The sequence below is a fragment of the Takifugu flavidus genome, unplaced genomic scaffold, assembly GCF_003711565.1.
Source record: "Takifugu flavidus isolate HTHZ2018 unplaced genomic scaffold, ASM371156v2 ctg398, whole genome shotgun sequence".
Classification (NCBI taxonomy): domain Eukaryota; kingdom Metazoa; phylum Chordata; class Actinopteri; order Tetraodontiformes; family Tetraodontidae; genus Takifugu; species Takifugu flavidus.
In genome coordinates this window covers 1-59072 of record NW_026622018.1, presented here as the reverse complement: position 1 = coordinate 59072, position 59072 = coordinate 1, and the positions used below count along the sequence as shown (strand labels likewise).

General features: G+C 44.5%; 5 protein-coding genes and 3 long non-coding RNA genes across 10 annotated transcripts; 5 read left to right on the top strand and 3 right to left on the bottom strand.

Annotated features, from left to right (window-relative positions):
* Window positions 1-1525: 1525 nt before the first annotated feature.
* LOC130520483 (ornithine decarboxylase-like) lies at window positions 1526-12587 on the top strand. Its single transcript, XM_057024180.1, has 8 exons — window positions 1526-1648; window positions 1723-1896; window positions 1988-2160; window positions 10049-10265; window positions 10787-10867; window positions 10966-11128; window positions 11710-11825; window positions 12019-12587. Exons 1-8 carry the CDS (start codon window positions 1529-1531, stop codon window positions 12259-12261), a joined length of 1287 nt encoding a protein of 428 aa, XP_056880160.1. The 5' UTR covers window positions 1526-1528; the 3' UTR covers window positions 12262-12587.
* Window positions 7878-9524, top strand: LOC130520484 (uncharacterized). The gene is made up of 2 exons (XR_008948870.1): window positions 7878-8803; window positions 8955-9524. It is a non-coding gene; the product is annotated as an uncharacterized LOC130520484 (long non-coding RNA).
* Window positions 12588-13495: 908 nt separating the features above from the next.
* On the bottom strand, window positions 13496-19971 carry LOC130520486 (ornithine decarboxylase-like). 2 transcript variants are annotated; one of them, XM_057024182.1, is made up of 12 exons: window positions 19444-19971; window positions 18873-19012; window positions 18527-18649; window positions 18082-18121; window positions 17650-17777; window positions 17402-17575; window positions 17138-17310; window positions 16703-16919; window positions 16120-16200; window positions 15859-16021; window positions 14634-14734; window positions 13496-14353 (listed from the first exon to the last, which is right to left on the bottom strand). In XM_057024182.1, the coding sequence occupies exons 2-12, from the start codon at window positions 18957-18959 to the stop codon at window positions 14063-14065; spliced, it is 1578 nt and encodes a 525-aa protein (XP_056880162.1). In that variant the 5' UTR covers window positions 18960-19012; window positions 19444-19971; the 3' UTR covers window positions 13496-14062. The 2 variants fall into 2 exon arrangements, with proteins under 2 accessions (XP_056880162.1, XP_056880163.1); XM_057024183.1 differs by having other exon boundaries at window positions 14205-14353; window positions 14696-14734; window positions 18873-19963.
* Window positions 19972-24736: 4765 nt separating this feature from the next.
* LOC130520485 (ornithine decarboxylase-like) lies at window positions 24737-28088 on the top strand. The gene is made up of 3 exons (XM_057024181.1): window positions 24737-25505; window positions 26622-26722; window positions 27003-28088. Exons 1-3 carry the CDS (start codon window positions 25289-25291, stop codon window positions 27246-27248), a joined length of 564 nt encoding a protein of 187 aa, XP_056880161.1. The 5' UTR covers window positions 24737-25288; the 3' UTR covers window positions 27249-28088.
* A 3086-nt stretch (window positions 28089-31174) lies between these two features.
* Window positions 31175-32902, top strand: LOC130520482 (leucine-rich repeat-containing protein 38-like). Its single transcript, XM_057024179.1, has 3 exons — window positions 31175-31203; window positions 32430-32598; window positions 32681-32902. Exons 1-3 carry the CDS (start codon window positions 31175-31177, stop codon window positions 32900-32902), a joined length of 420 nt encoding a protein of 139 aa, XP_056880159.1.
* Window positions 32903-39866: 6964 nt separating this feature from the next.
* On the top strand, window positions 39867-41916 carry LOC130520488 (cytosolic phospholipase A2 gamma-like). The gene is made up of 4 exons (XM_057024184.1): window positions 39867-40182; window positions 40778-40932; window positions 41159-41330; window positions 41520-41916. The coding sequence occupies exons 2-4, from the start codon at window positions 40843-40845 to the stop codon at window positions 41762-41764; spliced, it is 507 nt and encodes a 168-aa protein (XP_056880164.1). The 5' UTR covers window positions 39867-40182; window positions 40778-40842; the 3' UTR covers window positions 41765-41916.
* Window positions 41917-42346: 430 nt separating this feature from the next.
* LOC130520489 (uncharacterized) lies at window positions 42347-43403 on the bottom strand. Its single transcript, XR_008948871.1, has 3 exons — window positions 43280-43403; window positions 43037-43195; window positions 42347-42775 (listed from the first exon to the last, which is right to left on the bottom strand). It is a non-coding gene; the product is annotated as an uncharacterized LOC130520489 (long non-coding RNA).
* Window positions 43404-53700: 10297 nt separating this feature from the next.
* Window positions 53701-58933, bottom strand: LOC130520490 (uncharacterized). 2 transcript variants are annotated; one of them, XR_008948874.1, is made up of 3 exons: window positions 57904-58933; window positions 55462-57623; window positions 53701-55361 (listed from the first exon to the last, which is right to left on the bottom strand). It is a non-coding gene; the product is annotated as an uncharacterized LOC130520490 (long non-coding RNA). The 2 variants fall into 2 exon arrangements; XR_008948872.1 differs by having other exon boundaries at window positions 55462-58933.
* Between the last annotated feature and the right edge of the window lie 139 nt (window positions 58934-59072).

Sequence of the window (59072 nt, the reverse complement as noted above, 5' to 3'; positions counted from 1 at the left end):
TGGACAAAGAAAAAAATTCTGCACAAGAAAATATGTACACCTTTTCTATATGCACAAAGTGTTCACATATAGGTCTGAATAACACACAGTTCATTCATCCCCATTCATGTAAACACAGACCTAGCTTCATTAAGATCTTTTAGTGTGCCGTGGTTTAACCTATTCATACACATTTTTTGTTGGCCCACCTGTGCTTGTGCGTTCATCCTTTGTCACTTGGTTCTTAGGACACTATGTTGGTAGTTTAGCAACAGCGAAAGAGAGAGCGTGACCTGACTGGTTTATCCCATTTGCTTACTGCCATATCCCATCTTCAACCCAACACACATAATATGCCTCATCAGAGGTATCACATCTTTTTTGCTTTTATTTCTGGCGATTGCATGACAATGAATTTCTTTATGAAATAATATTTCCTTTTTGTATACAAACAGAACGAGACAGCAAAGTCAAAATGGGTAAAACTATAGCATGGTTCTGAAAATTGAGGTTTATGTCCTATCATAGCCCAATATACATAAGGCTAAGAATACAGCCAAGGGCAATCCATTGAGTTAAAGGCTTGCTTTGTTTTTTACAGTCCTGTTAACTCTTGACTCTCTTTTTTATTGAGTCATTAACTTTCTGTGTTGCAGGAGGGAAACTGTCCCACTGCAGACATGCAGCATCATTTGGGTGAGTATGGAACAGAGGCCAGTACCCCTGATGAGTGAATTGCATGACATTGTTGGCTGCATTGCTCCTTTAAATGGTCAACTGGCGAAGGATTATGCCCCAGCTTGTTATAAGTAGATGCATGTTCAATTTTAAGTGGAGCACCACTGGTTCACGTGCACTATGGCAGATGTGCAGAGTGTCAATCTCATTGTCCAACATGGTGTTTTAAAATCAGGCCATCAAATATGATGAGAGGGTTTATAGTTTGGAACTTCTTTCAATCAGACAATAAAAAGGGATAGAGATGAATAAGAGACTCACACCAACAACCCAGTGGTTTGGGGGTATCCAGTGCACAAACACAAATGTGCACTTGCTCAAATTCTGGAATGTCAAAAGGAATACATTAACACAGGATGATTTCTAGCACTACTATATTTATCAGTGTTGTAGCACAGTGGAGCTGAACATGTGTAGAAAAAAACCCAAGAAGAACCTACTGGCACATTTGATGGCTTTGAGTTCAAGAAAAACAAAGAATCAAGAAATAAAAAGTACATAGTGGTACTTAGTCAGAGCATCAACGTCAAGTGCAGTACCTGGATAAATGTTAATCTCTCCCTTTTGTCATTTTCCATTTTCACAACACTGAATAAGGGAAATCTGAATGTACTGGGCACATTTTTGAATTCTGAATTACCAGGTAATCAACAGCTGCCCCTTGATTAATCTTTATCAAGATGTAAAAAGAATGGAATACCTTCCTTTTTCTATTTTAGAGCGCAGCTGTGAACACAGTTTTTTTTCCAATGTAAACTGTGACTTAATCTACTTATTTATGTTTTGTTTTTCTTCTTTTGCAGCACAATTAATGTCAAAGAGACCAACCATGAATGACGTTTGGCCTGATAAGTGTGGTGTTTACATTTTAGACAATGAAAGTACTGCCACACGATTCATAGACAAGAAAATTAAAGAGCTTGACTCAATGGTGAGTGAATCTCTAGATTTAAGTTTAAGATTAAAATGCCATTTTCAAATGTGAGCTTTGCTTTACCAATTTAGGACAGTGAAGAACCTTTCCAGGTGCTGAATTTAGACACTCTGATCCAGATGCACCTGAAGTGGCTCTCCTACTTGCCTCGAGTCAAGCCTTTCTATGCTGTCAAGTGCAACAGCACAGAAACAGTCCTGAGGACGCTGAACGCTCTGGGAACTGGCTTTGACTGTGCAAGCAAGGTTCCCGAAAATATTTTCCACAATTAAATGCTCTCTCCATTTGTCAATGTTTCTTTTCAGTTTGCTGACCTGAAATATGTTTTCTTAACAGGGTGAGATCAGTCAGGTTCTGTCCCTTGGAGTAAAACCTGAAAACATCATCTATGCACATACAACAAAACCGCAGTCACACATTAAATATGCCTGCGCTCAGGGAGTTAATTTAATGACTTTTGACAATGAAGAGGAATTACGAAAAGTTTCCCGTTGTCACCCCAAGGCCAAGTAAGTGAAATAAAGTGTAGTCTATAAACGTTGTATGACAACATACAGGGTGCCATTTGTAAAGTGGCTCATTCAAGAAATAAGAGCAGCATTTTGTCACATTTAGCCTCAAAACAATTTCAAAACAGCAGTGTGAATTTGTTAAGTTACTTTAAGTTACTTATTTGACAATTATAACAATTATAATATAATTTCCCATGTTAAAAATATATTAGTTAATTCTTACATGTAAATATTAAATTTTCCACTTAAATATTAAATCTAAATGCAAATGGTAAATCTAAATCTCCCGGCTTGATCTTTTCATCTACAGAACAAAGTACCAAATTAAGCCCAGTATATCAGGTGATAAGAACATTTTCTATCAGTAAAATAACTAAAATAACAACAATAAATTTTGTTTCAAAAGTTGCATTTGCAAATTTGTCGACACTCAAGGGGTGAGGCCTATGCTGCTGGACGAGGGAAGAGTTTCTATTGTTGGGGCTGACCTGGCTCTAGCATGGGCTACACCTTCTGGGTTACACACACACACAACACACACACACTGTGAGAAGGATTATTGTTATTGTTGTTATTAGTATTATCTTTAAATGCTATTGTATGTAGACTTTGAGTGTTTGAGGAATGTTGATAGGAAAGGAAGAACATGAGAGTGTCGTAAAGTGCTGAAGCTGCTTACTTTTAAGCTCAGCACTCAGACGTATCCTGTTGGTCAGGATTAGAGAAGTTTGTAAAGATGTCAGAAGACAATGAATTATGAGATCCTGTTTAGACACCCATTCTGTTTGCACCAATAAAAGAGGTGAGCGAGCAGCAGACGGACGGAGTTGACAGAGGAAGCTTGAACTGCTGCTCGGCTCCCCCTTTGCAAAGGACTCCAGTTGTTTGCGTGGTTACTCTGAGTCTAGTGAACGAACAGCGCGGGTGATCAAAACTTCATCCTCACAAAATTTGGTCCTTCGAGCCAGATCCCAAGATCTGGAGAGGAGCGCCGTGGGACGACCGAACGCCGAAGTCTGCGCAGCCGGAGTCAAAAAGACGTCCGAATCGAAAGACCTTTCATCACGAGTTGACGGAAGGCCGGTCTTCGTCCCTCCCAGGGCGACCATCTCCAGTGACGGGAAGAAGGCACCAAAACAACTCAGAGAGAAACCATAGAGGCAACGGAGTGAGTATAAGACACGAAAAGCGCTACACGGAATATACCGCGGTATTACCTGCCTGGCCATCAGGAGAGAAGCAGAGGCAAGATACACCCGCCTCCTCGGAGGTAGAAGCTTGGTGTATACTCTCCTGATTAAAAAAGAGGGGTTATAAGGCCATGGCGGAGGGACTGAACTAGATATCCTGTAGGGATTGAGGGTTGTTCAGTCGGGAGATCAGGCGTCTCCATTCAAATACATAAAAACTGATAAATAAAGTGCAAACATGGGCAACCAACATTCCACAAAAGGTGCTGAATTCGAAATCCCAGCATCATGTAAACACATGGAAGACAAATATCCAGGTTCATGCTCATATGTGCAGCTGTGGATGACTAAGTTCGATTGGGATGGTAACTTAGACAGGCCAGGCAATATTATAAAATTAAAAGAAGATTTAATAGAATATGGAAAGAAACATCCAAGAGTAAATGTGGGGTTGACACAATGTCACCTCTGGCTCACTGAATCAAAATAAGAGAGAAAAACAAAATCAAGAAAAAGAGAACCCAGCAAGTCCTCATGTGCGTTAATGGCAAGAAATGGGGCACTGTTAGAGGAGATTGGGTCCCAGTGGATCCAGCCACTCAACAACCATGGCAGCCTGGCAGCCAAGAACTAAATGACAGACTTGACAGACTGTACGAGCGCATGCGAACTACTTTTACCAGACGAGCTGACTACAGCGCCATTACGGCCACAAGACAAAAGACTGACGAAAGTTTTGAAGACTATAGTATCAGAATGAAAGATGTGTTCCGGAAAAATAGTGGAATTCTGTATGCGGAAGATCCAGAAGGTCCCTACCAACAGCAGTTAAAGCAAGCTATACATGGGGGATCAAAATCAGAGATAAAAACCTGGGTAGAGAGACAGTTAGTTGATTTTGGAATTTGTAACCTAGGCCGCTATGAACAACATGCTATGCATGCTGAAAGACAATGCCAAAAAAGTAAGAATCAGTTAACAGGCATGTTTTTCAATGCCAATCCTTTCCCAGGCCGAGGGCGTGGGCGAGGCCGAGGCGGAAGGGGAGGAGGAGGCAATTCCCGTGAAAATGATCAGTGTCATTATTGTAAAAATTTTGGACACTGGGAACGTGATTGCAGAAAGAAACAACGTGACCAGAGATATAATAGGGGACAGCAGCAAGGTTCTAATCCACCTCAGCTATGACTAGAACTGGAAAAAGATGTCACAAAAATTAAAACAAATCAGGCACAAAATTTGACCAATTTGAAAAAGATGACCTAGAAGATGTTTTAGATTTAGAAACCATCTTCCTGTTTGCTGAAGGCAAACCAGAAATACAACTGACCGTGTTAGGCAATTCTTTAACATTTTTAGTAGACACGGGTGCAGGTAAATCAGTAATTAGAGATCCAATAGCTCTAAAGCCAACTTCTACACAGATTTTTGTGAGATCAGCAAATGGTCTCGTAACTAAAGAAAGAATGTCAGTTCCTGTAGATGTTTGTGACCCTGTAAGTGGAATCACACTTAAAGCCCCTTTCGTGATCTCCACCACATGTCCCGTAAATCTATTAGGAAGAGATCTTATCTCTCAGCTTCAGTTGATGATTCGTACCACAGCCGAAGGGATGTGGTCTGTAGATAGAATGGTTGATTTGTGGGTAAGGGAAGGAGGGACGTGCAGTAAATACTGGTCACTCAACATTCCTGAAAAACAGCCCCCTCCATTCTCTGACCCAATCACTATGTTATATGGTAAAGCTCTGTCATACTTACAGCCTGAAGCCCAGCTCCACAATCAAACTGACCTGCATGTAACCATGCACGTGGAGCGCACTGGTGGATTCTGTAAATCAGACTCACACGGCACATCAAGCTATGCAGAGAAGTTTGCTAAACTTAAAGATCCACAAATGATTGTAATTATGCATCTATATGTGTGTGGTCAGACCGCTGTCTGCACGGCAGGAAGCCTTTCCGCCGAAGCAGCAGCGCTATTCAAAGTGTCAGGTTCTGTACCACATGTTTCTATTGCTAAACCGCTTAAGAAAAGATGGCAAGACTTGGGAAGTGACGTAAAACACTGGAGCAGCCTGCCCTATAGGCCTAAGGGTGAGGTTGATTTTAATGATCAGTTCCAGGTGTGGCGTATTCCCCTTAAAGCGTGGTTGCTGACACATCCAGCAACGCACCTCACAGACCAGAGTTCATGAGAAGAAGACATCTTCCTCACGCAGAGGAAGAGGAGAAGCTGAAAGAGCTTCCCCCTGAATTATGGTCGGAAGGACCTGCAGATGTAGGTCTTATAAAAGGATCAGAACCTGTAAAAATAATCCTAAATCAGATTATAGACCATTTCAGAGACAATATCCCCTTAAGACTGATGCACAGGAGGGTATTGTTCCGATATTTAACTCACTGCTTAAAGCAGGAGTCATCAGAGAGTGTCCTGAGTCTCCTGTAAATACACCCCTATTTCCAGTAAGGAAGTCACCACCATCTACCGGCTGGCGGATGGTGCAGGACCTGCAAGCTGTAAACGCTGCAGTGGTCCCTAGGTCTCCCTTAGTCGCAGATCCATACACTCTGCTGAATGACTTAAACCCTGAACATCAGTGGTACACGGTGATCGATGTATCCAATGCATTTTTCTCTGTACCAGTACATCCAGACAGCCAGTTTTGGTTTGCATTTACGTTTCAAGGACGGAGGTATACCTGGACAAGGTTACCTCAGGGCTACTGTGAGAGTCCCACAATCTTTTCTCAGTAATGATGTCATCATTAGCTAAGTTTAAACCTCCGTGTGGAAGTCAAATCCTCGTCTACGTGGATGACATCCTCATGGCGTCAAAAACAGAGGCAGATTGTTGGTCAGACACGCTAGCATTGCTACACTGGCTAGCCTCTCAAGGCCATAAATTAAGCAAAAGCAAACTGCAACTGGTGAAGCAGGAAGTGGTTTATTTGGGCCATGTTTTGACACATAATGGAAGAGCTATTCTTGAGTCGAGGAAAACAGCAGTACTTGATGCTCCAAAACCAAAAACAAAGAAGCAGATGATGTCATTCTTAGGACTAGTGAATTTTTGCAGATCATGGATCTTAGATTATGCGAAAATAACTGCCCCTTTACAAGCATTGATGTATGATAATCCCTTAGCAATGACTGATGTGTTAACATGGACCCCTGAAGCTGAAGAAGCATTTGTGTACATAAAACAGGCCCTTGTAAGTGCTGGAGTGTTAAAGCTGCCAGACTATCAGAAGCCTTTTGAGCAGGTCGTAGATTGCAAGGGTGACTTTATGACTTCAGTTTTATTGCAGAAGCACGGAGATAAGAGGCAGCCAGTGGCCTACTACTCCCACAAGCTAGATCCCGTAGCTTGTGCACTCCCGCCATGCGTTAAAGCAGTGGTGGCAGCATCTGAGGCAGTAAAAGCCTCCGCAGGAGTGGTGCTATATCATGAGCTAACTTTGCTAGTTCCACATGCAGTGTCAATACTGCTGCTACAAAGTAAGATAGCATTCCTGTCGCCCGCACGTCATCTTTCCTGCATGGCAGTGTTGCTGTCTCAGCCGAATCTGACGATTCGTCGCTGCACAACCTTAAACCCAGCGACGCTGCTACCCACCACAGAAGAGGGACACCAGCACAACTGCCTGGATGAGGTCTCCATTATGGTCCTGCCGCGACCAGATCTTAGTGATGTCGCGTTGACTACAGGACGGATACTCTTTGTGGATGGATCATCGAGAAAGGATGACTGTGGACGCACTAGAACTGCCTATGCAGTAGTCACAGCAACTGAGGTGGTGGAGGCGAAATCACTTCCCTCCTCCTATTCTGCTCAAGCTGCAGAACTCGTCGCACTCACACGTGCTTGTGAACTAAGCAAAGGACAAGATGTTACCATTTACACAGATAGTCAATATGCATTTTCCACGCTGTTTGTGTTTGCTCAACAATGGAATTTGAGAGGGATGAAAACTTCGATGGGCAAACCGGTCATGCATGCAGAACTGTTAAAAAAGTTATTAGCTGCAGTACAGCAGCCACGTAAAATAGCTGTATGTAAATGCACTGCACATACTAACAACACAGACGCAGTCTCACAAGGCAATGCCTTTGCTGACAAAGCCGCAAAGGCTGCAGCAAATAACAACACACTTCTTGATAATGGTAAGGAAGACTCATTTAGCCTAGAACCTGCAGATAATGATATTCTGAAAGAAATGCAACAAAGTGCTCCAGAAAAGGAAAAGGCCATGTGGAAGAAGCGAGGAGCCAAACTGGATGATAAAGGACTATTAACCATAGGAAACAAGCCAATCCTTCCCCGGAATATGCATAAATGGGCAGCATTAGTGAGCCATGGGCCATGCCATGTCTCAGGAGGGATGGTACAGATGGTTAATGAACATTATTATACTATAGGATTTCATACCTACTTAAAAAATTTTGTTCACAATGTGCTATTTGTGTAAAACACAGCCCACAGGGAGCATAAGGCCCCTGCAGGCACTACACACATTACCAAATCATCCATTTCACACAGTTTTTCTAGATTTTATTCAGCTAACACCATGTGAAGGTAAACAATATTGTCTAGTAGTGTTAGATGGATTTACTAGGTGGGTGGAAATTTTCCCCACGGCAAAAGCAGATGCACTGACAGTGGCAAAAGTTTTATGTAGAGAAATCATTCCCAGGTTTGGCATCCCGAAGGTCATCTGGAGCGACAATGGAAGCCATTTTGTAAATGAGATAGTGAAAACTGTAGGAGTAACTTTGGAAATTGATTTGAAGAACCACTGCGCCTACCACCCTCAGAGTGCAGGGTTGGTTGAAAGAGTCAACGGTACTATTAAGAACAGACTGAAGAAATGTATGGACGAGACAGGAAAGAACTGGATGTTTTGTCTCGACCTGGTGAAATTATGGATGCACATAACACCACACAAGAAAACAGGCATCACACCCTTTGAAGCATTATATGGGCGGCCTTATTGCCTACCATACTTTGCAACAACAAATGAGTTAGAACATGTTGAGGAAACAATAGCAGATTATCTGAAAAAAGTATTACTCAACCGATGTGTGAATACAGTAAATGTTCTGCCTAGTCCTGTGTCTTCCACAGATTCCACCCCCCAGGAACCCATTCAACCGGGCGACTACGTGTGGGTGAAGAAGTTTGTGCGGAAGAGGTGGAACACGCCTAGATGGGAAGGTCCTTATCAAGTACAGCTGACCACAAAGACTGCAGTTCGAGTGGATGGGAAACTGTCGTGGATACACCTTTCCCTTTTAAGAAACAGAAAATTCTTCCAGGTGAAGGCGAGGGAGCAGTGGCGGACTGTCCGTAAACGGCTGACGGCCTGTATAGGTCCAGCAACGGCTGAACCCCGTCGGAACCTGTGAAGAGGCTCTAAAAGGAAATGAAGTTGTTCTTCCTAATTGTGGTGAGTGCTGTGACGGCAGGACTCGTGAGTTTTGGCCTTTGGAACTTCCGACAGGAGGGAGGTAATCAGGGACAGAAAGAGGCTAGTACCTCTTGTTCGGGGTTGCATTGGCCGGCTCGTGGGATCAGTTGTTACTAGTACTATGCTGCAGGTGGAAGAACAATCTCTACTGGACGACGATGAAGAGGAATCGGAAGAAGAATGGATCAATGTAATACAAGATGTAAAAGAAATGTTCAAGATGTCTTAAGCTGTACACATGTTGAATTCTGAGTGTAAGAAATGTGTTTCTAGGAAAATGACGTAATGCATTGAAATTTCATGAAAATGTAAAGATGTAATACTGATGACGAAAATCTAGACGCATTTAACGATAAACAGGAGGGAAATGTGTGAGAGGATTATTGTTATTGTTGTTATTAGTATTATCTTTAAATGCTATTGTATGTAGACTTTGAGTGTTTGAGGAATGTTGATAGGAAAAGAAGAACATGAGAGTGTCGTAAAAGTGCTGAAGCTGCTTACTTTTAAGCTCAGCACTCAGACGTATCCTGTTGGTCAGGATTAGAGAAGTTTGTAAAGATGTCAGAAGACAATGAATTATGAGATCCTGTTTAGACACCCATTCTGTTTGCACCAATAAAAGAGGTGAGCGAGCAGCAGACGGACGGAGTTGACAGAGGAAGCTTGAACTGCTGCTCGGCTCCCCCTTTGCAAAGGACTCCAGTTGTTTGCGTGGTTACTCTGAGTCTAGTGAACGAACAGCGCGGGTGATCAAAACTTCATCCTCACCAAACACACACACACCACACAACACACACAGACACACAGAGAACATTTCTCTTGTGATAAACTACCTGGAGGTAAGTTTACTGTTCTTTGAAATTGAAAGGATGAGCTGCTTCACAAAATAATTTCTTTATTTCTTTTTCACTGAGGTCCAGAGTAGAGTTTGGGAGACACTAGGGAAGATACAGGAATGTCTGACCATCCCATGCATGCATTTGAAATAGTTTCAATGTGTCTACTTTGGGAGTCCCAAATTGTGTCTACTAAGAGTGGCATTTTTTATTTACACATATGTATAGATTCAGATGATTTCTTCACCTTAAATTTCTGCAAGAATGGTTATTCTTTCATGATACTAAGCTACATGTTTTTTTTTATTGCCAAGTTTGGTTTAATATGTCACAATTGATAAATTGAATACACACAGGAAATGGAGTTTTGAATATATCATTCCAGACTAGTACTCCGAATTGCAGTGGATGACTCGTCATCCTTCTACAGACTTAGCTCAAAGTTTGGAGCAGGACTCAGCACAACTAGTAGGCTGCTGGAATGTGCTGCAGAGCTGGGCCTAGAAGTTGCTGGCGTGAGTTTTCATATTGGCTCTAAATGCAGTCAAAGTTTGGCTTTCAGACAAGCCATTGCTGATGCCCGAAGCGTTTTTGACACAGCGGTAAGTGATGTCAAGTTTTAAGTCTTAATTTCTCACATAATGAGTTCCATTATGTATGAAATACAAGTGAAAGTGGGTAATTTGGTCTGGAGGTAGTATAAGGTATATTTGTATTTAATGTTAATCTATGTAAGAGGACATAATAGAAATGAATTAAACTCTCTTGCAACAACACTAGGTCATCTTATAAATAAAAATTACTCTTCATTACTACTGGCATCTTCTGTGTTACTTCCTTTTCTCTGTGTTCTCGAACAGAGTAGGACTACTTTAGTCAAAGGTAACAATTCAAGTCCTTTCAACAAGAAGGGTTTTTCTAAAAACTAATGAGGACAATTAAAGAGTAAAGCTGATACCATGTATTGTGTTCAAGGAAAAATATTGCTTGAATTGGTTTATATTTATTTAATTGGTTTATATTTATTTAACACACTTTTAAGATGTGTTATTCTTTATGAAATTGGAACAAGTCCATTGGAGTTTCACTGAAAGCTGTTGTAAGATGATGACATTTCCTTCAGAAACTGTTGGGCTTCCAGTTCAGTCTGTTGGACATTGGTGGAGGTTTCTCAGGGAAAGACTTTCCAGTGACTCTTCAAGAGGTACAGAAGATCCTGTTGATGTAGCTGGACATGGTCTTGGTCCTCGTGTCCAGGACATCTGATGAAATACTGAAATATTTGGTGTTTTACCTTTCTAGTTTTCAGAAGTCATCAATGGAGCACTTGATGAATATTTCCCATTTGAAAGTGGAGTGCAGGTTATTGCAGAACCAGGTCGGTACTATGTGGATTCAACCTTCACACTTGCAGCCAACGTCATTGCTAAAAGGGTCATCATGGAGGATATGAGAAAAGAGGGAGGTATGTTTTTAGTTGGCCTTTGAGCCAACCTAAACACGCTGCACATCATTATAATTGACTATACAAGTCTTCTTTTTTCTTTGCATTAGAATACAGTATATTTGTGCAGTTTAAGTTGGTCTTGTTGAATTGTCTTTTTATATGCATTACTGTATTATTAAATTAGAATAAAGTGTATACAAACGGTTTCATTTTGTTGACTTTGCCATTATCAAAAACATTCTTGCATTGGACATATTTCATCTTTAGAACAAACATCTGCAGATTTCATGAACATCATGACATGAAATCATGTTTTGGATGCAAAAAGGTTTATATTTTCATCCTTATTTGATATCTTCCAATTCTCTTGTCCACCACTGTACATGTATGGCAGATTTAAATATAAGAAACCTTTGAACAGGCCTAGTATAAGTGCAATCCTAATTTCTGAGTACAAACTGTCTAACATTGTCAGCAAAATGGAAATAGGTGTTTCAGAGAATTTTGTTTTGTTTTGCACTGACCTGTGACGTGGTCCAAACATGCTTGGAATCTACGGGTGGAAAATGATTTTTAAGAGATGTATTGGTGTCTTCCAGAGAAAGAAAGTCCTGAGAAACTGATGATGTACTACCTGAGTGATGGTGTGTTTGGCTCCCTAAATTCTGTGCTGAAATTTACAGACAAGAATGAAGTTACACCCTACCTTCACAGGGTAAGTATAACAAAAAATCACTAAGTAAAAAATATTCAAATTTGTTGTCTTTGATATTAGTGCTTTTAAAAGTATAACAACGGGTGACTTAGTTCCGGCGAACTTAATTTAGGATTTTATTTAGTATTACAGTATTGCCACCTGAGAAAAATAATTTGTGAGAGTACTTTTTTGTTTTTGGTGACGTGAGCAGGCTGTGGACAACGATGAGAAGAGATACAGGTCAGTCATCTGGGGTCCGACCTGCCACAACATTGACAAAATCGTTGACAACTACTTGATTCCTGAGCTACATGTTGGAGACTGGCTTCTTATTGACAACATAGGTGCTTACGGCATTTCCATAAGCACTGAATTCAATGGATTTAAAAGATCAAGTATTTACTCTGTTGTCACAAATGAGACTTGGCACACCCTCAACCTTTCCTCACAGTAACAGCTCATTGCTACAGTATCCTAAAAATCTTTCTATCGACATATTAATATAGCTATTTTCCAGATGATTTATTAATATCTATTTTGACAGATTATAGCAGTTAGTATATTGTAACTTCATCTCTCCCCCTAAGGGCTGGTGTGGGGAGTCTCATCCTTGTCTTGATGTTTGATCCTTGATGTTTCAGATTCTTCACACTAACCTCCATCTTTTTCTTTTTTAACTAAAGTACTGATAAATAATGCTTGGATAAAAATGTGTCTGGGTTAACCCTCCTTAACAGTTTCCTCGGATATTTAAAGTCCATGTAGATTGGGAAGAAACCTTAAACTGTACTATTAATGAAATAGTGGGGGTTTTTTTAGACCAAAATTGAGATTGATTGGCTTGTGTTGTCAATAAGGAATGTATGATGTACAGTGACTTGCAAATCTGTTCCTATACAATAAATAAATTCCTAATCTCAATGTTTGTGTTTCAAGTCCATGAATAAGCATTAAAATGTGAATGAAGAGAAGTGAACAGGAGAGAAGAAACCTTCAGTAGGACCAGGCTCACATTAAAAAGACCATCGTGCAGACTTTGATTTTCTGAGATATATATCCTATCATATACACTAGTCTGAGAAATTGTTCCCATTAGGTTTGCTTATATGTGAGTCTGTATCTAAAAAAGTCTATAAAGTGAGTGCAAATTCTTATGAATGCAACTCTAATTTGTACAGCTATGAAGTCTTCACTATGAACAAGAATTCAGGTTTGTGGGTACATGCAAAAAAGTGTATATATGTGTTACACCCACTCACCCATCTTGGTTATATTATCATCATAAGTTGTGTTGTGAAGTGGGCTTTAATTTTCTTGTCTATGAATCGTGTGGCAGTACCAAGCCTGTCGAGAGACAGACAAAAACATACCAACCAATGTCGATGTCAAGGGACACAAATAAAGGCAGTTTAACCCTTTTACATTACAAAGAAATCAAAGGAAGTCTGTGCAGTTAGCCTGAGTTTCTGGAAACGTTACTTTATATTCAAAGTTTATTGTATATACAGTGGAAACGTGAATACATTTCACCAGAACTAGCAATAGACAAATGCTTTATGTTAAAGGAAACAAGTTTAATGTAACTGTCTGTTCACAGTTAAATGTTGAATCATGAAGTTACAGTCAAAAAGAGCCAGACAAACGTTCAGATGATGTATTTCTATCATGTGAAGCAGATGAATAGCTCTGTCAGCCAACAGACATCATATATGTTTGCCATCAAACATATCTGGAAAAACTTTTGGATTAACCCACACATAGTGATTACCACCAGTCTAAGTAAAAAAACAAACAAGATGTTTACAAGAGTCTGAAACCATCACGCATTTATATAATGATAAGAAAACCTTCTCCCAGATGTAGAGATGTAGAATTAAAAGGTACAATATATTAATTGCTGTAAATTAAAAGCCTTCATACCTGTGTTAAGATATTGATAGAAAATTTTTAGGATACTGTAGCAATGAGCAGTTACTGTGAGGAAAGGATGACGGTGTGCCAAGTCTCATTTGTGAACTGTTAAGGAGGGTTAACCCACACACATTTTTATCCAAGCATTATTTATCAGTACTTTAGTTAAAAAAGAAAAAGATGGAGGTTAGTGTGAAGAATCTGAAACATCAAGAATTAAACATCAAGACAAGGATGAGACTCCCCACACCAGCCCTTGGGGGGGGGGGGGATGAAGTTACAATATACTAACTGCTATAATCTGTCAAAATAGATATTAATAAATCATCTGGAAAATAGCTATATTAATATGTCGATAGAAAGATTTTTAGGATACTGTAGCAATGAGCTGTTACTGTGAGGAAAGGTTGAGGGTTGTTCCAAGTCTCATTTGTGACAACAGAGTAAATACTTGATCTTTTAAATCCATTGAATTCAGTGCTCATGGAAATGCCGTAAGCACCTATGTTGTCAAAAAGAAGCCAGTCTCCAACATGTAGCTCAGGAACCAAGTAGTTGTCAACGATTTTGTCAATGTAGTCGCAGGTCGGACCCCAGATGACTGACCTGTATCTCTTCTCACTGCTCTCCACAGCCTGCTCACATCAAAGAAATAAAAAGGGAATCATGTGATAATTTAGCTGTTTCGTGTTGTTTTAAGAACTTGCAAGGAATGATAGATGGGTTTTAAGATTCACCAACACAAAAGTACTATCACAACTGACTTTTTTCAAAAGGTAAAAGTGTAATCCTAAATGAAATAATTAAATCAATTTTGTCACAACTGGCATGTATTTAGTTATCATTAAAGGCAATATTATTAAACAAGATAACAAATGTGGTCACTCTTTACATAGAGAAATTATTTAGTCTTACTCTGTGAAGGTAGGGTGAAACTTGCACATCTCTTAGAAGAAAATTTAGGGAGCCATACACACCGTCACTCAGGTAGTACATCATCAGTCTCTCAGGAACTTCTTTTTTTGGGAGAAACCAATAAATATTTTAAACATTGTTTTCCACGTATACATTCCAAGCATGTTTGGAATTTGCCACAGGTTAGTGCAATGAATGTAAGTTATGCACATAGCTATAGGTCTTTGAGATCGAATAATGACCGTCACTATGGTCTACACCTTGAACGATGCCATCTTTCTGCCTATCCCCAAGACCTATGGCAACATAGTCATGTGCCTGCTGACTTTGCCCTCTGTGTACATAAGCACCAATGTGACCAAGCCACCTCCTCTTGCATGGAATACCTCAGCCTGTTCAGAGCAACAAAATATGGTGATGATCATCATTCGGTCTCATAGATCCACAATTATAACTCCTGATCTATTTCAACCTTGTTCAGACCATCAACACGGTCTGCACCTTAGATGAGTCACACCATCAGTGTCGCAAGGGACAAAGGGCACATAAAACAGCCAGCCGCAGGAGGACTATCTACCGCCAGCAGAGAGTACTCTGAGCTCAGGGGGCTTGTGGTGCAACAGTGACCCTGTAGAATTGTGCAGACATGCATGATGTAGCCCAAAAGGAAGCTGCACAGAAACCTCTCAATGCAGCCCATGAGGTAACACTACTGATGGAGTGTGTTGCCAGATCATCTGGAATTTGGAGACTAAAGCCAGCATAGGCCTGAGAAATGGTGTCAACTACCCAGTGTGCCAGACATTGCTTAGACACAGGATCATCGTGCCTGCTAACCCATAGTATTCTGAACCTGCTGGGTATTTAACACCTTGAACAGCAGAACCTTCAAAAACACATTTATCCACCCTAAGTCCAAGATTGGAAGCAGACTGTCACCTTTATTTGGGATGAGAAAATATCCAGAGTAAAACCCACTGAGCTGTTGAAGTCTAAGCGCTTGATTGGGGCTCTTTTTTAAAGCAGCGGCAATAACTGTATGTTTCTGTACAGTGGGAATATTTTTGTGACTGATAAAGGCTTTAATGCAAGCCAATTCAACAAGACCAACTTAAACTGCACAAATATACTGTATTCTAATGCAAAGAAAAAAGAAGACTCGTATAGTCAATTATAATGATGTGCAGTGTGTTTAGGTTGGCTTAAAGGCCAACTAAAAACATACCTCCCTCTTTTCTCATATCCTCCATGATGACCCTTTTAGCAATGACGTTGGCTGCAAGTGTGAAGGTTGATTCCACATAGTACCGACCTGGTTCTGCAATAATCTGCACTCCACTTTCAAATGGGAAATATTCATCAAGTGCTCCATTGATGACTTCTGAAAACTAGAAAGGTAAAACACCAAATATTTCAGTATTTCATCAGATATCCTGACACGAGGACCAAGACCAAGTCCAGCTACATCAACAGGATCTTTCTGTACCTCTTGAAGAGTCACTGGAAAGTCTTTCCCTGAGAAACCTCCACCAATGTCCAACAGACTGAACTGGAAGCCCAACAGTTTCTGAAGGAAATGTCATCATCTTACAACAGCTTTCAGTGAAACTCCAATGGACTTGTTCCAATTTCATAAAGAATAACACATCTTAAAAGTGATGTTAAATAAATATAAACCAATTCAAGCAATATTTTTCCTTGAACACAATACATGGCATTAGCTTTACTCTTTAATTGTCCTCATTAGTTTTTAGAAAAACCCTTCTTTGAAAGGACTTGAAAGAATATGTTACCTTTGACTAAAGTACTCTTATTCTGTTCGAGAACACAGAGAAAAGGAAGTAACACAGAAGATGCCAGTAGTAATGAAGAGCAATTTTTATCTATAAGATGACCTAGTGTTGTTGCAAGAGTTAATTCATTTTATTATGTCCTCTTACATAGATTAACATTAAATACAAATATACCTTATACTACCTCCAGACCAAATTACCCACTTTCACTTGTATTTCATACATAATAGAACTCATTATGTGAGAAATTATGACTTAAAACTTGACATCACTTACCGCTGTGTCAAAAATGCTTCGGGCATCAGCAATGGCTTGTCTGAAAGGCAAACTTTGACTGCATATAGAGCCAATATGAAAACTCACGCCAACAACTTCTAGGCCCAGCTCTGCAGCACATTCCAGCAGCCTACTAGTTGTGCTGAGTCCTGCTCCAAACTTTGAGCTAAGTCTGAAGAAGGATGACGAGTCATCCACTGCAATTCGGAGTACTAGTCTGGAATGATATATTCAAAACTCCATTTCCTGTGTGTATTCAATTTATCATTTGTGACATATTAAACTTTTGCTTAGACTTGGCCATAAAAAAACATGTAGCATAGTATCATGAAAGAATAACCATTCTTGCAGGAAATAAAGGTGAATAGATCATCTGAATACATGTAAATAAAAAGGGTTGTCATACAATGTTTTTGGACAATTTATTTCACTTACTTGGCCTTGGGGTGACAACGGGAAACTTTTTGTAATTCCTCTTCATTGTCAAAAGTCATTAAATTAACTCCCTGAGCACAGGCATATTTAATGTGTGACTGCGGTTTTGTTGTATGTGCATAGATGATGTTTTCAGGTTTTACTCCAAGGGACAGAACCTGACTGATCTCACCCTGTTAAGAAAACATATTTCAGGTAAGCAAACTGAAAAGAAATGTTGACAAATGGAGAGAGCATTTATATGCGTAAAATATTTTCGGGAACCTTGCTTGCACAGTCAAAGCCAGTTCCCAGAGCGTTCAGCGTCCTCAGGACTGTTTCTGTGCTGTTGCACTTGACAGCATAGAAAGGCTTGACTCGAGGCAAGTAGGAGAGCCACTTCAGGTGCATCTGGATCAGAGTGTCTAAATTCAACACCTGGAAAGGTTCTTCACTGTCCTAAATTGGTAAAGCAAAGCCCACATTTGAAAACTGCATTTTAATATTAAACTTAAATCTAGAGATTCACTCACCATTGAGTCAAGCTCTTTAATTTTCTTGTCTATGAATCGTGTGGCAGTACTTTCATTGTCTAAAATGTAAACACCACACTTATCAGGCCAAATGTCATTTATGGTTGGTCTCTTTGACATTAATTGTGCTGCAAAAGAAGAAAAACACAAACACAAATAAGTAGATTAAGTCACAGTTTACATTTTAAAAAATTGTCTTCACAGCTGCGCTCTAAGATAGAAAAAGGAAGGTATTCCATTCTTTTTACACCTTGAAAAAGATTAATGAAGGGGCAGTAACTGTAACTGGTAATTCAGAATTCAAAAATGTGCCCAGTACATTCAAATTTCCTTTATTCATTGTTGTGAAAATGGAAAATGACAAACGGGAGAGATTAACATTTATTCAGACATTGCACCTGCAGGGGGTACTGGCCTCTGTTCCATACTCACCCAACTGATGCTGCATTTCTGCAATGGGACAGTTTTCCTCCTGCAACACCAAGAGTTCATGACAGTAAAAAAAGAAAGAAAGAAACTTAAATATATTTTGGATGAAAATGCTCACTCAACTGTTTATATTTTTACACACTAAGTGGAAGTTTGTATCCATAAAAATTGTATTTATATAGGACTGTTAAAAGCAACAACGGATTACCAAGCAAGCACAACCAGATGGAGTTGACTTTGGTTGTAATTTTAAGCCTAATTTTATTGGCCTATGAGTGCTTCTCCCTAAATACATGCAGAAATCCATTTGAAAGAATAGCAAGAAGAAATGTGACAGGAACTTTCCTGGCATTGCTATATTGCCATCATTCTAAAATTACACTTTTAAATATGAGCAAAAACAATGTTATGATTTGCCATCTCCCTTCCCCAAAAAAGCAACACTTACAGTGTAGAACGCCGTGGCTCCAGGAGTCTTATTTTGCCTTGTCAGGCCACGAAGACATGAAGAAGAATGAAGATGAGAGCAGGTGAGAGAGTCAAGACAGACAATCAGCAGAGTGGGTGGAGGCTGGAGGAGGGACCAGCAAAGGGAACATCCTGACACGGGTGTGGTGGAATCCACTTGCAACACAGCAGTTCAGTTTAACAACGGCTTTATTAACTACTTGCAGGTAACACAGATGTGATCACAGGCTTCCAGGGAATATGGAAAAACACCACGTAGCCATGGATGTGCAAAAGTCCACACGTGGCAAAACTCTTAATCGGGGACAGAAGGTTGTCAGATTTACCAGGGCAGAGACGTGGAGGAAAAGTCCAAGGCAGGCAGGGTCAAAACTAATAAGTCCGATCAAACAAAGTGCTGGAGAGTCAGGCATAGAGCAATAACAATCTGGCAAGGCATGAATGTCCAGAAGTTGCTTAATTAGGCCTAAAAGGGAGAAACAGGTAAAAATGATTATTAAGAGCTTTTAGTGTGCCGTGGTTTAACCTATTCATGCACGTTTCTTGTTGGCCCAACTGCTTGTGCGTTCATCCTTTGTCACTTGGTCTTAGGACACTATGTTGGTAGTTTAGCAACAAAGACAGCGAAAGAGAGAGCGTGAGCTGACTGGTTTATCCCATTTGCGTACTGCCATGTCCCATCTTCAACCCAACACAGATAATATGCCTCATCAGAGGTATCACATCTTTTTTGCTTTTATTTCTGGCAATTGCATGACAATGAATTTCTTTATGAAATAATATTTCCTTCTCTGTATACAAACAGAATGAGACAGCAAATTCAACATGGGTAAAACTATAGCATGAAGCACAGAAAATGTTCATGTGGCAGCATGGAGTTCATGCGCTGCCGATCACCTTAATTGTTGGGGCAGTTGCAGCTGTGGCGTTCCCCTTAAAAGGAGACTGTGCTGCACTGGCTGCTCTTGTTGTCGAGCTTTTGGGTGCCACGCCACAATTTACTTGGTCCTCCTCATTTGATTGCTGTGCGGTCGGGCTGTGCTATCCCATGCGCACCTGGGTCTGCTGTCATCAGAGCTGGGGAGCCGTGGGTGTCTTTGGTTCGTCGGCTGTTTGGCCCTGCTAGCGGGAACGCTGTGGTGGCTCGGTGTGCGTCTCCATTTTAGAGATTTCTTTCCCTTACCTGACGGTACGTAGCGGCTGCTTTTAGCCTCACCATATGGGGAATTGTCAGCAACCTAAAATTGCTTTCTCTCTTAACAGAAATTGTTACAGGTGCCGGCTCTAGTGCGCTTTCCTCCCGTTGCTGTTGGCCGGCTGCTGTTTTGCCCTCCGCATTGCGTTATCGCGTATGCTCCCGACTGTCACTCCTGGGATTGCCTTTATTTTGGGTTTAATGTTTTATTGCGGGGATTATTTTGCATGTTATTTGGGGTTGATTTGTGATTATTGTTTGTGTGGGTTATTTTGCATGTTTATTTGGGTTTTGACTAAGTGTGCTTTCCCCTCCCTGGGCTGCCACCTTATCGTGGTGGAGGGGTTTGCGTGTCCCAATGATCCCAGGAGCTCCGTTGTCTGGGGCTATATGCCCCTGGTAGGGCCACCCATGGCAAACAGGTCCTAGGTGAGGGACCAGACAAAGCGTAGCCCAGGACCCCCTAATGATGTGGAACAACATTGGTGCCAAGTTTCCCTTGCCCGGATGCGGGTCACCGGGGCCCCCTCCTGGAGCCAGGCCTGGGGGTGGGGCACGTTGGCGAGCGCCTGGTGGCCGGACCTCTGCCCATGGAGTCCGGCCGGGCGCAGCCCAAAGAGGCAACATGGGACCCCCTTCCCGTGGGCTCACCAACTGCAGGAGGGGCCAAGGGGGTCGGGTGTATTGTGCATCGGTGCATTGTGTTTTGGGTAGCAGCCGGAGGCAGGGACCTTGGCGGTCTGATTCCCGGCTGCACAAACTGGCTCTAGGGACATGGAATGTCACCTCTCTGGTGGGAAAGGAGCCTGAGTTGGTGTGCGAGGTTGAGAAGTTCCGATTAGATATAGTTGGCCTCACCTCGACGCACGGCAAGGGCTCTGGAACCAGTCTTCTTGAGAGGGGTTGGACTCTCTACCACTCTGGAGTTGCCGATGGTGAGAGGCGACGAGCAGGGGTGGCAATTCTGGTTGCTCCCCGGCTCAGTGCCTGTGTATTGGAGTTTACCCCGGTGGATGAGAGGGTAGCCTCCCTTCGCCTTCGGGTGGGGGGACGGATCCTGACTGTTGTTTGTGCCTATGGTCCAAACAGCAGTTCAGCGTATCCACCCTTTTTGGAGTCCTTAGAGGGAGTGCTGGAGAGTGCCCCTTCTGGGGGCTCCCTCGTCCTCCTGGGTGACTTCAATGCTCACGTTGGCAATGACAGTGTGACCTGGAGAGGTGTGATTGGGAAGAACGGCCCCCCTGATCTGAACCCGAGTGGTGTTTTGTTATTGGACTTCTGTGCTCGTCTCAGATTGTCCATAACGAACACCTTGTTCAGACATAAAGGCGTCCACATGTGCACTTGGCACCAGGACGCCTTAGGCCGCAGATCGATGATCGACTTTGTGGTTGTGTCATCGGATTTGCGGCCGCATGTTCTGGACACTCGGGTGAAGAGAGGGGCGGAGCTGTCAACTGATCACCACCTGGTGGTGAGTTGGCTCCGATGGTGGGGAAGGATGCCGGACAGACCTGGCAGGCCCAAACGTGTTGTGAGGGTCTGCTGGGAACGCCTGGCAGAGTCCCCTGTCAGAAGGAGCTTCAACTCACGCCTCCGGGAGAGCTTTGACCATGTCCCGGGGGAGGCGGGGGACATTGAGTCCGAGTGGACCATGTTCCGTGCCTCCATTGTTGAGGCAGCTGACCGGTGCTGTGGCCGCAAGGTGGTTGGTGCCTGTCGTGGCGGCAATGCCCGAACCCGCTGGTGGACACCAGCGGTGAGGGATGCCGTCAAGCTGAAGAAGGAGTCGTATCGGGCCTTACTGGCCTGTGGGACTCCTGAGGCAGCAGATGGGTACCGGCGTGCCAAGCGGAGTGCAGCTACGGCGGTTGCCGAGGCAAAGACTCGGGCATGGGAAGAGTTCGGTGAGGCCATGGAGAACGACTTTCGGACGGCCTCGAAAAGGTTCTGGACCACCATCCGGCGTCTGAGGAGGGGGAAGCAGTGCACTGTCAACACTGTGTATAGTGGTGATGGTGTGCTGCTGACCTCAACTCGGGATGTTGTGGATCGGTGGAAGGAATACTTCGAGGACCTCCTCAATCCCACCAACATGCCTTCCAGTGAGGAAGTAGGGCCCGGGGACCTGGAGATGGGCTCTCGTATCGCCGGGGCTGAAGTTGCCGAGGTAGTTAAAAAACTCCTCGGTGGCAAGGCCCCGGGGGTGGATGAGATCCGCCCAGAGTCCCTTAGGCTCTGGATGTTGTAGGGCTGTCGTGGTTGACTCGACTCTGCAACATCGCGTGGACATCGGGGGCAGTGCCGCTGGATTGGCAGACCGGGGTGGTAGTCCCTCTTTTTAAGAAGGGGGACCGGAGGGTGTGTTCCAACTATAGGGGGATCACACTCCTCAGCCTCCCTGGTAAGGTCTATTCAGGGGTACTGGAGAGGAGGGTCCGCCGGATAGTCGAACCTCGGATTCAGGAGGAGCAATGTGGTTTTCGTCCTGGGCGTGGAACAGTGGACCAGCTCTACACCCTCAGCAGGGTCTTCGAGGGTGCATGGGAGTTTGCCCAACCAGTCCACATGTGTTTTGTGGACTTGGAGAAAGCATTCGACCGTGTCCCTCGGGGGGTCCTGTGGGGGGTCCTCCGAGAGTATGGGGTGTCGGGCCCGCTGATACGGGCTGTCCGCTCCCTGTACGATCGGTGTCAGAGTTTGGTCCGAATTGCTGGCAGTAAGTCGAACTCGTTTCCGGTGAGGGTTGGCCTCCGCCAGGGCTGCCCTTTGTCACCGATTCTGTTCATAATTTTTATGGACAGAATTTCTAGGTGCAGTCATGGTGTTGAGGGGATCCGGTTTGGTGACCTCAGGATCGCGTCTCTGCTTTTTGCGGATGATGTGGTCCTGTTGGCTTCATCGGCCCGTGACCTCCAACTATCACTGGATCGGTTCGCCGCCGCCTGTGAAGCGGCTGGGATGAGAATCAGCACCTCCAAATCCGAGGCCATGGTTCTCGACCGGAAAAGGTGGAGTGCCTTCTCCCGGTAAAGGAGGAGATCCTGCCCCAAGTGGAGGAGTTTAAGTACCTCGGGGTCTTGTTCACGAGTGGGGGAAGAATGGAGCGGGAGATCGACAGGCGGATCGGTGCAGCGTCCACAGTAATGCGGACTCTGCACCGGTCCGTTGTGGTGAAGAGAGAGCTGAGCCGAAAGGCGAAGCTCTCGATTTACCGGTCGATCTTCGTTCCTACCCTCACCTATGGTCATGAGCTTTGGGTAATGACCGAAAGAACAAGATCACGGGTACAAGCGGCTGAAATGAGCTTCCTCCGTAGGGTGGCTGGGCTCTCCCTTAGAGATAGGGTGAGAAGCTCTGCCATCCGGGAGGAGCTCGGAGTAGAGTCGCTGCTCCTCCGCGTTGAAGGAGCCAGATGGGGTGGCTTGGGCATCTAGTCAGGATGCCCCCTGGACGCCTCCCTGGTGAGGTGTTCAGGGCATGTCCCTCCGGTAAGAGACCCCCGGGGAGACCCAGGACACGTTGGAGAGACTATGTCTCTCGACTGGCCTGGGAACGCCTGGGGATCCCTCCGGATGAGCTGGAGGAGGTGGCTGGGGAGAGGGAAGTCTGGGCTTCTCTCCTTAGGCTGCTGCCCCCTCGACCCGACCCCGGATAAGCGGCAGAGAATGGATGGATGGATGGATAAGTGTGCTTTTTGCTCGTGTGGGTTATTTTTGCATGTTATTTGGATTTGATTAATTCTGTTATTTGTGTGCTGTGTGGGTTATTTTTGTATGTTTATTTGGGTTCTATTATTGTGTACGTTTTCTGTTATTTTCTAAGTGGTGCCGATCCTACCCTGTGGGGTGCAGGTGTTTTAAAGAGAATTGATAAATCTTGAATATGAATTTAATATCTGCACGTTGTGTGTGTTTGAATGGGTGTGTGAGAGTATTTTAGCAATTGTTAGCGGATATCTGGAAATAAAGGTATTAATTTTGCACATTGGACCAGTCTCTTATCCTCATTAGAAAACACTTGTGCGGCCTTGATAATTCTCCAGGTGGAATTCCTGGGGTGGCGTTGTCGACTTAGAAAGGAGATATTCTGGGCCCCGCCACATTCATCAATTCCTGTTCTTGTATCTTGTGCTCATTTTGCCTGGTCTTTGTTTGAAGATCTCAACTCTGTCACCTGATCCCTGCCTGTCTCACCCAGCCTATTTCCAACCTTGCTGTGGACTTTTTCTATTTTGCAAATTTTACACTGACAACCTTCAGTAAATGAGCTGCATCTGATTCTTTTTGTCAGCCATTGAGGTTTATGTCCTATCATAACCCAATATACATAAGGCTAAGAATAGAGCCAAGGGCGACTCCATCTAGTTCTACTTGCTTGGCAATCCATTGAGTTAAAGGCTTGCTTTGTTTTTTACAGTCCTGTTAACTCTTGACTGATGCATGTTCAATTTTAAGTGGAGCACCACTGGTTCACGTGCACTATGGCAGATGTGCAGAGTGTCAATCTCATTGTCCAACATGGTGTTTTAAAATCAGGCCATCAAATATGATGAGAGGGTTTATAGTTTGGAACTTCTTTCAATCAGACAATAAAAAGGGATAGAGATGAATAAGACTCACACCAACAACCCAGTGGTTTGGGAGTATCCAGTGCACAAACACAAATGTGCACTTGCTCAAATTCTGGGATGTCAAAGGGAATACATTAACACAGGATGATTTCTAGCACTACTATATTTATCAGTGTTGTAGCACATGTGTTGAGGAGGAGAGAAAAAAACAAAAAAAACCAAGAAGAACCTACTGGCACATTTGATGGCTTTGAGTTCAAGAAAACAAAGAATCAAGAAATAAAAAAAATACATAGTGTGTACTTAGTCAGAGCATCAACGTCAAGTGCAGTACCTGGATAAATGTTAATCTCTCCCTTCTGTCATTTTCCATTTTCACAACACTGAATAAGGGAAATCTGAATGTACTGGGCACATTTTTGAATTCTGAATTACCAGTTAATCAACAGCTGCCCCTTGATTAATCTTTTCAAGATATAAAAAGAATGGAATACCTTCCTTTTTCTATCTTAGAGCGCAGCTGTGAACTACATGAGGTCATCTTATGAATAAAAATTGCTCTTCATTACTACTGGCATCTTCTGTGTTACTTCCTTTTCTCTGTGTTCTCGAACAGAGTAGGAGTACTTTAGTCAAAGGTAACAATTCTTTCAAGTCCTTTCAACAAGAAGGGTTTTTCTAAAAACTGAGGACAATTAAAGAGTAAAGCTAATGCCATGTATTGTGTTCAAGGAAAAATATTGCTTGAATTGGTTTATATTTATTTAACATCACTTTTAAGATGTGTTATTCTTTATGAAATTGGAACAAGTCCATTGGAGTTTCACTGAAAGCTGTTGTAAGATGATGACATTTCCTTCAGAAACTGTTGGGCTTCCAGTTCAGTCTGTTGGACATTGGTGGAGGTTTCTCAGGGAAAGACTTTCCAGTGACTCTTCAAGAGGTACAGAAAGATCCTGTTGATGTAGCTGGACATGGTCTTGGTCCTCGTGTCCAGGACATCTGATGAAATACTGAAATATTTGGTGTTTTCAGAAGTCATCAATGGAGCACTTGATGAATATTTCCCATTTGAAAGTGGAGTGCAGGTTATTGCAGAACCAGGTCGGTACTATGCGGAATCAACCTTCACACTTGCAGCCAACGTCATTGCTAAAAGGGTCATCATGGAGGATATGAGAAAAGAGGGAGGTATGTTTTTAGTTGGCCTTTAAGCCAACCTAAACACGCTGCACATCATTATAATTGATTATACGAGTCTTCTTTTTTCTTTGCATTAGAATACAGTATATTTGTGCAGTTTAAGGTGGTCTTGTTGAATTGGCTTGCATTAAAGCCTTTATCAGTCACAAAACTATTCCCACTGTTCAGAAACATACAGTTATTGCCGCAGCATTAAAAAAGAGCCCCAATCAAGCGCTTAGACTTCAACAGCTCAGTGGGTTTTACTCTGGATATTTTCTCATCCCAAATAAAGGTGACAGTCTGCTTCCAATCTTGGACTTAGGGTGGATAATGTGTTTTTGAAGGTTCTGCTGTTCAAGGTGTTAAATACCCAGCAGGTTCAGAATACTATGGGTTAGCAGGCACGATGATCCTGTGTCTAAGCAATGTCTGGCACACTGGGTAGTTGACACCATTTCTCAGGCCTATGCTGGCTTTAGTCTCCAAATTCCAGATGATCTGGCAACACACTCCATCAGTAGTGTTACCTCATGGGCTGCATTGAGAGGTTTCTGTGCAACTTCCTTTTGGGCTACATCATGCATGTCTGCACAATTCTACAGGGTCACTGTTGCACCACAAGCCCCCATGAGCTCAGGAGTACTCTCTGTGGCTGGCGGTGTTTAAGATAGTAGGCCCTTTGTCCCTTGCGACACTGATGGTGTGACTCATCTAAGGTGCAGACCGTGTTGATGGTCTGAACAAGGTTGAAATAGATCAGGAGTTATAATTGTGGATCTATGAGACCGAATGATGATCATCACCATATTTTGTTGCTCTGAACAGGCTGAGGTATTCCATGCAAGAGGAGGTGGCTTGGTCACATTGGTGCTTATGTACACAGAGGGCAAAGTCCTGTCACCAGGCACATGACTATGTTGCCATAGGTCTTGGGGATAGGCAGAAAGATGGCATCGTTCAAGGTGTAGACCATAGTGACGGTCATTATTCGATCTCAAAGACCTATAGCTATGTGCATAACTTACATTCATTGCACTAACCTGTGGCAAATGACAAAACATGCTTGGAATGTATACGTGGAAAACAATGTTTAAAATATTTATTGGTTTCTCCCAAAAAAAGAAGTTCCTGAGAGACTGATGATGTACTACCTGAGTGACGGTGTGTATGGCTCCCTAAATTTTCTTCTAATAGATGGGCAAGTTTCACCCTACCTTCACAGAGTAAGACTAAATAATTTCTCTATGTAAAGAGTAACCACATTTGTTATCTTGTTTAATAATATTGCCTTTAATGATAACTAAATACATGCCAGTTGTGACAAAATTGATTTAATTATTTTATTTAGGATTACACTTTTACCTCTTGAAAAAAGTCAGTTGTGATAGTACTTTTGTGTGGGTGACTCTTAAAACCCATCTATCATTCCTTGCAAGTTCTTAAAACAACACGAAACAGCTAAATTATCACATGATTCCCTTTTTATTTCTTTGATGTGAGCAGGCTGTGGAGAGCAGTGAGAAGAGATACAGGTCAGTCATCTGGGGTCCGACCTTCGATTGCGTTGACAAAATCGTTGACAACTACTTACCTGATTCTGAGCTACATGTTGGAGACTGGCTTCTTATTGACAACGTAGGTGCTTACGGCATTTCCATAAGCACTGAATTCAATGGATTTAAAAGATCAAGTATTTACTCTGTTGTCACAAATGAGACTTGGCACACCCTCAACCTTTCCTCACAGTAACAGCTCATTGCTACAGTATCCTAAAAATGTTTCTATTGACATATTAATATAGCTATTTTCCAGATGATTTATTAATATCTATTTTGACAGATTATAGCAGTTAGTATATTGTAACTTCATCTCTCCCCCTAAGGGCTGGTGTGGGGAGTCTCATCCTTGTCTTGATGTTTGATTCTTGATGTTTCAGATTCTTCACACTAACCTCCATCTTTTTCTTTTTTAACTAAAGTACTGATAAATAATGCTTGGATAAAAATGTGTGTGGGTTAACCCTCCTCAACAGTTCACAAATGAGACTTGGCACACCCTCAACCTTTCCTCACAGTAACTGCTCATTGCTACAGTATCCTAAAAAAATTCTATCAATATCTTAACACAGCTATGAAGGCTTTTAATTTACAGCAATTAATATATTGTACCTTTTAATTCTACATCTCTACATCTGGGAGAAAGTTTTCTTATCCTTATATAAATGCGTGATGGTTTCAGACTCTTGTAAACATCTTGTTTGTTTTTTTACTTAGACTGGTGGTAATCACTATGTGTGGGTTAATCCAAAAGTTTTTCCAGATATGTTTGATGGCAAACATATATGATGTCTGTTGGCTGACAGAGCTATTCATCTGTTCTTCACATGATAGAAATACATCATCTGAACGTTTGTCCGGCTCTTTTTGACTGCAACTTCATGATTCAACATTTAACTGTGAACAGACAGTTACATTAAACTTGTTTCACCTTTAACATAAAGCGTTTGTCTATTGCTAGTTCTGGTGAAATGTATTCACGTTTCCACTGTATATACAATAAACTTTGAATATAAAGTAATGTTTCCAGAAACTCAGGCTAACTGCACAGACTTCCTTTGATTTCTTTGTAATGTAAAAAACTGCCTTTATTTGTGTCCCTTGACATCGACATTGGTTGGTATGTTTTTGTCTATGATAAACTTAAATTAAACTGTGGACAGTTACATTAAACTTGTTTCACCTTTAACATGAAGCATTTGTCTTTTGCTAGTTCTTGTGAAATGTATTCACCATTCCACTGCATATACAGGAAACTTTTACTATAAAGTAATATTTCAAGAAAGTCATGCTAACTGCACAGACTTTGTAATGTAAAAGGGTCAAACTGCCTTTATTTGTGACCCTTGACATCAACATTGGTCGGTATGTTTTTGTCTGTCTCTTGACAGGCTTGGTCTGAAATTGACGTGCTATTTGTGTCACTGTAAGGGCCTCATTAACCTAATGTTAGGCTTTTAGGGACACTGTCCTATCCCCTACATTTACTGACTCTTTGTAAAAAAAGGTGTAAAGTAATCTGGACTCCAGGAAGCATTAGTTTGTTTCAAAACATATTTCATATTTTTATTAATTTATCAAAAAGCCCACTTAACAACACAACTTATGATAATATAACCAAGATGGGTGAGTGGGTGTAACACATATATACACTTTTTTGCATGTACCCACAAACCTGAATTCTTGTTCATAGTGAAGACTTCGTAGCTGTACAAATTAGAGTTGCATTCATAAGAATTTGCACTCACTTTATAGACTTTTTTAGATACAGACTCACATATAAGCAAACCTAATGGGAACAATTTCTCAGACTAGTGTATATGATACGATATATATCTCAGGAAAATCAAAGTCTGCACGATGGTCTTTTTAATGTGAGCCTGGTCCTGCTGAAAGTTTCTTCTCTCCTGTTTAAGATTAAGATTAAGATGTACTTTATTCATCCCCGTGGGGAAATTGAATTGTAGTAGCAACCTATACAAAGTATAGAAACAGAATAAATAAATATAGATAAGATTAGAACGTTATAAGCATATTTACAGCATATATTATAAGCATATATAATATATACATAATATATACATGTTATAAGCATTATAAGCATATATACATAAATATAGAACAAAATAGAAATAAAATTACAACATAAACATTACACAGTTATTGTTATTGGCTGGGTTAGGATGAGTTATACAGTTTGATGGCAGATGGCAGGAATGACTTCCTGTCCCGTTCCTTAGAGCAGCGAGGCTGCAGGAGTCTGCTGCTGAAGCTGCTTCTCAGTTTGTCCACTGTGTTATGGAGGGGGTGGGAGGGACTGTCCATGATTGTCCGCAGTTTCAGCACCATCCTGTCCCTCACCACCTCGTCTAAGTTATCAAGTCTACAGCCAACAACAGACCCTGCCTTTTTGATGAGTTTGTTAAGTCTGTTGGCATCCTTTGCTTTAATGCCTGCACCCCAGCACACCACAGCATAGAAGATGGTGCTAGTCATGACAGACTGATAGAACATGTGGAGCATCCTGCTGCAAACACTGAAGGACCTGAGTCTCCTGAGGAAACAGGGTCTGCTCATGGCCTTCTTGTAGACAGCATCGGTGTTTGTGGACCACTTCAGTTTATTGTCCAGCTGAACACCCAGGAACCTGTAAGATGAGACTATTTCCACATCTTTCCCACTAATGCAGACTGGGGAGGGAGGGGACTTGCTTTTTCTGAAATCTACCACCATCTCCTTCGTCTGGTCACATTGAGCTGCAGAAGGTTCTCCCTGCTCCACCTAACAAAACTCTCCACAAGGTCCCTGTATTCATCCTCTTGTCCATTCTCCACACACCCGACTATGACTGTGTCATCTGAGTACTTCTGGAGGTGACATGTCTCAGAGTGGTACTGGAAGTCAGCTGTGTAGGTGGTGAACAGAAATGGGAAGAGCACAGTTCCTTGAGGAGCTCCTGTGTTGCTCATCAGGGGGTCGGACACACAGCTCCGCAGTCTCACAAACTGTGGTGGACCTGTCAGGTAGTCCTCGATCCAAGAAACAAGGGGAGCATCCATCTGCATGTTCTCCAACTTAGCCCTCAGCAGTCTTGGCTGGATGGTGTTGAAGGCAGAAGAGAAGTCGAAGAACATGACCCGCACTGTGGTGTTTAGTCTGTCCAAGGAGGAGTAAGCCCTCTGCAGCAGGTATATCACTGCGTCATCAACCCCCACCTTGGGCTGATAGGCAAACTGCAGAGGGTCCTGAAAGGGGCTCACCAGAGGTCTGAGGTGTGACAGCACCAGCCGCTCCATGGCCTTCATAATGTGGGAGGTCAGTGCTATTGGCCTGTAGTCACTCGGTGCCACAGATGGGTTCTTCTTCTTCGGCACCGGGACCAGGCAGGATGTCTTCCAAAGCACAGGGATCCTCTGAAGATGAAGGCTCTGGTTAAACAGGTGCTGCAGTATTCCACACAGCTGCCTGGAGCAGTTCTTCAGCACTCGTGGGCTGATGCCGTCCGGTCCGGCAGCCTTTCTCTGGTTGAGCCTCTCCAGCTCTCTCCTCACCTGGCTAGATGTGAAGGATAGTCCTGTCGGGGGGATGGGTGACATGTTGGAATTTATGTGGGGTGTCAGCAGGGGGGAGGGGGAAGAAGTTGGCAGAGGTGTTAGGGGCTCTGGGAGGTGTGAAGGGGACCCATTGTTATCCAGAGGAATATTGAGACAGCTGGGGGATAGCTAGAATCAAACCTGTTGAAAAACTGGTTCAACTCATTAGCTTGGTCCACGTTCCCATCAGCTGAGCGTATTCCTTTCTTCTGGAAGCCAGTGATTGTTCTCATCCCACTCCAAACATCCCTGGTCTGGTTCCTCTCCAGTCTCTCCTCCAGCTTCTTCCTATAGGCGTCCTTGCTCTCCTTCAGACTGCGTTTCAGTTCCTTCTGTACACTCCTTAGCTCAGCCGGGTCCCCAGCAGTGAAGGCTCTCTTCTTCTTGTTCAAAAGGGCCTTCAGGTCACTTGTCACCCATGGTTTGTTGTTTGGGTAACAGCGTACCTTCTTGGTGGGGACGGAGTTCTCAGTGCAGAACTTGATGTAGTCAGAAACACAGTCTGTCAGTCCATCCAGGTCCTCACATGTGGTTCACATTGCTGCTGAACTACAGGTGTGTATGATGGGGAGAGCAGCACGAGATTATGATCAGACTTGCCTAGTGGAGGGAGTGCCGTGGAGGTGTATGCACTGGTGACATTAGCATACAGTAAATCCAAAGTCTTCCTGTCTCTCGTGCTGCACTGGACATACTGATGGAATGTAGGGAGAGTGGGCTTAAGGGAGGCATGACTGAAGTCACCTGTGATGAGGATAAAGGCTCCGGGATGTTTAGTCTGCAGGTCAGCCGTGACAGAGTGAATAACGTCACAGGCCGTGTTCGCTTTACCGGTCGGAGGAATATAAACATTGATGGCGATGACATTAGTAAACTCCCGTGGCAAATAGTATGGACGGAGTCCGATAGCAATAAGTTCCACGTCGGGTCCGATCCACACGACGCACAGTCGCTCCTTGACATGAATATGCTCCGGGTTGCACCACCACAGTAGCAGTAGCAGAAGTAGTAGGAGCAGCAGCAGCAGCAGCAGCAGTAGTAGTAGTAGTGGCAGTGGTAGCAGTAGTAGCAGCAGCAGTAGCAGAAGTAGGAGCAGCACTAGTAGCAGTAGTAGTAGTAGTAATAGCAGTAGCAGTAGTAGTAGTAGTAGAGTAGTAATAGTAGCAGCAGTAGCAGCAGTAGCAGCAGTAGTACAGTAGTAATAGCAGCAGCAGTACTAGTAGTAATAGTAGCAGCAGTATCAGCAGTAGTAGTAGCAGCAGTAGCAGCAGTAGTAGCAGCAGTGGTAGCAGTAGTAGCAGTAGCAGCAATAGTAACAGCAGTAGTAGCAGTAGTAGTAATAGTAGCAGCAGTAGCAGCAGTATCAGCAGTAGTAGTAGCAGCAGTAGCAGCAGTAGTAGCAGCAGTGGTAGCAGTAGTAGCAGTAGCAGCAGTAGTAGCAGCAGTAGTAGCAGTAATAGCAGCAGTAGTAGTAGTAGTAGTAATAGTAGCAGCAGTAGCAGCAGTAGTAGAAGTAGTAGTAGCAATAGTAGCAGCAGTAGCAGCAGTAGCAGAAGTAGTAGCAGCAGTAGTAGCAGTAGTAGTAGCAGCAGTGGCAGCAGTAGTAGCAGTAGTAGTAGTAGTACTAATAGCAACAGTGGCAGTAGTAGTAGCAGTAGTAGTAGTAAGCAGCAGCAGCAGTAGCAGCAGCAGTAGTAGTAGTAGTAATAGCAACAGTGGCAGTAGTAGTAGTAGTAGTAGTAGTGATTACATTTCCGTTTCTCCTTCCTCTGTCTTCCCAGTCTGGAGCATCTGGACAGCATAGAGAAGCTGGACCTCAGCTGGAACCAGCTCTTGTGGGTTGGCTCTGGCGTATTCAGAGGCCTCTCTCGGCTCAGACAGCTTTACCTACACAACAACAGACTGTCTGTGGTGCAGCAGGGGAGTCTGGATCTGTTGCCTGGCTTAGAGGTATGTGACGGAAAGACAGCTATACGTATATTTACAGTGCATCTGTCCCTCCATCCCTCTGATGTTCTGTCCATCTGGGCAGGTGCTAAACTTGAGTAACAACAACATCTCCTGGATAGACGGCGAGGCTCTAGCGCCTCTCTACAGCCTTGCTATCCTCGCTCTGGAGGGAAACAACCTGCATCATCTCAAGTTCAAGACATTCCTCAGCCTTCATACAATGGCCACCCACATCACGCTGTCAGGTTTCCAAAAATCAACTATGCTCTCGCTAAAGAAAGTCTCGAGCTGTTTCAACGCTTAGTGAATTCTGAAGTGTGTCTATAAGTTGCTAACAGAGGGAAAACAAAATATTATGGCTGTTTTGTCCATCCTGGCATTGCTATATTGCCATCATTCTAAAATTACACTCTTAAATATGAGCAAAAACAATGTTATGATTTGCCATCTCCCTTCCCCAAAAAAGCAACACTTACAGTGTAGAACATCATGGCTCCAGGAGTCTTATTTTGCCTTGTCAGGCCATGAAGACATGAAGCAGAATGAAGATAAGAGCAGGTGAGAGAGTCAAGACAGACAATCAGCAGAGTGGGTGGAGGCTGGAGGAGGGACCAGCAAAGGGAACAAAAGTGTGCAAAAGTCCACACATGGCAAAACTCTTAATCGGGACAGAAGGTTGTCAGATTTACCAGGGCAGAGACGTGGTGGAAAAGTCCAAGGCAGGCAGGGTCAAAACTAATAAGTCCGATCAAACAAAGTGCTGGATAGTCAGGCATAGAGCAATAACAATCTGGCAAGGCATGAATGTCCAGAAGTTGCTTAATTAGGCCTAAAAGGGAGAAACAGGTAAAAATGATGAAAGCTGATCAGATGGGGGTGGTGGAGGGGCGTGGCAGAGTGAGTGGAATTCTCCACCTCAGCAGAAGAGCAGGTAGTGACAGATCCATTTGACAGAGTTTTCAAGCACATCACAAACAAACTGAATTAAAATCAATAAATATATGCCAATATATACAGCTGTAAGACAGCAGGGCTCAACAGCATATGATTATTATATTACATTTTATTTTGTTGAAAGTGATTAAAGTCACTCAAGGGTGTGATAAAGCTTTATATCATGATCAAAAAGCAATAGATGCTGATATTGTTAAGAAAAAAACAGAATGCTTAGAAAGAAGCCCACCATTCTAATACCCATAAAATGGAAAAAGTTGCCACTGTGCAAACTTGACATAATCGCTGCAAGGATAAGAAGAAAAGTGTGTTCTATCCAAATAAGGAAGAAAATGATTGGAAACATGACAGAAAACATGATTGGAAGATATCCGAAAAACATTGCCAATTCTCCATCTGATGTGTATCCAGCGACAATGTCAACTAGAAACACACTTTAAAAAAAGACTTCATTTTTAATTGTACCATTTCACTGCTGTGGAGGCACCAGGCAGAAACTGGCCATAGAGGACTGTAGTGCTTTCTCACCTCCAAACATTTGCTAAGCTCAGCAGTGGCCAGCCAGCAGGTCATGTCTTTTATCCACATGATCATTTCACAAACTATAAAAACATTAAATACACATTTTTGAGAAGTGGCACTTAGTTGACACTTGACCACAATGCTCTTGCAAGAGAAGGAATGTGAGCATTCATCTATTATCTACCACTTCTTCCTAAATGTGTCATCTCATCCAGAAGGGGACGCTACAGATCAGCGACGAGTGTTGCTGTTTGTTTTTGCCTCTGTGTGTGAAGAGGCCACTTGTGAATCACTCTCTCTCTATCTGTGGAGGCTACCTGTGATCCATGTTCAGCAAACATCATTAAATCCAGGAAGTTTCTCATAGAATGTAACAAACTGGCATCATGTTCAAGGTTTTCTGCCACCATCAATGAGCTTACTATGTGTGGTGTCTTCAGTGAGATCTTGAAGCCTCTGCTGCCTTTAAGGAAGGCTGGTTGGTCCAACAAACATTCTAGAACATTCTAGTTGATACTGGCTTCAAACTTATTCAAGTGTGTATGTTTTTGATGGACACTCAATGTGGAGCTGAAAGGAGAGCTGAACATTCTGCTAAAGAAATCTGCCAACCAGCAGATTATTGGAACCAGGTGAGTTGCACGATTGCTCAGCATCTTAACAACAACACACCCAAGTAAAATTATACACATTCTACATGTAAATGTGAAAGTAATCTGTACAAATGCTGCTGTGAAAGTTTCCAGGTAGCAGATGGTCATTTATTGTGGTTTTGTGTATCAGTTCTCTATTTTGTAATTCTGCAAATCTACTGTGGATGTTTTGTTTCACCTTTTCATTCGATGTAAACATCACTGAAGAGGAAGAGGGAATGAATCGAGTTCCTAGAAAACAACAATTGATATAGACATAGACAGACTTTATTTGCCATTAAGATTTGCATCAAAATGAAAGTACGATACAATGGCTCAGTGCACAACAGGAATAATGACAATAGTATTTACAAAAGTATAAATATACATATAATGACAATTAGGCACAGAGGTCCTAATAAGAGCAGTCCTGTGTTTAGGTGTGTGTGGTGAGGAGTGGGGGAATGTTAGGAATGTTAGGCTGTGTTGAGGAATCTTATGGCATATGTGAACAAACCGTTTTTGAACCTGGCTGTTCTGCTCTGTAGGCTGCTTAACCTCCTCCCGGAGGCCAGCAGTGAGAACTGTCCATGGTGGGAGTGGAAGGAGTCTCTGGTGAGGTTTTTGGCCCTTGTCAGCAGCATTTTTTAGCAGTGTCCTGGATGGGAGGAAGTGAAGTCCCGATGATTTTCTCCGCTGTCCTCACCACCCTCTGCAGGGACTTCCAGTCAGAGGTGCTACAGGCCCCTCGAGCCTTTAGGCCATATTCCTTGAACTGATCAACAATTATTCATTGGTTGTCTTCTTACCAATTGTGGTCTCAGGAAGTGCTGTACTTCCAGTTAAGTGTCATTTCTTTTTGTCTGTGACTGAGGTAATGAGAGGTCCAAAGAATGAGGAAGTGAACTCAGTTCAGCAGTTTCAGAGTGTCTTGAACAAGATCAGTGTTCTTCATCTCTCAATATTTATTCTCTGCATTTTTCTCGAGACACTTTACTGACTCTTTCTTCTGCATTATATATTGCTTTCTATGATCTAATATGTATGTTTTAACCTATATTATCACTTTCTGTAACTGTCCCTATGACATGTGCTGCTGACCTCTTGGCCAGGTCACCCTTGTGAAAGAGATCCTGATCTCATTGGGTTTTATCTTCAGACTGCAGATTGTGGCTTCACAGAAATCCTTCACCATTTATTATGTTCCCTTTATACATGTGTCATAAACTTCAAAGATGCACAGGTATGAGCGTGTATGGGCTTATGTGCATGCGTCTGTACATATTTATTTTTTTGCTCGAAGAAATGCAATAAAATGTATGTGTTTGTTTTTTCTTTATGGCTTTTTTATTGGGTATCTGTTCACTGAGTCAGTTTTACCACGTGTCTCAGGAGGGGTTATTAAAGTACTTTAAGTGGAAAAAACTACTGCTCCCCTTATCATGGCGGTGATATATAAAGAACTTTATTACTTTATTGAACTTTCTATACAAATAATGTCTGTTCACTTGGATATTGGCCCAAAGGAGATCTTCAGGGGTTCTTCAGACATACGGACTGACGTACAGGGGAGCTAACTTACACCTACCATAAATATGGAGATGAGACATGGCTAAAATTGGAGAAGTAAGCTATGTAGTGACAAGTCAATTATTCAGATGACATAATGCTGTGTTTCTTTCTATCATCAAAGTAACTCATGTCCCTGCTCACCAATTCTGTGCGCTGCACAACACTGTAAATCGCTATCTATCGCGACTGCCTTTATGTGCGACTTAAAATCTCTGTGTTCCTTAAGAGAGAAGTTGTTTTGCATTTCAGCACCAGATTAAACCAGCCAAAAGTAGAGGACAAGGAAGAAACTAACTTACACTGTCATCTCCCAGTAACCGATTTACAGAAGTTGAGTTGCATCTGCTTTCACTTAAGATATAAAATTAATAAACCATTAGTGATTAGTTATTATTAAAGGTTGTGCATTAAAGATTTGAAATTACTGAGAGAAGTGGACATGAGTTGGTTGCTCTTACCCTGAAAACAGTTGGTACCTCACATTTGGAGCGATTCTCATTCGCTGGCTTGTAGAAGTAATTTACAAATGTAGAAGTCATTCAGTGTAGAAATTCAGTGGAAACTTTCTGGGAGCCTACCAGGTTAAAAAAAAAAAGTGCTTGTCACAGCTCCCTCCACCCATTTCCCTCCTGCCCTCAGTAGTTTTCCACTTTACCTGCCACTCACACTCCTTGCCAGATTGTTCTTCAGCTTCAATGCAATACTTTCCAGCATTATTTTCCTGCCTGATTTCCTGTTACCAACCCTGCCAGTCTTTGTTCTGCCCTCACCTGTTCCCCGGAAAACCTACCTGCTTCTTGTCTCCGACCACGCCTGCCGCTTGCCCCTCATCGGTTCCTCTGCCTTGCCGTCCGGCTCTGGACCCCTCCCCTCGACCATTCCACCAAGAGTAAACCCATTCCCTTCCCCAAATCCTAAACCCAGAGACTCCTTTTGGGCCACTGGTCTGAAGAAAGGGCTGTTTCCTGAAGTCGTCGATCAAATCCGAGTTTGCTACTGTGTTTGCTGTATTCTAATAAAGACTTTACCAATTGATCCTGAGCTCAAGTGTACTGCTATTGGGTCCATATCCAACACGTCACACTGCTGAGACAATTCAAGCCTTTGAGGTCATGCTAAGTTAAGAACACAATTGCACAATTTCTTTATCACCATGGAGAATTTCTGAGAATTTTGAAAGTGACTCCTGTTTCGATTAAAGTTATGGCGGTTTCCGTTAGATGGACTAAAACTTCCTAAAATCTGACCGTAAACGCTAACTGCTTTATCTTCGTTTGGAGTCATGGGGAGAATACATGATGGGCGAAGGTAGGAGTCTATGTGAGAATTTGTGGGTTCGGTACCTTGCTCAAGAGTACCTTGGCAGTGCTCGGAAAGTGTTCTGGCACGTTCCCCTACTAGCAGAACACTGTCCATGTGTTTATCTGCACTGGGGCTTGAACTGGGAACCCTCTGCTTTTCAGCCAGCTGCCAACAGACTGAGCTACCGCCGCCATCACAAAATATGCCACCTCTTCAAAAGGGGCAAATGATTTTCCAACAGAACTCATTCCCAGATGGAGAATTCCATAAAAGCAATATCTTTGGATATTGGCAGGCACTTTGGAAATGAGACAGCTGTGAGAAAGAGTATCAGTTGCAGTCAGGAGGGGGAGTTGAGAAAATGCAAAACTTAAATCAAAACTTCTCAAATGTTGTAACATCCCTAGTCTCACCTGGACCACAGCCACTGTAAGCAGGTCTCACACACACACACACACACACACACCACACACCACACATTAAGCAGAAGACAACGATATCGAATGGAGGACACCGCAGGTACCTCCTATCAGCCTTCTGTAGACACAGACTATATGGTTTGTCATTACTACTGCTGTTTTAAATCAATAAAATGTGATGCACCTGTTGTGTCAGTCCGTTGCTGAAACATTGTGTGTCCTCCATGATAACTGCACACTGAATTATCAGTTTATTTCTCTCACTCTTCCACAATGACCTCATAAATTCCCTTTTACTGAGGACTCTGACACCGATGATGAATGCTGTTGTCATGTCAGGATTTTATCTTTTCTTACACAATTATTGTACGCAGAAAACCTGACATGCACAATTTGATTTCATGATGTGTTCCAAGTACTTCATCATCATTTAGTGTAGCAGTTTAGCATAGAAGATATTGAGGCCCAAGACCCTTGATGGCTTGAACTTTCCCAGCAGGTTTTTTACTATAAAGCAAATATACATTACGTTTTTTAAATGAAACACCATCAAAAAGAGTATAATGCAGTTCCTCACAATGTAATGTTTTGCATCTCTCCAGCTGGATCTTCGACATCTTTCAGGGGATGCCAACAGAAGTGCCACCAACCCGTATCCCATTTACTCCACTGTAGAGAGGGAATGTACATCAGACAAGCCTGAAAACGGTACCATCACATGCACTTCCCTGGTATCTGTGGCACACAGAGGAGGGTGTACTACCTCTGATGTGTCAGGGTAGGGCCAGATTTTACTGGTAGATGGATTAAATATACGCTCACATTATTAAATAGGTGAAGTCACATTTATTACATGCTCAAGACCATAATCTGTCAATTGCTGACCCAGTCCTTTCGGTCAAGTAATTCACTGAGTCTCTAACTTTCAGGGCACTGGTTTGAAATAAGTCCCCATGAGTCTGGTTTGACTGACATGGACTGGTTCATTAAAACGGCTCATCTGGGGAGCAGGTTCCGTGCTGGACAGCTGGTTGAGGAGAAGCCAGAGATGGACGTGGTCAAACTTCAAGGTGATTGTTTGCAAATTGTTGAAGTAAAAGGAATCATTGTCACGCCCAGATTAAAAACTCTTGTTTGTCAGATTGAAATGTCTATTTAATGTTTGTTTTACTTTAACATGAGGAAAAACCCTAAAAATCAGAGTCAGCACTGGACAAATGCTGGACTGGGATTTGTTTAGACAGCGAACAGTGAAATAAAGTTTCAGATGAAACTCTTGTAAAATTAAAGTAGGCAGTGACTGCTTGGTCCACTGTTTGGTGACATTTCTTGACATCAACCTTTTTAAGAAAACCTGCAAAGTCAGCAAGAAGAACACAGTGAAACGCTGCAGGAGTTCAACACGGGCACTTATTTATTCGCCTGAATCACGCTTTTCATCATTCATGTGGCTCACGGCAGGTATTTGTGGCAGCGCATTGGCGGACTGGCAGACAATCATCCATCACTTGTTCCCTCTCAGAGGTAGTTTGATGCTTTCATATTAAATGCTGCAAGGATACAGCTCATGTTGAGGTTACATTCTGCTTTTGTGTGTGTGCACGTTTTGCAGGGGCTGAATTTGGAGACATTCCTACTCAAGCCCACCTTATTTATGTGGCCATTGATCACATTTTAAACCTGATCAAACGCACCACTACGGATCCTGAGCTTCTGGCTATCCTGGAGAAACTTCAGGAAAAGCTAAAAGGTGATGAAGATGCACCCAGTAAAGTGAAGCTGGACGCGTTTATATAGTCACATCAACCCCTTAGATTCCCTTTGGCTGGGATACCTTTAAATTGATGCTCTTCTTTTTTGCAGAAATCATAGAATCTGGTCACATGAATCTGCTGAAAACAAGTTCTTTGGAGGAGGGAAAAACTGTCTCCCAGGAAAACATCACACTGCTGATCGAAGAGCTGGAGCTTTGTTGTCAAAATTTGCAGTCTGTAAATCACAGCAATTTCAACTTTGTAAGATTTACATCCTAACTGCTCAAACAGAGATCAAACCTGCCAAAGTCATTTATCCTTTTTCTGCACCTGCTTCCCTTTTAGTGTGTAAGCTTTTGAAGTTACTCCCACCTCTACTTATAAAATGGGAATGGGGAAATACCAACAACTTCCTCTACTGTTCACATGGTGAGACGGAGATTTTTTTTTTAATATGTTGTTTATTAGTTTTTTTAATTTTTTAAATACCAACTTAATTGACAAAAACAAAACAAAAAACTAAAATTCCAATGCTACCAAAATCCAAAACACACTTTAAGTAGAGATGGCAGAAATTCACCTTGATCATGATTGTGACAGTAGCAGCAGCCTTAAAGTCTATACGAGCCACAGCTTTTAAGGTTTTTATACGGACATACATTAACGGTTTCGTTTCTGACAAGAGCCACTTAATTAAACCTTCAACAGTAACATATGAGTTTCAAGGTTAGGTTGATTTTAAATGTTTAATATGAGTTTTTATGTGTTTGCTTTGCACAGCTGGAAAGATTTCATAAAGTAAAACAGAAAAAAGGGATTAATTGATTGAAGTGAAATTGGTGCAATTCCATTTTTAATAAGCCTACACCTGACATGTGAGCTGGGCTTCATCTAAAACCTTAAAATCCTAAAAGCATCTATATGGAATGTTTCACACACATGAAAATGTTGTACAGGAATTTACCAGAAAGCCAAAGATAAAGAAAAAAAGTATAAACATATGTTTGTTTTCTCTTTTTGACAGATGCCACCATTCCATCTACCCTCCGTTCCAAAGAGATCTTCTACCTGATCGATGCTGGGCTGTGGATGAACGTACCCTACCCTCCATTTCTTGGAGCGAAAAGAGACATTGACCTCATCATAGCACCAGACTTCAGTGCTGGAGAAGTATTTGAGGTGCAGTTAAATGCATTCAAACAGCAGTTGTCTGATCAAAAACATCTCCGTTAGCTCAGTCATTTGTACAGCAGCTCTCTTTTTCCTGATACCGATCAGTCCTTCTAATAATCCGGAAACACAATCAGGTTTTCCCTGTGCTCCCCGAGGTGAAATCGAACTTCATTCATCTCCTACAAACATCATGTTCACCTCACGGTTGTTGTTTTTTGTTTCTGCTTTCCAGACCCTGACTCTTGCAAAGAAATATGCACTGGACAAAGGGAAGCCTTTTCCAGAGATAGATGACCAAATCAAGAAGGAGAAAGACTGGCCCAAAGATTGTTACGTGTTTGAGGGGAAGGAGAAGGAGCCAACCATCGTTTACATGCCGCTCTTCAACAGAGCCAACTGCAGAGGTTTGTTTCCCTTCCCTCCATCTGACAGTCCTGTTTTGCTGCAGTGGGCCTGATTCCCTGAACAGTTTTCCCTTTGGATTTGTCCTTTATTGTCCTATATTTCTGATTGCCGTGTGTCCAGGCTTCAAAACAATGAGATTTTAATCTCCATATTCAGAAAACTAAGCAGTTTTTGACTGTTTCCTATAGATGCAAAAGAATTGCAGGCAAAGATGGAGGAGTTCTGCACCTTCCAACGGCCCTACAACAACGACATGATGAACGAGTTGTTGGACATCGCGAGGGACAACATCAAGAGGAACAAGACGATCCTGGTGCAAGAGATGAAAAAGGCCATTCAGCGCAGAAGCCGCCGCAGCTCCACACATATCAGAGTAGAAATGTCACTCGTGGCAAACGTGTTTCTAAAAGTGATGGATGCAACTGTGATTTAATCCTCACACATTTCTTTATCTTTTCTTTTGGTGATCAAAATCATGTCTGTTTGGAATTAATCACAATTTCCTCTTTAATTATCATTATACTCAAGAATAGATGCTGATGCTGTCAGGTGGAGTTTAAAGATCAATAAAATCTATTAAATCTGTTCCAGAATCACCTCTTCTTTTTTATTGAGGCATATGTGGATATATGACCATAAAACATGAACTCCCCTTCCCATAGTGTTCCACTTCCTATGCTTGTGTGCCCGTCGTTCAGTTGTGGACTGGGTCAGCTGGCTCTGTGGTACCGCAGCTCCACGCACAACAAACGGCACTCACTTTGCTTTCTGAACAGCCTTTCCTCGCCGCCTGCATCACATGACCCTACCTCCAACTTTTTACATAGGCGCAGATGCAAAAAGACAAATTAAGTCCAATTAAAGGGTGCATGAGCATCAGAGTTTTGGGAGGTCTGACTTATCATTGATTACCAGAAACTTGAGGTTGGTAGATTTAATATACATTATTTAGCACATTTCCACGGGAACGCCATGGGCTGGTACCCAAGGAGCTGTAAATTAGACATAAACAACAGCAGCTTATGGTTGTTTAGTTTGGATGAATACATAAAATTAATAGAGATCATAAAAAGAATAAATAAATAATTGCTTAATATCAGTCAGAGTGCTGCAACCTTGTCACTCTAATAACGACTCGTCAATTCTGGGCTCTATGTTTGTGTCTGTGACTCAGCATCCCACTTCTTTCCACTGTTCCTCTTCCTGTTCCGCTCCGCCATCACTACAGCTGCCACGACCGTCACCATGACAGTCACTGTGATCACAAGCACCGTGACTGTTTCCGCCAAGCAGAGCTGGCTGTCAACCCACGACAGCGATGACCCGGCCAGCTGCGGCGGGTCCCGACAGGTCACGTTGCGATAGTCGTCGACGTGGAGGTGGCGGACGTAGAGGATCTTGCTGAAGACGCGGTGAAGTTCGCAGTCACAGTTCCAGGGGTTGGCTGGTGGAGCATGGGGAGAGGTAGAACTGTGACTGTACAGGATGCTTTGTTGGTTTCACACCCGAGAAAACTACATTTATTTTGAAATGCTGGAGACAATTGAACAGCAAACTTTTATTTAAGCTATGAGGAAATTGTGGAATCACTATTGTTAGCTAAAACATTATATGCTGTTCCTTTATGTTACAGTTTTAGATTAGCACTAAGCGTTGAAACAGCTCGAGACTTTCTTTCGCTAGAGTATAGTTGATTTTTGGAAACCTGACAGCGTGATGTGGGTGGCCGATGTATGAAGGCTGAGGAATGTCTTGAACTTGAGATGATGCAGGTTGTTCCCTCCAGAGCGAGGATAGCAAGGCTGTAGAGAGGTGCTAGAGCCTCGCCGTCTATCCAGGAGATGTTGTTACTCAAGTTTAGCACCTGGCCAGACGGACAGAACATCAGAGGATGGAGGAGGGACAGATGCACTGTAAATATATGTATAGCTGTCTTTCCGTCACATACCTCTAAGCCAGGCAACAGATCCAGACTCCCCTGCTGCACCACAGACAGTCTGTTGTTGTGTAGGTAAAGCTGTCTGAGCCGAGAGAGGTGTTACGCTCGAGAGGACTGGCGGTCAAGTGTGGCGGAACCCCAAAGAAGGCAGACAGACACGGGAATTAAAAGTAAACTCAAAAGGTTTAATGAAGCAAAAAAAAAACAGGAGGGAAGAAACTAAATGAGAGAGGCCGAGACAAACTATAGGTGCGTGATGCGGCAGACGAACCAAGTTCGAGATCCAGGGGCGAGAGTCTGTGGGGGAGTCCAAGTGTCCAGAGGATAGGAGAAATCCGTCCGAGGAAGGGGAAGAGGAAGAGGTCAGAGGAAGAGGGGCTAGGAAGGTTGTAGAGTCGTCGCTGGAAGACGCAGGGAGTCGCTGGGGAGCCTGGAGAGATGCTGGGTCCACGGGACGTGTTGCCAAAAACATCAGTAAGATCAAGCACTGGCCTGAGTGCATAGGGGCCTTTTATGGGTGCAGAGTCGTTTGGGTGGATTGGGTGCAGCTGCAGGAGAGGGCCCAGGTGGTGGTGGTTGAGCTGATTGCCCAGGAGGAGGTGGGGCCAGAGTAGGAGTCACAACAGTACCCCCCCCTTACGGGAGGCACCGGACGACCGCCCAGGAGCATCCGGGTGCTCTCGGTAGAAGTCTTCGAGGAGGGAGGGGTCAGCGAGATAGGATGGGGGCACCCAGCTCCGGTCTTCGGGGCCGTAACCCACCCAATCCACCAGGTACTGGAAGCCCCTTCCCCGTCGGCGGACCGCCAGCAGCTTGTTAACGCTCCACACCGGCTCTCCGTCCGACAGGACCTGTGGGGGAGGTGGAGTCGGAGCAGGAGGGGACAGGGGGCTGGTGGAGAAGGGTTTAATGAGCGAGACGTGGAAGACCGGGTGAACCTTGAGGGCGGCAGGGAGATCCAAACGGACTGCAGAGGGGTTGACGATGCTGCAGATGGTGTATGGACCGATGTAGCGGGGGGTTTCTGCGAGTCTGAGTCTGCGAGGTCTGGAGGGGCAGGTCCCGGGCCAACAGCCAGACCTTCTGGCCAGGCCGGTAAGCAGGGGCCGGCCTCCTTCGCCGGTTGGCCGAACGCCGGGACTGCTCAGTGGCCCGCAAGATGGCTTTGCGGGCAGTCTTCCAGATGCGCCTACATCGGCGGAGATGGGCCCTGGTAGACGGCACTGCGATCTCCAGCTCCTGCTGGGGGAACAGAGGGGGTTGGTAGCCCAGGAAACATTGAAAGGGGGACATACCAGTAGCAGAGCTCTCCATGGCGTTGAGGGAGTATTCCACCCACGGCAGGAACTTGGACCAGGAGGCAGGATTGCTGGTGGTCACGCAGCGCAGGGCCGCCTCCAAAGCCTGGTTGGCCCGTTCGGCTTGTCCGTTGGACTGGGGGTGGTACCCAGAGGACAGGCTGACCGTGGCCCCAATCCCCTTGCAGAAGGCCTGCCACACCCTAGAAGTGAATTGGGGGCCACGGTCAGAGACCACGTCAAGGGGGATCCCATGGAGACGTACAACGTGGGAGACCAGGAGTTCAGCTGTTTCTGCAGCAGAAGGGAGTTTGGGGAGGGCGACAAAGTGGACCCCCTTGGAGAAGCGGTCCACAATGGTCAGGATGGTGTCGTTCCCCTGCGAGACGGGGAGGCCCGTCACAAAATCCAGGGCTACGTGAGACCAGGGTCGACTGGGGACGGGAAGGGGGTGCAGAAGGCCTGCTGGCGAGCGATGGGAGGCCTTGCTGCGGGCACAGACCGTGCAGGCGCCCACAAACTCCCGAACATCCTCTTGGAGGTTGGGCCACCAGAAGCGCCGCTGCACAAACTCCGCCGTCCGACGCACGCCAGGATGGCAGGCGAAACAACTGGAGTGGCCCCACTCTAGCACCTGCGGCCGGCCGGACGGAGGAAGGCACGAACATTCGGCCCTGAGGCCGTTCCCAGGATCTGGCTCGTCTCTGGGCTTGCTCGACGGCCGTCTCGATCGGCCAGGAGATGACCCCTATGACCCGGGCCGGGGGAACGATGGTGTCAGGGTCCCTGGGGGCGCCGGGGAATTCCTCCGGAAACTGGCGGGAGAGGGCATCAGCCCGGATATTCTTGGAACCAGGACGGAAAGTGAGGGTGAAATCAAACCGACTGAAGAAGAGAGCCCAGCGGCCCTGTCTGGGATTGAGTCTCTTGGCCGTTCTCACATAGGTCAAGTTCTTATGGTCCGACCACACAAGGAACGGGTGCTTTGCTCCCTCCAGCCAGTGTCTCCACTCCACCAAGGCTCCATAGACCGCCAGAAGTTCCCTGTTGCCCACATCGTAATTTCGTTCAGCCGGATCAAAACGGCGGGAAAAGTAGGCACATGGGTGAATCTTCTGGTCTGCCTCGGACCGCTGGGAGAGGACTGCCCCGATGCCCGCGTCCGAAGCATCGACCTCGACGATGAACTGCCGAGCGGGGTCTGGATGGGCGAGCACCGGAGCCGTCGTGAACCTGTCCTTGAGGGCTGAGAAGGCGGTCTCAGCCTCCGGTGTCCAGGCGAAAGGGCGCGAGGTGGAGGTGAGAGCGGAGAGAGGGGCAGCCACTTGACTGAACCCTTTGATGAACCGCCGGATGAACCCGGCGAACCCAAGGAACCGACGAAGCTGAGTGCGGTCGGTGGGGCGTGGCCACTCCACCACAGCCTGGATCTTGGCCGGATCTGCGCGCACCCGCCCCTCCTCCACGATGTAGCCGAGGTACCCCACTGAGGCGGAGTGGAAGACGCACTTCTCGGCTTTGATGAATAGTCGGTTCTCCAAAAGCCGTTGTAGGACCAGGCGAACATGCTGGTGGTGCTCCTCCATGGTGCGGGAGAAGATCAAGATGTCGTCCAAGTAGACCACCACAAAGACGTTGATCATGTCCCGGAGCACATCGTTGACCAACTCCTGGAAGACGGCGGGGGCGTTGGAGAGGCCGAAGGGCATGACCAGGTATTCGAAGTGCCCGAGGTGTGTGTTGAAGGCGGTCTTCCATTCGTCCCTTTCCTGATCCGCACCAAGTGGTAAGCGTTGCGGAGGTCTAACTTAGTGAACACCCGGGCATGAGTGAGAGGCTCGAACGTGGAACTCATAAGGGGAAGAGGGTACTTGTTCTTAACGGTGATGTTGTTAAGTTTGCGGAAGTCGATGCAGGGCCTCAGGCCGCCATCCTTCTTGGGTACAAAGAAGAAACCTGCAGCTAAGGGGGATGACGATGGTCTTATGATCCCAGAGGCAAGGGATTCAGTGATGTAATTGCGCATCACCTCCTTCTCTGGATGGAGAGATTGTAAAGTCGACCCGTGGGGTAGGGAGCCCCGGGGAGGAGGTCGATGGGGCAATCATAGGGCCGGTGAGGGGGAAGGGACAGAGCATTGTCCTTACTGAAGACTGGGGCTAAATCATTGTAGATAGGGGGAACACCAGTGAGATCCGGGGGAGTGAGCGCGGGCCTGGGATTACTGGATGGAGAGGGGGCGGAGCGAAGGCAGTTGGCGTGACAGGCCACGCTCCACCCCAGGATCCGACCCGAAGCCCATGAGATGTGGGGGTCGTGCCTTTCCAACCACGGTCTTCCTAACACGAGTGGAGCGGTGGGAGCGTGCAAAACCAGGAAAGGTGTACTCTCTATGTGATTACCCGAGAGTGTTAGGGTGAGTGGGATGGTGCGATGCGTGATGTTACCCAGAGAGCGGCCATCGATCGCCTGGGGGGACAGGGAGCGATCGAGAGGAACCAGGGGAATGCCAGCTTGACGCGCGAGAGAAAAGTCCATCAGGGACTCATCAGCCCCAGAGTCAATGAGAACACTCACGGAATAGACTCCTTATCCCAGGAGAGGGTTGCGGGGAAGAGGCGGTTGTGTTGCTCGGTGGGTTGGGGAATCACAGCTCGGCTCACCAGTACTCCCCCTACTGGTGAGCAGGCCCTTTTGGTCGGACGGGGCAGGCTTGGATGAAGTGGCCGTTGTTTCCGCAGTACAGGCACAACTGGTCTCGGAGTCTTTGCTCCCGCTCCTGCCGTGAGAGACGGGACCGGCCGATCTGCATGGGTTCCTCTCCGACTCTGGGGGAGGAGTGAGCTGGGGATTGCAGGAGGATGTGAGGAGGCGGGGCGGCAGTGCTGGTAAGGGAGAAGTCAGGGACAGAGGAAGTGCGGTGGGAGAGTTGGCGGGTAGAACCGCCCGCACGTTGGGCGCGCTCCTGGCGGCGCTCCCGTAGTCGTTCATCCATCTGGAGCGAGAGGGTGATCAGCTCATTGAGTGACGAGGGGCGGTCTCTCACAATCAGGTCCTTGATTACCTCACTCAGGCCCCGTCGATAGGCGCTACGGAGCGCGGTCTCTCGCCCCAGCGGCTCTCTGCAGCCAGGATGCGGAACTCAAGGGTGTACTCCGCAACTGACCGTGACCCCTGCTGGAGAGCGAGCAGACGACTCGCGGCGTCTTCCCCGTAGGTGGGGTGCTCGAACACAGCCTTGAACTCCCGTCGAAAGGCGCTGTAGTCTGAGGAGAGGCGGGGGTCCAGGTCGACGGCAGCTATGGCCCAGCTCAATGCCTTGTCGGCCAGGAGGGAGGTTATAAATCCAACCTTGGCCTCGTCGGAAACAAATCTGGAGGGCTGATGGCGGAAGAGCAGCTCACATTGGTGGAGGAACCCCTTGCCCAGGTCGAAATCCCCGCCGAATACACGGGGGCTGGCAAGGTTGGGCTCGGCTCGGGGAGAAAGCGGGAGAGATGGTTCTGATGGAGCAGCCCCACCGGGGTCGCTGCCTAGCTTCTGAATAATGGAAGCCAAAACGGTTGCCATGGCGGACATCTGGTTGGAGAGGGCGGACAGGGTACTGGAGGTGGTCTGGGAGGAGCTCTGGAGCTCGGAAATCTCCCCCTGGATTGTGGGGAAGGCCTTGGTTAGCTCCGACTGAAGGGAGAGAGCTGGGCAGAGTGGGCCTCCACTCTTCTTTCGAGGGCGGAGGGTAACATGGGGGTCCTTGGGCGCCCGGCTGCCCCGGGGTTCCACCTTGACTCATCTTGGCTTGATCTTTCTGTTACGCTCGAGAGGACTGGCGGTCAAGTGTGGCGGAACCCCAAAGAAGGCAGACAGACACGGGAATTAAAAGTAAACTCAAAAGGTTTAATGAAGCAAAAAAAAACAGGAGGGAAGAAACTAAATGAGAGAGGCCGAGACAAACTATAGGTGCGTGATGCGGCAGACGAACCAAGTTCGAGATCCAGGGGCGAGAGTCTGTGGGGGAGTCCAAGTGTCCAGAGGATAGGAGAAATCCGTCCGAGGAAGGGGAAGAGGAAGAGGTCAGAGGAAGAGGGGCTAGGAAGGTTGTAGAGTCGTCGCTGGAAGACGCAGGGAGACGCAGGGAGTCGCTGGGGAGCCTGGAGAGATGCTGGGTCCACGGGACGTGTTGCCAAAAACATCAGTAAGATCAAGCACTGGCCTGAGTGCATAGGGGCCTTTTATGGGTGCAGAGTCGTTTGGGTGGATTGGGTGCAGCTGCAGGAGAGGGCCCAGGTGGTGGTGGTTGAGCTGATTGCCCAGGAGGAGGTGGGGCCAGAGTAGGAGTCACAACAAGAGGCCTCTGAATACGCCAGAGCCAACCCACAAGAGCTGGTTCCAGCTGAGGTCCAGCTTCTCTATGCTGTCCAGATGCTCCAGACTGGGAAGAAGACAGAGGAAGGAGAAACGGAAATGTAATCACTAGTACTATTACTACTAATACTGCTGCTATTACTACTACTACTGCTACTACTGCTGCCACTGCTGCTACTACTACTGCTACTACTGCTACTACTGCTGCCACTGCTGCTACTACTACTGCTACTACGCTGCTACTATTGCTACTACTACTTCTACTACTGCTGCTGCTGCCACTGCTGCTACTACTACTGCTACTACTGCTACTACTGCTGCCACTGCTGCTACTACTACTGCTACTACTGCTGCCACTGCTGCTACTACTACTGCTACTACGCTGCTACTATTGCTACTACTACTTTCTTCTACTACTGCTGCTGCTGCCACTGCTGCTACTACTACTGCTACTACTGCTGCACTGCTGCTACTACTACTGCTACTAGTGCTGCTACTGCTTCTGCTACTGTACTGCTGCTGCTGGCGCCCAGAGCGGTCGCCTTGGCGTCTCGCGCTGCGTTCTTGTTTGTCTATTTTTGTTTGTTAATTGTGTGTCTGCCTGCTGTCACACCCGTGAAGAGCTATAAACATCAGGACTCTCACCCCCACGGACTTACTTCCAGACCTGGTTCACTTTTTGGTCCAAAAGGTGAGACGGCGGAGGAGAGGAAGACGGGCCGGTGCCTTGGCGAGATTACGCAGGAGAGGCTCGCGCACGGCGCTGCCTGGGATCTTTCTGTCCAACGCCAACTCACTTTGTAACAAAATGGACGAGCTGAAGTTGCTGATGCGGATAAAAAGATTTCTCCACCTCGTGTGTTCTCTGCTTCACTGAAACCTGGTTCAGGAAAGAGACACCGGACAGCGCGCTCCTCCTCGAGGGATTCCAGCTGTTCCGTGCCGACCGCGACCTGGCGCTCTCTGGGGAGAGAGCAGGCGGTGGAGTCTGCTTCTACATCAACAGCGACTGGTGCACTGATGTGACTGTGATCTCCCAGCACTGTTCTCCTGCTGTGGAATACCTCTTCATCAACTGCAGACCCTTCTATTCTCCGCGTGAGTTCTTCATTCAATTCTGGCCTCTGTTTACATCTCGCCAGACGCGGACGCGCGCGAGGCTCAGCGCACGCTCGCGGACTGTATTCAACAAGTGGAGCGGACCTATCCCGACGCTCTGGTTATCGTGCTTGGTGACTTTAATCGGAGCAACCTGAGATACGAGCTCCCCAGGTACAAACAGTTTATCAAATGCCCCACCAGAGCAGAGAACACGCTGGATCACTGCTACACCACAGTGAAGGACGCGTATCGGGCCATCCCCCGTGCTGTGCTAGGACTGTCTGATCACGTGATGGTCCACCTGATCCCTACATACAGACAGAAACTGAAACTAACAAAGCCATCCGTGAGCACCACGAAGAGATGGACCAGTGAGGCTGTGGAGGAGCTGCGCACGTGCTTGGATACAACCGACTGGGACATGTTTAAAGGGGCCACACATGATCTGGATGAGTACACGGACACTGTGACCTCATATATCCACTTTTGTGAGGAGTGCATTCTACCAATGCGCACTAGGGTGAGTTATTCCAATGACAAGCCCTGGTTCACACCGAGACTCAGACAGATCAGGAAAGAAAAGGAAGCAGCGCTGAAAAGTGGAGACAGAGACTGCTACAGAGAGGCCAAATACTGGTTTAGCAAGGAACTGAGGAGAGCTAAATCTGTGTATTCGGAGAAACTTCAGCAGCAGTTTACTGCTAACGACTCTGCTTCTGTGTGGAGAGGCCTGAGGCAGATCACCGACTACAGGCCTCAGGCTTCAAAGGATCACTTACCACCAGTTCCCCCTCCTCCCCCCCTCCACTCACCATCACTCACCATCAGTCCCCCCCCCCCCCCCCCACTCACCATCAGTGAACAGGATGTGCGAAGGCAGTTCGCCAGGTTGAACCCGCGCAAGGCCCTGGCCGGACGGCGTGTCTCCTTCCACCCTGAGGCACTGCGCAGAGGAGCTGACTCCTGTCTTCACAGACATCTTCAATTCCTCCCTGGAGTCGTGCCAGGTGCCAGCCTGCCTCAAAACTTCAATCATCGTCCCTGTCCCCAAGAAGCCACGGATCACTGGGCTTAACGACTACAGACCTGTGGCGCTCACCTCTGTAGTCATGAAGTCCTTAGAGCGCCTGATCCTGCCACCCCTCAAGTCCATAACCACCCCCCTCTGGATCCACTGCAGTTCGCCTACAGAGCCAACAGATCTGTGGACGACGCGGTCAACCTGGCCCTTCACTCCATCTTGCAGCATCTGGACTCCCCGGGAACCTACGCGAGGATCCTGTTCGTGGACTTCAGCTCTGCGTTCAACACCATCCGCCCCGCTCTGCTACAGGACAAGCTGTCCCAGCTTAGTGTGCCTGCCTCCCTCTGCAGGTGGATCACTCACTTCCTGACGGATCGGAGGCAGTATGTGCGGCTGGGGAAGACTGTCTCGGACTCTGTCTCCATCAGCCCTGGATCACCCCAGGGCTGTGTACTTTCCCCCCTGCTCTTCTCCCTGTACACAAACTGCTGCACCTCAAGCCACCAGTCTGTCAAGCTGATCAAGTTTGCGGATGACACCACCCTCATCGGGCTCATCTCCAATGGCGACGAGACTGCCTACAGGAGGGAGGTGGCTCGACTGGTGTCCTGGTGCGGACACAACAACCTGCAGCTGAACGCTCAGAAAACAGTGGAGATGATTGTGGACTTCAGGAAAGTCACAGCCCCTTTGCCCCCCCTTGCCCTCATGGACTCCCCCATCACCAGTGTGGACTCCTTCCGCTTCCTGGGCACCACCATCACCCGGGACCTTAAGTGGGAGCCAACCATCAGCTCCCTCATCAAGAAGGCCCAGCAAAGGATGTTCTTCCTACGGCAGCTGAGGAAGCTCAAACTGCCTCCCAGGATGTTGGCGCAGTTTTATACGGCCAACATCGAGTCCATCCTCACCTCCTCCATCACCGTGTGGTACGCTGGCGCCACCGTCAGGGACAGACTGAGGCTGCAGCGCGTCGTGCACGCTGCCGAGAAAGTGATCGGCTGCAGGCTTCCATCCATCCAGGACCTGTATATCTCCAGGACCCGGAGGTGTGCAGGTCGGATCACGGCCGACCCTTCCCACCCTGGTCACGGACTGTTTTCCCCCCTCCCCTCAGGCAGGAGACTACGGTCCATTCGGACCAAAACCTCCCGCTACATGAACAGCTTCTTCCCCTCTGCCATCAGGCTACTGAACACCAAGTGACTTATCACTTAAGCACCATGTACAGCAGCCAGTCGGACTCATAAACAATACACTACTTTTGCATTGACCTGCACTGTGGACTTCTAACCTTAACTTAACTGCTGCTCTTGCACATTATAGGAATACACACTACCTATTCCTTACTATATATATAGAAGATATATATATATATATATATCTTATTTATTATTATTTATCTTATTCTAGTGTTTATTGTCTTCTCTATGTTGAATGTTGCAGCGTCACACCAAGACAAATTCCTAGCTTGTGTAATACTGTGTACTACATGAACAATGGCAATAAATAAATCTGATTCCGATTCTGTTCACAGTTAAATGTTGAATCATGAAGTTGCAGTCAAAAAGTGCCGGACAAACGTTCAGATGATGTATTTCTATCATGTGAAGAACAGATTAATAGCTCTGTCATCCAACAGACATCATATATGTTTGCCATCAAACATATCTGGAAAAACTGTTGGATTAACCCCCACATAGTGATTACCACCAGTCTAAGTAAAAAAACAAACAAGATGTTTACAAGAGTCTAAAACCATCACACATTTATATAATGATAAGAAAACCTTCTACCAGATGTAGAGATGTAGAATTAAAAGGTACAATATATTAATTGCTGTAAATTAAAAGCCTTCATAGCTGTGTTAAGATATTGATAGAAATTTTTTTAGGATAATGGCATCCTATGGCATGGTAATGCAATGAGCAGTTACTGTGTGGAAAGGTTGAGGGTGTTCCAAGTCTCATTTGTGACAACAGAGTAAATACTTGATCTTTTAAATCCATTGAATTCAGTGCTTATGGAAATGCCGTAAGCACCTACGTTGTCAATAAGAAGCCAGTCTCCAACATGTAGCTCAGGAATCAAGTAGTTGTCAATGATTTTGTCAATGTAGTCGCAGGTCGGACCCCAGATGACTGACCTGTATCTCTTCTCACTGCTCTCCACAGCCTGCTCACATCAAAGAAATAAAAAGGGAATCATGTGATAATTTAGCTGTTTCGTGTTGTTTTAAGAACTTGCAAGGAATGATAAATGGGTTTTAAGAGTCACCCACACAAAAGTACTTTTTTCAAGAGGTAAAAGTGTAATCCTAAATGAAATAATTAAATAAATTTTGGCACAACTGGCATATATTTAGTTATCATTAAAGGCAATATTATTAAACAAGATAACAAATGTGGTTACTCTTTACATAGAGAAATTATTTAGTCTTACTCTGTGAAGGTAGGGTGAAACTTGCCCATTTATTAGAAGAAAATGTAGGGAGCCATACACACCGTCACTCAGGTTCATCATCAGTCATCATCATCGTCATCAGTCTCTCAGGAACTTCTTTTTTTGGGAGAATCCAATAAATATCTTAAACATTGTTTTCCACGTATACATTGCAAGCATGTTTGGAATTTGCCACAGGTAAGTGTGTCAGGTTCCCAGTTTCTGGGAACTCTTTTGCAGGGTTTCTCCTGCGGGGGGCGTGGTGGAGCCATGCCTCAGCCGCAGGTGGTGCCGGGGACTGGTGCACCTGCAGACTATCGTAATTAAGCCACTTATTTATGGACTGTTCTCACGGTTGGCCAGCGTTGGCGTGTTTTGTCTGTTTCGGAAAACCCCGGCTATACCCTCCTGGACTTTTGTGAGACTTTTTCCTTCGTGGATAACTTTTGAACCCGTTATCGGATTATTGTTTTGTCTTAATCCTTCATGGACTGCTTTCGGCCCCGCTCGGGATTTTTGTCGTAGGTTTACATTCCCTGTTTTGATTAAGAACCGAGTCGTGGTCTCCACGCCTCTTTTTGAGTTCTATAAACTTTAATAAAGCTTCTCGGAACGATACGCCACTGTGTCCTCCCTGCTTTCGGGTCCTGATACAACCACTCGTAACAAAGTGCAATGAATGTAAGTTATGCACATAACTATAGGTCTTTGAGATCGAATAATGACCGTCACTATGGTCTACACCTTGAACGATGCCATCTTTCTGCCTATCCCCAAGACCTATGGCAACATAGTCATGTGCCTGCTGACAGGACTTTGCCCTCTGTGTACATGAGCACCAATGTGACCAAGCCACCTCCTCTTGCATGGAATACCTCAGCCTGTTCAGAGCAACAAAATATGGTGATGATCATCATTCGGTCTCATAGATCCACAATTATAACTCCTGATCTATTTCAACCTTGTTCAGACCATCAACACGGTCTGCACCTTAGATGAGTCACACCATCAGTGTCGCAAGGGACAAAGGGCCTACTATCTTAAACACCGCCAGCCACAGAGAGTACTCCTGAGCTCATGGGGGCTTGTGGTGCTACAGTGACCCTGTAGAATTGTGCAGACATGCATGATGTAGCCCAAAAGGAAGTTGCACAGAAACCTCTCAATGCAGCCCATGAGGTAACACTACTGGTGGAGTGTGTTGCCAGATCATCTGGAATTTGGAGACTAAAGCCAGCATAGGCCTGAGAAATGGTGTCAACTACCCAGTGTGCCAGACATTGCTTAGACACAGGATCATCGTGCCTGCTAACCCATAGTATTCTGAACCTGCTGGGTATTTAACACCTTGAACAGCAGAACCTTCAAAAACACATTTATCCACCCTAAGTCCAAGATTGGAAGCAGACTGTCACCTTTATTTGGGATGAGAAAATATCCAGAGTAAAACCCACTGAGCTGTTGAAGTCTAAGCGCTTGATTGGGGCTCTTTTTTAATGCTGCGGCAATAACTGTATGTTTCTGAACAGTGGGAATAGTTTTGTGACTGATAAAGGCTTTAATGCAAGCCAATTCAACAAGACCACCTTAAACTGCACAAATATATTGTATTCTAATGCAAAGAAAAAAGAAGACTCGTATAATCAATTATAATGATGTGCAGCGTGTTTGGTTTGGCTTAAAGGCCAACTAAAAACATACCTCCCTCTTTTCTCATATCTTCCATGATGACCCTTTTAGCAATGACGTTGGCTGCAAGTGTGAAGGTTGATTCCACATAGTACCGACCTGGTTCTGCAATAACCTGCACTCCACTTTCAAATGGGAAATATTCATCAAGTGCTCCATTGATGACTTCTGAAAACTAGAAAGGTAAAACACCAAATATTTCAGGTATTTCATCAGATATCCTGGACACGAGGACCAAGATCATGTCCAGCTACATCAACAGGATCTTTCTGTACCTCTTGAAGAGTCACTGGAAAGTCTTTCCCTGAGAAACCTCCACCAATGTCCAACAGACTGAACTGGAAGCCCAACAGTTTCTGAAGGAAATGTCATCATCTTACAACAGCTTTCAGTGAAACTCCAATGGACTTGTTCCAATTTCATAAAGAATAACACATCTTAAAAAGTGATGTTAAATAAATATAAACCAATTCAAGCAATATTTTTCCTTGAACACAATACATGGCATTAGCTTTACTATTTAATTGTCCTCATTAGTTTTTCAAAAAACCCTTCTTGGATGAAAAGCCTTAAAAGAATTATGTTACCTTTGACTAAAGTACTGATCATTACTATATGTGCATTAAGGAATATGCAGATAAAGCTGTGTGGGTTAAACCGTGGGTTAAACAGTTTCCTCAGATATTTGAAGTCCATCTAGATTGGGAAGAAACCTTAAACTGTCGTATTAATGGTATAGTGGTTATTTTTTGAGACCAAAATTGAGATTGATTGGCTTCTGTTGTCAATAAGGAATGTATGATGTACAGTGACTTGCATATCTGTTTCCATAAAATTAATAAATTCCTAATCTTAATGTTTGTATTTCAAGTCCATGAATAAGCATTAAAATGTGAATAAAGAGAACAGGAGAGAAGAGGATTGCTTATATGTGAGTCTGAATCTATAAAAGTCTATACAGTGAGTGCAAATTCTTATGAATGAAACTCTAATTTGTACAGCTACGAAGTCTTCACTATGAACGAGAATTCATATCTGTTTATCTGTGTGTGTGTGTGTGTGTGTGTGGTGTGTGTTACACCCACTTACACTCATCTTGGTTATATTATAATCATAAGTTGTGTTGTTAAGTGGGCTTTTTGATAAATTAATAAAAATATGATATATGTTTTGAAATGAACTAATGCTTCCTGGAGTCCAGATTACTTTACACCTTTTTTTACAAAGAGTCAGTAAATGTAGGGGATAGGACAGTGTCCCTAAAAGCCTAACATTAGGTTAATGAGGCCCTTACAGTGACACAAATGACATGTCAATTTCAGACCAAGCCTGTCGAGAGACAGACAAAAACATACCGACCCATGTCGATGTCAAGGGTCACAAATAAAGGAAGTTTGACCCTTTGACCCTTTTACATAACAAAGTCTGTGCAGTTAGCCTGACTTTCTGAAAATATTACTTTATAGTAAAAGTTTACTGTACATGCAGTGGAATGGTGAATACATTTCACAAGAACTAGCAAAAGACAAATGCTTCATGTTAAAGGTGAAACAAGTTTAATGTAACTGTCCACAGTTTAATGTTTAATCATAGATAGACAAAAACATACCAACCAATGTCGATGTCAAGGGACACAAATAAAGGCAGTTTGACCCTTTTATACTGCAAAGAAATCAAAGGAAGTCTGTGCAGTTAGCCTGAGTTTCTGGAAACATTACTTTATATTCAAAGTTTATTGTATATACAGTGGAAACGTGAATACATTTCACCAGAACTAGCAATAGACAAACGCTTTATGTTAAAGGTGAAACAGGTTTAATGTTGTAGAAGTTGCTGTCAAAAAGTGCCGGACAAACGTTCAGATGATGATTTTCTATCATGTGAACAACAGATGAATAGCTCTGTCAGCCAACAGACATCATATACTGTATGTTTGCCATCAAACATATCTGGAAAAACTGTTGGATTAACCCACACATAGTGATTACCACCAGGCATAGTAAAAAAAAAAAAACAATATGTTTACAAGAGTCTGAAACCATCACACATTTATATAATGATAAGAAAACCTTCTCCCAGATGTAGAGATGTAGAATTAAAAGGTACAATATATTAATTGCTGTAAATTAAAAGCCTTCATAGCTGTGTTAAGATATTGATAGAAATTTTTTTAGGATACTGTAGCAATGAGCAGTTACTGTGAGGAAAGGTTGAGGGTGTTCCAAGTCTCATTTGTGACAACAGAGTAAATACTTGATCTTTTAAATCCATTGAATTCAGTGCTTATGGAAATGCCGTAAGCACCTATGTTGTCAAAAAGAAGCCAGTCTCCAACATGTAGCTCAGGAATCAAGTAGTTGTCAACGATTTTATCAATGCAGTCACAGGTCGGACCCCAGATGACTGACCTGTATCTCTTCTCACTGCTCTCCACAGCCTGCTCACATCAAAGACATAAAATGGGAATCATGTGATAATTTAGCTGTTTCGTGTTGTTTTAAGAACTTGCAAGGAATGATAGATGGGTTTTAAGAGTCACCAACACAAAAGTACTATCACAACTGACTTTTTTCAAGAGGTAAAAGTGTAATCCTAAATGAAATAATTAAATAAATTTTGGCACAACTGGCATATATTTAGTTATCATTAAAGGCAATATTATTAAACAAGATAACAAATGTGGTTACTCTTTACATAGAGAAATTATTTAGTCTTACTCTGTGAAGGTAGGGTGAAACTTGCCCATTTATTAGAAGAAAATGTAGGGAGCCAAACACACCGTCACTCAGGTAGTACATCATCAGTCTCTCAGGAACTTCTTTTTTTGGGAGAAACCAATAAATATTTTAAACATTGTTTTCCACGTATACATTCCAAGCATGTTTGGAATTTGCCACAGGTTAGTGCAATGAATTTAAGTAATGCACATAACTATAGGTCTTTGAGATCGAATAATGACCGTCACTATGGTCTACACCTTGAACGATGCCATCTTTCTGCCTATCCCCAAGACCTATGGCAACATAGTCATGTGCCTGCTGACAGGACTTTGCCCTCTGTGTACATGAGCACCAATGTGACCAAGCCACCTCCTCTTGCATGGAATACCTCAGCCTGTTCAGAGCAACAAAATATGGTGATGATCATCATTCGGTCTCATAGATCCACAATTATAACTCCTGATCTATTTCAACCTTGTTCAGACCATCAACACGGTCTGCACCTTAGATGAGTCACACCATCAGTGTCGCAAGGGACAAAGGGCCTACTATCTTAAACACCGCTAGCCACAGAGAGTACTCCTGAGCTCATGGGGGCTTGTGGTGCTACAGTGACCCTGTAGAATTGTGCAGACATGCATGATGTAGCCCAAAAGGAAGTTGCACAGAAACCTCTCAATGCAGCCCATGAGGTAACACTACTGATGGAGTGTGTTGCCAGATCATCTGGAATTTGGAGACTAAAGCCAGCATAGGCCTGAGAAATGGTGTCAACTACCCAGTGTGCCAGACATTGCTTAGACACAGGATCATCGTGCCTGCTAACCCATAGTATTCCGAACCTGCTGGGTATTTAACACCTTGAACAGCAGAACCTTCAAAAACACATTTATCCACCCTAAGTCCAAGATTGGAAGCAGACTGTCACCTTTATATGGGATGAGAAAATATCCAGAGTAAAACCCACTGAGCTGTTGAAGTCTAAGTGCTTGATTGGGGCTCTTTTTTAATGCGGCGGCAATAACTGTATGTTTCTGAACAGTGGGGATAGTTTTGTGACTGATAAAGGCTTTAATGCAAGCCAATTCAACAAGACCACCTTAAACTGCACAAATATACTGTATTCTAATGCAAAGAAAAAAGAAGACTCGTATAGTCAATTATAA

Bases quoted from the DNA above. Each gene is read 5' to 3' on its own strand.
- LOC130520486 (XM_057024182.1), bottom strand. From the start codon at position 18,959: ATGCCTGACTCTCCAGCACTTTGTTTGATCGGACTTATTAGTTTTGAC. The intron at 18,650-18,872 runs GTAAATCTGACA...TCCCTCCTCCAG, and splicing joins TCCTCCACGTCTCTGCCCTG to CCTCCACCCACTCTGCTGAT. The intron at 17,778-18,081 runs GTGAGTATGGAA...CTTCTTTTGCAG, and splicing joins AGAAATGCAGCATCAGTTGG to CACAATTAATGTCAAAGAGA.
- LOC130520483 (XM_057024180.1), top strand. From the start codon at position 1,529: ATGTCAAAGAGACCAACCATGAATGACGTTTGGCCTGATAAGTGTGGT. The intron at 1,897-1,987 runs GTTCCCGAAAAT...TTTTCTTAACAG, and splicing joins GCTTTGACTGTGCAAGCAAG to GGTGAGATCAGTCAGGTTCT. The intron at 10,266-10,786 runs GTAAGTGATGTC...CATTTCCTTCAG, and splicing joins GAAGCGTTTTTGACACAGCG to AAACTGTTGGGCTTCCAGTT.
- LOC130520488 (XM_057024184.1), top strand. From the start codon at position 40,843: ATGAACGTACCCTACCCTCCATTTCTTGGAGCGAAAAGAGACATTGAC. The intron at 40,933-41,158 runs GTGCAGTTAAAT...TCTGCTTTCCAG, and splicing joins GTGCTGGAGAAGTATTTGAG to ACCCTGACTCTTGCAAAGAA. The intron at 41,331-41,519 runs GTTTGTTTCCCT...TGTTTCCTATAG, and splicing joins CAACAGAGCCAACTGCAGAG to ATGCAAAAGAATTGCAGGCA.
- LOC130520482 (XM_057024179.1), top strand. From the start codon at position 31,175: ATGTGGTTCACATTGCTGCTGAACTACAG. The intron at 31,204-32,429 runs GTGTGTATGATG...CTGTCTTCCCAG, and splicing joins ACATTGCTGCTGAACTACAG to TCTGGAGCATCTGGACAGCA. The intron at 32,599-32,680 runs GTATGTGACGGA...CCATCTGGGCAG, and splicing joins ATCTGTTGCCTGGCTTAGAG to GTGCTAAACTTGAGTAACAA.
- LOC130520485 (XM_057024181.1), top strand. From the start codon at position 25,289: ATGGTCTTGGTCCTCGTGTCCAGGACATCTGATGAAATACTGAAATAT. The intron at 25,506-26,621 runs GTATGTTTTTAG...TCCCAAAAAAAG, and splicing joins GGATATGAGAAAAGAGGGAG to AAGTTCCTGAGAGACTGATG. The intron at 26,723-27,002 runs GTAAGACTAAAT...TGATGTGAGCAG, and splicing joins TTTCACCCTACCTTCACAGA to GCTGTGGAGAGCAGTGAGAA.